The sequence below is a fragment of the Quercus lobata genome, chromosome 3 (assembly GCF_001633185.2).
Source record: "Quercus lobata isolate SW786 chromosome 3, ValleyOak3.0 Primary Assembly, whole genome shotgun sequence".
Lineage (NCBI taxonomy): Eukaryota > Viridiplantae > Streptophyta > Magnoliopsida > Fagales > Fagaceae > Quercus > Quercus lobata.
Genome location: NC_044906.1, coordinates 64,547,780 through 64,608,727, shown reverse-complemented (window position 1 = coordinate 64,608,727; position 60,948 = coordinate 64,547,780). Strand labels below are relative to the sequence as shown.

At 33.6% G+C, this 60,948-nt stretch overlaps 4 protein-coding genes across 9 annotated transcripts; 2 read left to right on the top strand and 2 right to left on the bottom strand.

Annotated features, from left to right (window-relative positions):
• Positions 1–301: 301 nt before the first annotated feature.
• Positions 302–7,030, top strand: LOC115982840. 5 transcript variants are annotated; one of them, XR_004089751.1, is made up of 5 exons: positions 302–1,006; positions 3,454–3,643; positions 4,360–5,767; positions 5,880–5,999; positions 6,356–7,030. XR_004089751.1 is itself a non-coding variant. In XM_031105560.1 (3 exons), exons 1-3 carry the CDS (start codon positions 474–476, stop codon positions 4,564–4,566), a joined length of 930 nt encoding a protein of 309 aa, XP_030961420.1. In that variant the 5' UTR covers positions 302–473; the 3' UTR covers positions 4,567–7,030. The 5 variants fall into 5 exon arrangements, 1 of the variants encoding a protein (XP_030961420.1); XR_004089750.1 differs by having other exon boundaries at positions 6,353–7,030; XR_004089749.1 differs by having other exon boundaries at positions 5,880–6,438; positions 6,538–7,030.
• A 3,274-nt stretch (positions 7,031–10,304) lies between these two features.
• Positions 10,305–12,723, top strand: LOC115979324 (pentatricopeptide repeat-containing protein At1g26900, mitochondrial). The gene has a single exon (XM_031101346.1). It carries the CDS (start codon positions 10,567–10,569, stop codon positions 12,391–12,393), a length of 1,827 nt encoding a protein of 608 aa, XP_030957206.1. The 5' UTR covers positions 10,305–10,566; the 3' UTR covers positions 12,394–12,723.
• A 1,523-nt stretch (positions 12,724–14,246) lies between these two features.
• On the bottom strand, positions 14,247–27,322 carry LOC115982839 (PH, RCC1 and FYVE domains-containing protein 1). Of its 2 annotated transcripts, XM_031105558.1 has the most exons (9): positions 26,549–27,322; positions 25,843–25,929; positions 25,299–25,388; positions 24,898–24,978; positions 24,465–24,626; positions 22,246–24,342; positions 19,816–19,962; positions 16,329–16,618; positions 14,247–14,830 (listed from the first exon to the last, which is right to left on the bottom strand). In XM_031105558.1, exons 1-9 carry the CDS (start codon positions 26,594–26,596, stop codon positions 14,740–14,742), a joined length of 3,093 nt encoding a protein of 1,030 aa, XP_030961418.1. In that variant the 5' UTR covers positions 26,597–27,322; the 3' UTR covers positions 14,247–14,739. The 2 variants fall into 2 exon arrangements, with proteins under 2 accessions (XP_030961418.1, XP_030961419.1); XM_031105559.1 differs by lacking the exon at positions 25,843–25,929 and having other exon boundaries at positions 14,643–14,830.
• Positions 27,323–32,262: 4,940 nt separating this feature from the next.
• On the bottom strand, positions 32,263–36,179 carry LOC115982838 (HVA22-like protein c). The gene is made up of 5 exons (XM_031105557.1): positions 35,844–36,179; positions 35,706–35,732; positions 35,461–35,583; positions 33,849–34,098; positions 32,263–32,526 (listed from the first exon to the last, which is right to left on the bottom strand). The coding sequence occupies exons 1-5, from the start codon at positions 35,903–35,905 to the stop codon at positions 32,458–32,460; spliced, it is 531 nt and encodes a 176-aa protein (XP_030961417.1). The 5' UTR covers positions 35,906–36,179; the 3' UTR covers positions 32,263–32,457.
• Positions 36,180–60,948: the final 24,769 nt, after the last annotated feature.

The following is a 60,948-nucleotide window of genomic DNA, read 5'->3' as shown; positions in this document are numbered from 1 at the left end:
AAAAGATAATTCAAATATTGAATTATAGTGGATTTTAATTGGCTTAATTGATAAAAAATTTATGGCCGAATCAGAAATTTGAGATTCAATCTTTATCTGTACTAAAGACCAATTAATATCTTTCTTTTCTTTTTCTTTTTTCTTTTTTTTTTTGTTTTTTTGTTTTTTGAGAGAGTACAAATTACATGATAAAAATAATTCATCGTGAGCCTAAGCTCTAGTAAAATTTTATTCATCAAAATGATAAAATAATAATAATAATAATAATAATTGTAGCCCATGGTCCAATTTCTAAGACAAAACAAGCCGCATTAAAACAAGCCACCTCTCTCAGTCTCTGTGACTCTGAGTAGGGTTTAACCGTTGAAGGTTGAAGCGACACTCAACCGTGCTCTGCTTGTTTTCTTCTTCTCTCCGATACTCCTAAATCTTAATCCTAAATTTGAAGCTCAAACCCACCAATCTAAACAACAATGCAAAGCCTCAAACACATAAAAACACAAAGTTCTTGTTCGATTTTACTAAGAAACCAAATTCATAGACTCAGTTTTTTCACAATATCAAAGCACCATTATTCTTCTTCAAGCTCCAAAAATGGCGGAGGTGAAGAATGGAACGACGCGTGGGAATCGGCTTGGCTCCCAGAAGACCTCTCGGCCAAGCACCGTGCTCCATGGGAAACCGACGTGAATTTCTCTTCGGCTTCAGAGGCGGTGGTTGTGGAGGACTCGGAAGCCAAGGCGTTTGTGGAGGACATGAATGAGAATTGGAATCAGAGAAAAGGGTCTAAGCCCAAAAGCCCAGAGAAGCAACAGAATGATAGTGATTGTAGTAAGGGTTCGCTTTATAGCTTGGAGAACATGAAGAAGGATTACAGGTTGAAGAAGCAGAGAATTCACGCTGGGTTGTGGATGAAGGAGATTGAGAAGGAAGAGGAGGCTAAGTTGGGGGATTCTATGGTGAATGGTGGAGATGATATTGAAAAATTGCTGGATAGCTGCTCTGAGTATGTGTTTCTTTTCTATTTTTGTTGTATTTTTGGATTATATTGTAATAATTGATAGTGAATTCTATGGTACTTTGTGAATTTATATGTATATATTTGGTTTGATATCTGGGTTATGTACTTGTTCTGGTATTTGGTATTGTGCGTGTCGGTTTGGTACAACTTATTTTTCAGCATTTTGAAAATGGGGTTGTTTGAAAAGCTTTACTTATTAGGAAAAATTGAAGTTTAAAAAAGCTGTATTTTGTAGCGTTTCAAATTGCATTGTTGATAATTGGCATGTGATTTTGGTATTTGGTATGGCATTCCACCTCCTATTTCTAATGGGGGTTTGGGGGTTAGGAAGCTAGTACCCTTTAATCAAGCTTAGTCAGGAAAATGGCTATGGTGTTTTAGGATGGAGGAGCAGTTATGGAGGCATGCAGTAGCCGAGAAGTATGGTGTGGACTGGGGTGGGGTGGTTGTGTTTAGGAAACTCATGGTTGTGGTTTATGGAAGGGTATTAGTAGGATGGGGTTAGATAAGTTGTTAGAGAACATTCATTTTGATGTTGGTAATGGTAGCTGGATTCTGTTCTGGCATGACAGATAGTGCAGTGATCAATCTTTGTGGGAGACTTTTCCAACCTTGTATGACTGCTCTTTAGATAAAGAAGTGTCGGTGGGTTCCATGTTGGTGAGTCAAATTGTGGGAGGAAGGAGAAGCTGGGATGTGAAATTTTTTCGAGACTTTAATGATTGAGAGTTAGAATTGCTATTGACAAAATGTGCTCTTGATTCCAATATTCTTTTAAGGGAAGGAAATGACAAAATGTGTTGGAGGTTGAAGAGGAGTGGAGAGTTTGATGTTCATTCATGTTATAGTGCACTAAGAGGTCCATGTGGTCTGACATTCTCCTAGAAGAGGATTTGGAGTGTTAACTGTTAAGGCCCCTCAATGAGTCTCTTTCTTTGGCTAGACCATGGCTTGGGGGAAGATCCTAATGTATGATAATCTCATTAAGCATGACTATAAGCTAGAAGGGTGGTGTTGTATGTGTAGGTGTAATGGGGAGACAGTTGATCATCTGTTGTTACACTATACTGTTGTGTCTGACTTTTTGAGTTTCGCCTCTAGATCTTTTGGGATTTTGGGATCCAATGGGTAAATACCTGAGAAGGGCATTTACCTCTTGTTTGGTTGGAGAGATTGGTTGGTAAGCATTCATTGGACATCTAGAATTTAGTCCCATTATGTTTGTTGCGGACAATATGGTGGGAATGAAATCCTTGTACATTGGAGGATACAGAAAACAAGAACCCAATTGTTATCTTTGTTTAGTGGTGCTTTATATGATTGGTCTCGAGCATGGGGATTCACTCATACCAGTTCCCTTCCTGAATTTATAGTCATTGTCTCTTGGTACATAAATTTGTTTCTCTTGTATTCTTTCGACTCCTTTGTGTCCATTGTACATGGAGTAGTCTTTTTGCAGTTAAATTTATCTTACTTATCAAAAAAAGGGATTTGAGGGAGGAGACAGAGATTTAATAGGAGAGAGCTCTTCCCTAGACTTGGGCAAACATCACAATTTGAACAAAACAAAATGTTTTGATACTGAGTCTGTTAATGTTAGTTAAAATAAAAGTTAAGAACATGGAAATGAGAAATTAATAAGTTTGCCTAATTGTGAATAAATGTTCTGGAAGCTCATTTAAATTGTTGCAACTATACAATTCATAACAAATCCTGAACAATAAAAAGAATTCCTTATTTTTTTTTTTTTAAAAATGGCTAACCTATATACAGTTGAGAATATGTAATATACCAATTACTAGCAAAGAATAGTTTCTAGATTGCAAGACCAGAAACTTAACTCCACCTCCCCATATTAACTAGGCTTCCTGAGCAACATCTCATCACATGTGAACTGAGAAAATATGAATATGTGGTGTTTAGTAGTGAAGAGAATCTATATGCTCTGATCTTGAGCTCATTAGAAAGCCAGCCACCTTCTTGTTCATGGCAGCGATAAAATTTTAAACAGTGTTCAAACAGATCCTGGCAGGCAATACTCAAAGATAAAATTTTCAAGATTTAAGTTTAGGTTGTCAGTGGAATAGTTAAATTAGAACATGAGCTTTGGAGTTACCATGCAAATGATTCTAGAAATTCATAAGCATAAACTTAGTCCCAAAAGGCTTTGTTTGTTGTTGTTGTAAACTAAACAACATTCAGGTCTACATGAAAACAAGAATACATTTAAATGAAGTTACATGTGTATGGTAAGGTATACATTTAAATGGGTCTTGAACCCACAACATCACCTTCTGTCCCATTATTAAATTATTTTTTTTGATAAGTAACAAACTTTTATGTTTACCTTTTTTATGTAGCAATATTGTATTAGAACTTACGGAGGCTTCTTATGAGTAAAGTTTTTGGGATTAATTCTTGAATGACTGCAGGATTTTTGACACTTCCAACAATGATTTGAACGACTCAAAAATCCCAGGCTCTTCTGAATTCAAAAACAAGCCTGATGGTTGGGAAACAACAGCCAAGGCTCAAGATGGGAATATATGGGAGATGTCACAGAGGGAAGAGGATATTCTCCTCCAAGAATTCGATCGTCGAATTGCATACAGCAAATTTCAGGTGTGCAAATATCTTCACATTCTCTTTGCTTATTCAAATGCAATATATTATTGGGTTTTGAACATTGTATGAATGAAGGAGACAAACTGAAGAAGGGAAGAGGTCCTAGATTTTTAATTTGTTTGGCTCTCTGTGTTAGTCTATGGTTAATTCTAATTATAACATATTGATATCATAGTTTGCTTGTTTAGCATTAAATGATCTCTTTCCAGCTAAAGTAGTAACTAGGAAAAACTGTTGGAATAGTAATACAAATGTTGTAAACACTAATACCCCCCCCGGCTTTTCTCTCTTTTTTTTTTTTTTTTTTGTTGTTGTTGAACGACCCTGATAAGTATGTTACAGATCTATAGCTGACCTGATTGTTTTGGGACAAAGGCTTTGCTGTTGTTGTGTGGAGCACAGCCATTGTTTCCTGGTATATTTTCCTGGCTGTGTAGTCAGCCTTATGCTGCTTGAAAATACTGAATTTGGTGCACAAAGGCACTGCAAATATCTAACTGAGGGTTTGCTAGAAATAAATAAAAATGCATGCTCATTTTGGACTTCACATGGATTTTTTAAAGGTTTTAAAATTAAATTTTCAGGATTCATATTCTAATGTCAATATGATACCAGAATTCAAGAGTATCTATAACCAAGTTCTTCCCCATTTTCATATTTGCTGGTGTCCTTTCTGCCTTTCTTACTGTTGGTTTTATGAAATTGGTATGCAGATAGCTAGTTTTATCAAGACACACATATTTAGCCGAAGGAGACCAATTGATGGGTGGAAATACATGATAGAGGAGCTGGGACCAAATGCCAAGAAAGGAAAGGGTAGTGTTTCAAGGTTACCTAGTCTATCTGATGCATCAACCCAACCCTTTAAGGAGGAGAAGACTCCACTAGATAGCAGGTTGATCCCCTTAAAGGGAAGGTAGCTCGGAGTCCAACTTCTCTCAGATATTCTCTTTTGCATATTAGACCTGCTGGAAAGGTTTATGGGAGCAAAAAGGTACATTCTGAAATTTGGGGGGCAATTCCTTTGTGTTTGATGTGGACTATATGAAGAGAAAGGAATATGAGTACTTTCAAAGGTAAAGAATGTTCGATTATCCAGCTAAAGTTTCAGTTCTTGAGAACTCCTTAGGAGTGGAAGCAAGCTGGCATGCCATCTTCTGCTTCAGATTTTGTAGCTGTTATGGACAATTTGTTCCTTAAATGATTTTCCTTGCAGCTCTTTTTTCTAATAGGGTTTCCCTTTGTATAATCTCCTTGAACTTGGGCTACGCCCCTCTATTCTTATTTTATTAATGAAATCTTTTTACTTATTAAGGGAAAAAAAATGATGATTGAAACTATTGATGGCCACTATCAATTCTAGTGATTTTGGTTCCCTGGTAATAACATCCTGTGGAGAACTGAATTTTGTTCTGCTGAATGCTAAAAGAGTGTGTTTCAGTGTATGTATTTCCTTCAGAACTGCAGTTCCTACTGTTGAATGAGATTTTAAATTTTTGTTTATTTATTGATAAGGCTTAATTATTCCAATTCTCTCATTGAACTTTGCCCTCAATTTAGATTGTAAAAATTACTTGCATCCAATGTGATTGTGATGTTTTCATTTGTTGTATTCATTTTCAACTCATTTAAAACTGACCTCACAAAAACATTGTAATTTGAGTTATCTACTTATCATTTAAACTCTTATACAACAACAACAACCAAGCTTAGTCCTGAAATTTTGGGGTTGGCATAATTTCAACTCTTACAATAAGAGAGACAAATTTACCACTGCTCATTCTTGGTATGATGCTTACTCCACAAGTACAAGTTCTTGTGGGGTGGGGGGCAAAGGGCCGGGGTTTAAATCTATAAGAGGGAATTTCACACACATATATGCTTAGGTTAGAGTAGGATTTTTATCTCAGACCAAAAAGAAAGAAAGAAAAAGAGAGACAAATTCTAGCTTTGTAACATTTCATGTTCCCATGTTATTATTGTATGTTTGCTTGTGTTTTTTCAAACTCAATAAAGAGTCAAGGGATGTATGCATCACAAAGAAAGCATTATTTCTGCTACCAATTTGACATGACGTAGAAGATACGGACTGCAGAGGTCAACTTATCATGGAGTTATGAGGTGATTAACATTTCTTTTATATAGAAGGACTGTTCTTATGTATTGATACTTTTAAAAATGTTTATTCCTGATTGTTTAGCGTTTCTAATGCAAATCCTGCTTGCTGCTCTAGTAATTATGTTGGAAGATGCTAGTGCAGTTCTTCTTGGAGGCACAGATGGACGGAAATTTGAAGCACATTTATGGGATAACAGTTAATCTTCTGAAGGGCTTACACAGAAAGGAAAACAAGGTGCACACACCTCTGTAACTGGGTTTAATTTATAATGCTTCTGTTGATAAGGTAGTTGGCTCTTTGGTTGAATCCAGCCTGTAGCTTCTGCCAATTTCACATCATCCCCATTTTTAATGTGAGGAAACATCAGGAAAACAACAATTTTTTTCACCATATGACATAGAACGATTTTTTAATTCTGAATTTGGATGTGCTCTTTAGGTGGCATTCATTCCATGTCTTTTGTTGAATTTTTAATCTAAAGTTTGATGATAGGGTGTGTGCAGACTGTTGATGCACACTGTATAGACTTTGTATCTTGTTTTATTTTATACAAGAAATTCAAGTGCATTTGGTAACATTATGTACAGCAGAAACCATGAGGAGCATTGGCAAGCTCAAATAAAGGTAGCTTCTAGTAAGGAAATTTACCTTGGAAGTTGGAACATTTTTGCGAGTAAGCTTAGCCAAGTTTTTATTTTGTGTGTAATAGATGAAAAAAATCTTACGAGAAACAAAGAGGTCAAAAACTTACTTTCATTTGTTTGTAATTTAGGTTCTGAGGAAGAAGCTACCAGGGCCTATGACATTGGTGCTATTCATCTCAAAGGTGTAAATGCTCTTACAAACTTTGAAATTAGTGACTACTTGTAGGCAGACTTAAAAGAATTAGAAAGTTTTCCGAAACCTAAAAAGTTGAGGGGAGAAATATATCTTCAGCCTCGACTTTGGATATTTCCACTGCAAGAAATCATAAGGCGCAGAATCTCGGCTCTTTTGCCTGACCATTCAACAGCAGTGCTGCCAAAGTAAAGGATGACAACACTCATATAATGGCTAGTGTTAGTAGATCAAGCTCAAATAACTAATGCTGTTGGGGAGCATGACTTGGAATCATGTAATTGATAGTTATAGCTTAGGGCTTAATTTTGTGTGCTTCCCTTTTATTCTTTTTCAATCATCCTAAGTTTCTTTGTAGAAGTTTGTACTCACCTGTACTGTTTTTGATAAGTAATAGTGGAGATAATGATAGAAACTTGTTTATTTCATGCTGAGAGCTTTTGAGCTCCCAGAAACAGGGAAATGGTTGGTTGTATAGAAAAGTATAAACGAGTTCATTTTTGTAGTTGTTGTTTAGCAATAAAATCAATTTTCAATGGACAGAATTTGCTTGGTAGATGTATTTTGACCGTAATATATATGCTTTGTAATGTCTTGACTCTTGACCCCTTGGTAAAATGTGGAAGAAAAAGCTTGTTTTTGTTGTTTCTAAAGAGGGGCAGCTTGATTTTCATATTAGATCACATTATATATTCTATAATGTAAGAGAGAAATCTAAGGAACAACATATAAGTATTATACCTAAATTTTGCCTTAATAATAAAAGCTTAATTTTAAAAGTTATGCCCCTAGTGGTCACACTCTCATTATGTGAAGTGGCTAATTTGCGATAAAGATTTTAGTAAATTACAAAATTTCTTCCACCATAAGCTGTGGTGGTTTAATTAAACTCCAAATTTTAAAAAGTGTTGATTTATACATGAACTCTTGAAATGTTTTAAATTGACACTCTAATGGGTCGCTATTAACTAAAAATACTATAATAGATTTACATAAATTATGACTAAATCACTAGAAAATTTATATTATATGAGCTCATGTTACGCTCAAATTATATCATATCATTATTATATAATAAAAATTGTGTCTTATAAGTTGTGATTGGATCAAGTAGTCACCCTCTCCTTTTGATATTATACTTAAAAATTTAATTTAAAGTGAAACTCTATTGCCAAATTTTAATTTTTTTTTAAAATATTCTGATTAAATTTCTAATACCCAGATTTAAAAAAAAAATTCACTAATTATTTTATATTATATTATTTTTATAATCCACCATAATCTTTTATTTTAATAACATATATTGGGTTGTAATGTTGTATATGCCATATGCACTATGTCATATACATTATAAGTATTATAAATTGTTAACCATAATTTTGTCATGTAACTTACTAAGTACATCAATTAACATTATTTGCATAGTTCACTGACTCTAGATGGTCATCTATTATTAAAGATTCAATAAAATAAAAATACTACTCCGATTGAAACTTAATTATTAAAAAATTAAAAAAAATAAAAAGAAGTTTTATTATTTATTTTAAATTATTTTATAATCAATTGTACTCTTTGGTTTTGATAAAAAATTTATCTTATTGGATGTGACTTTGTCAAGTAGCTTAAAGTGTTTTTTTCATTAATTTTACTAATCAATTTTAATTATAATTTTGTATTTTTTTTCATACGACATAAATCTAGTCTAACACTAACATAATATTAAAACCAAGAGATTGTGGAAGCATCTTTTGCATGTAAAATTAAGTAACCTTTATAAAATATCAAAGCAAATTTTATTTGAGAAATGAGCCAATGAGCATATTTGCCATCATTTGGATCACATTTTTTTTTAGACAATCACACTTTTTGGGAAGATGCATAAAACATAGAAGACATGTATATTGCCTATAATTCTAAAATCATATGGCTTGTTATTTAAAGAAATTGATAGATAATATATTAAAAAATTTATATATTAAAAAGTTTATTGAGATATTGGTGGGAATTAATATGAGTGAACATATGAAATATTCACCATTTTACTGTAGCATGATTGTTGGTATTATGGTTGGTGGGAATTTGTTTTACTCATATTATTGATATTTTTTTGATAAATTAGTTACACAAATTTGCTAAATATGAAAAAACTTTTATATGACTATTTTGCACGCTCAAAGAACTAATTGGTAGATTTTGATCAAATCAAATTAGTAATAATTGTTAAGTTGGTAGGATATCTTATTTATCATTTTTGGGTTATGATCTTATCTTCTTTCGCATAGGTTTATTTAAGAAAATAATAAATTTGATCAAGTTTAATTATTATTATGATTTTTTTTTCTCATAATTATTCTCGTATAGTTTTTGAATTGGAGATCATAACTTTCAGCAAGTTTTGTTTTTAAGTGACAAAAGAAGATTAGTCCAAATTTTTGACAAAAAACTGGTTATAAATTGTCAAATGAAAACAAGGGTTGCTGATCTAAACCACCTGAAGCAGAATGGGCTCATTTGGAAGCTAATCTTAGTACTTAAAATAGTTGTAAACTTAGTACTGTAGCCAATATGGCAACTAAGATGTCAATGATCCATTGCTGGTTTAACCTAATTTTTTTTGTAACCTAAACTATGTTTTCTCCCTATGAATGGTATCAAAAAAAGTTTGAATTGGAGATATAACATCATCTCATATTTGGAAACTATCAATTTTATTTTATTATGTAACGATTAATTTTTTTTTTTCAAGTTACTTCTGTAACTATCAATAAAGTGTTTTTTTAAAAAGTATCTATGATAGTTGTTATAAGTTATAACCCTACCCCAAATAATATTAAATTTTACTTTTAAAAAAAATTCATATAATTAACAGTATTTTTTTATAGGATAATTGACAGTATTAGACTTTAGACCTAATAAACTTGGACATGGATTCATTAAAACGCTCAAAACCTAAGGAAAAAAGAAAAAAGAAAAAAAGAAGAAGGTATGGGTGGGTTTTTTTTACCCGTGAAAAACAACTTGACCCGAACTTAAACCGTGGAAGTTCATGTTTTTGTTTTGCATTTTTTGCTCAATTCTTACAAAAAATTATATATATTTTTATAAAAACTATACAAATAAACCAAAAGAAATTGGAGGGTAGCAAATAGTACTCTAGAACTCCAATTATTGGATGTCTCTATCAGTACTTGCCGAAAAATTTCTCATCAACAATAATAACATTTCCTAATGAACTTTCAAGCTAAAATATATATTTTTTTTTTTTTGGGTGTGCTGTTAATATATGTTCTAAGAGCATATATTAATAATTTATTTTTGAAAATATTTTATGGAGAATTGAAAATGTTGTAAAAAAAAAGGTTAATAATTTTTTTGAAACCGTTTAGTTGAAATTAAAAAAATATATATATATATATATATTTAAGAAAAAAATATAAATACTAAAATATATTGTTACTAGGATTTGAACTCTAATGCTAACTCATTAAATGAGACAGATTTATTAAATTAAATGCATGTTTTCATTGACTTTTGAAAATTAGTTTACATATTTTTAGTTTTCTTTACAAATTGAGTTTTGAAAATAATTTTTATTTTTTGTTTATTTTAAATTATCAAAAATAAATTTTTTAATCTCAAAAATAGAAAATTATTTTTAAAAATAAAAAATAAAAGGAAAAAACGGTTACATACATGCATAATTTTGTATGTTGTATCAGTTTGTACGTTGGGTTATAGGATGGTCGTATCAGTTTGTATGTTGGGTTATAGGATGGTTGTATGGTAGTAGCTTTCTTCTTTCTCTGTTCCTTTTTTCCCAATTATTGGAGGCCTAGCTGACCTCGAATCCAGCTATACAATCAAACCATAGATTTCAATCCTAACACATACCCTCAATTTCTGTCCCTCCCATGTTAGTTTTAAGCTTTGCCACCAAAGAGGCCAGAGACCCTGCCTGGCTCATATGGCCTCATTATTCAAACTCACATGCCTGAGGCAAGCATTGAATATTTGGTCCAAACTTGCTAACCCAAAACAACACTGCTCTATCTCCTCACAGGACCAAAAGCTCCTTTATTTGTTGAAATCTTGCAAGCAAACCTCAGAAACCTCTCAAGTCCATGGCTTTATGGTCAAGACTGGACTTGACCATGTCCCTTTCACTCTCAGCAAGCTTCTTGATTCTTCCACTCAAGACATGGAATATGCTGCCTCAATTTTCAAATATGTACAAAACCCAAATTTGTTCATGTTCAATACCATGCTTAGAGGCTATTCCATTAGTGATGACCCAGTACAAGCTTTTGGTGTTTTCAATCATTTGATGGGTCAAAGTATTGGGCTTAACGAGTTCTCTTTTGCTAGTATGCTTAAAGCTTGTGCTCGTGTATTGAGCATTGTGAGTGGGCAAGGGATTCATGGGGTGGTTTTGAGGTCTGGGCATGGGCTATTTATCAATGTAAAGAATACACTTTTGCATTTGTATTGTGTTTGCGGGAAAATTGGTGATGCCCGTAAGTTGTTTGATGAGTTTCCTCAAATAAATGATTTGGTTTCATGGAACAGTTTGATGGTTGGCTATGTTCAAGTATCTCAGCCTAATATGGTATTAGATTTGTATTGGAAAATGTGTAGGAGTGGTTTGAGAGCCAGTATTACCACAGTTTTGAGTGTTCTGTCTGCTACTGGTGATTGTGGAAATTTACTTGGAGGGAAGTCTCTTCATGGTCATTGCATTAAAGTTGGGTTTTGTTCTGATTTAAATGTGGTTACCTCTATGATTGATATGTATGCAAAAGCTGGGAATGTTGAATTAGGGCGTAGGGTTTTTGATGAAGTTGCTGAAAAGGATGTTGTTTTATGGAATTGTCTAATAGATAAGTATGCAAGAAATGGCATGGTTGAAAATGCAGTAGTTCTATTACGTCAAATGAAACTTCAACGAGTGACGCCCAATTCATCTACATTAGCTGGATTGCTTTCGGCTTGTGCTGCCTCTGGAGCCATCAATGTAGGCCGATGCATCAATGATTATGTGGAAGAAGAAAAAATGGTGTTGGATATGGTTCTTGGGACAGCTCTAGTTGATATGTATGCTAAATGTGGGTTCTTAGAGAAGGCTATAGAAATTTTTGATAGGATGGTGAGCAAAGATGTGAAATCTTGGACAGCCATGATCTCAGGATACGGGGTTCATGGGCAGGCGAGAAATGCCATTATGCTATTTTACAGGATGGAAGAGGAGGGGTTTAGACCTAATGAAATCACTTTCTTAGCAATTTTAAGTGCTTGTAGTCATGGGGGGCTCGTGACAGAGGGCATGAGATGTTTTGAGAGAATGGTTTGTGAGTATGGCCTGTCACCAAAGGTTGAGCACTACGGATGTTTGATTGATCTTTTAGGTCGTGCTGGGTTGCTGGAGGAAGCACATAAATTAATCCAGAGCTTGCCCATTAAGGGGGATGCTACTGCATGGCGCTCATTGCTTGCAGCTTGCAGAGTCTATGGAAATGTTGAATTGGGGGAATGTGTGAAGAGGGTGTTAGTCAAAATATTTGATGAACATCCCACAGATTCGATCCTTCTCTCTAGCACTTATGCCATTGCTGGAAGGCTGCCAGAAGAAAGAAGAATGCAGGAAATGAAGGAAGATAGCATAATGAAAGAAGTGAAATGTCATTCAGTTGGGACGGAGAAAGAAAAGTTGATAAAGGAAGCTGGATGTAGCATAATTGAGATGGATTCTCAGTGGTGTGAACCTAGTTGGGAAAACGAGCAACTGAGTGATTGACTGTTATTCATTGCCTGGATAATTGACCCAATAAGAGGTGCAATCTATTTTCTATTCAGGTCCTTGCAAACTCAAAAGTTCTCTCAGACTGCTGACTCTGTCCTAAGATTGTGGTAGAAATCAAGGGATGACAAAGGATTTGAATATTCGATTCTTGATAGCGATTAAAAGAAATCAAGGAATAGAAATATTTCATGCTTCTATTCAGCTTACTTTGTCTGACCTTTTCCTATAACCATAGCTTTATGTTGAATTCTACTCCAAAACTGCTTTTAGATTATGTAGGTGTAATAAAAATGGAGGGATTAATAAATAAATTAGGTTCAGTTACACTAGATGTTTCTAAAAATTTTATGCCTTTTTAGACGGTTGATCAAACATTGAGAAACCATTACTATTCATCATTATTCTCTCTCTCTCTCTCTCTCTCTCTCTCAGAGTTTGAATTCATAAGGAAAAGATTAAAGCCAATTTTATATTGTAGATTCTGTAACCAGTATGCTATTTACCATGAGCATGCATGTGATTCTCCACAAGGTCCTTTTGATGGTTATCCATCCGATGCTCCCTCTACTGATTAATGAGATCACTACTGTTACAAGATTGATGCTACTTTATTTGTCTGGCTTGCACAAAAGCCAAAATATTTTATTGTCCTTCAAATATGTTGCGGAAAATCCGGAACTGATACTCCAGATTCCGCAGAAGATTTTGATTTCCCTATTTGTCTAGCCTGCACAACGGCCACTATTTGTCTAGCCTGCACAACGGCCAACATTATTACAATATTCAAAATGCGTCTGAAAAGCCACAAGCCATGATAATATATGAAGAGATGAGAAGATGCGTTTGACAAAGACTTCATTTATGCCAACAAAAATGTCACATTGAAGTCTTTTAAGAAAAGGAATGAGAATCTACGTACACGGTGGCATGCATGATATTCCTTTTGCCCTTTTGAGAATTATGTTTCTGGGTGAATATCATAAGATGAAATTGCTTACGGTAATTCCAGGTGTCAAAAAATTTGGTGATTAAAAACTCGGTTCTTTTTCTTTTTCTTTTTTTCGCCCAATAAGTACTTCATTACATAAAAACCAAGGGAGCCTTCCACATCTACCCAGCTGCATACTCAAAAATCGAGCTGGGGATAGAGAAGAGATGGAATTAATCCCATGCAAGTGGTTCGCTGAGTCATTGTAGTTTAGAATATCCTCGTGAATCATGGGAAGCTGTTTCAAACAACTAGAGGCTGTAGTCTTCTCCACCATTATCCTTTGTTAAAATCAACTTTTCGATGCTGGTTCAAGGAAAAAACAGGTGAGTACAGTGGCTGTTTATTGAATCACAAGGCAGAAATAATCTATGCTAGGACTGATTTGGTCTTTGGCACTGATCCTCTTGTGACACAGGCAAAGGCAGCTCACATGGTAGTTTCTAAAGCTTGCGAAGACAGTCGGAGGAATATCGTATTAGGATCTTTCCATTGGAAAGAAATCTAACCGTGTATCTAATACCTCACATGGCAGTTTCTGAAGCTTGTGAGGCCGATATGGGGAATATCGTATTAGGATCCTCTCCATCTCCATTTAGAATGAATTCACTTTATGATGTAATGCACCAAGCATAACTCTCAACTTTTGGACCTCATTTCTTGGCTCTTTTTATAAATGAACTGTTTGAACGAATTCCTCGAACCTTGACCTGGTGATTGGTCCTATTGGTAAGTACATTTATATAATTTAGGACTGACAGTCACAAGGAAAACTCTCTCTCTCTCTCTCTCTCAATGTACACTGATTAGAAATCACAGTAAATTACAAGCACACATTGCACTGTAGCTTTGATCTGCCTTTACATCCAAAAAGATGGGGTACCACTTCATTCAAAAAAATGGATTTATCTTGGCCTTTTGTCAAGAAGAGTACGTATACAAAATGTTAAGCGACTAATATTGGGGAAACGAAAAAATAATATTAAAAAAAAAGGGGGTAAGGGGAAGCACAACAAGAGCCTATTAGCCTAAAGAAAAACGTGAGACCCAGCTGCAACAGTGTGGAACTTATTTAACTAGCATTAGAGGCCAAGTATCCAGATTCCTCAAAATCAAATTTTCATCTTTCCATTTGTTCTATCTCTTTAAAAGCTTTCCTTTCTACTTTCTGAATTTTCTAATGTCTCGGTCTACCTTTCTGATTTCTGACCCTGGATCCATGATGAAACTCCACTGAATGATTGACCAAAAAAAATTTACAGTTTCCAGAGGAGAGGAAGAGGGTCATGGAAAATAGTTGTATGAGGCTTGATTTCTTCCAGCGAATGCTAGACTGCCAACTGTATTTTTTACTATGAAGTAAGTATATTGTGTCGCTCACATACTTTGGTCCCGTTTTCAGCCCACCATTTCTCCGCTTGTTCTTCCGTGAAATGCTTCCGGCTGTAGAAAAGCAAATTGAGTTCAGTACACATGGTAAATTCAATTACCAGTTCACAAGAGGTAATTGAACATGCTGCACTGAATTCACTAGATTTATTGAGTCATATATGGTATTGTCTAAAAAAATTTGGTCTGCTTCCTTTCATTGGTAGCAAGTAATTGTTTCACTATTTTATGTAAAGGGGAGGTTGTAAGTAATCATAAAGTTGCTGCTGCTTTTCATAAGTATAGAGAACATACAAGCCTTGCTCTGCAGTTTTTCCCCCCCAAAAAAAAAAAAAAAAAAAAAAAAAAAATTTCAGGCTATGAGGATGGGCCATTGGAATGAAGATATAGATATTGGGTGCTATTAATTTGCTTAATGCAGTGTGATTAGTGCATTGGCCAAGAGCCTTCTAGTTCAACTAGTTGGCATCTCCTAATGTTTCTAACAGGAACATTTAGGGTTCAAATTTCCCCTCTCCCAACTATCAAATTATCAAATCAATGTAATTAGTGCATTGGTTATTCTCCAACATTGTGGGCACATAGTCCACTTTAATTGGGTATGACATGGTATCAGGTGCATCAAAAGTTGGACCAATATGTGGTCCCACATATCTAGATCCATTGATCTTATTCTTTCACTCATCTAAACTACTTTTGGAAAACATAGCTTAAATTAAAAGAGGAAGCGATGGTATAAAATGTCCTCTATCCAGAGCTAAAACTTTGCCAGAATAAGAGGCGTGCAAGTTGAGTCTGAGATAGATGGTTGAAGGCCTAACCAATTTGCCAAAGGTCTGAACAAAATTAGATAAATATAGCATAAAGCAACATTAAGACATCAATGTTTTCCCATTAAATTGATTCAATCCTTTGGCTTTTATATAGAGAAGTATCTTCAGTTTCCAAAAAAGATTCTTTTAGTGGAAAAAAGAAATTTTAGATTTATCCAGATTGGAAGCAAAAAGGGTGCTATCTAATTAAAAGGCACATATGCATAAATTTCACTCATTATATTTATATTACACACCCAGAGCATTGGGCTATATAATCTGTTGAACAGGACAGGAGTACAACGTAGAAAAACTATAATGAATTGAATTCAAGTATCTAATCTAGAATTCATTTTTATGTAGCAGAATTGAGGAGAGAAGGATGAAAAGCAAGATCAGAAAAATCAGAAGAGATAGACATAGCACCAATAACATGATCAGAGACAGATAGCTAGGATGGTTTAAGTATGCATATTGAATTCCAATTAACAATACGATTCAAGTTGAAAGTTTAAACCAGCACAAGAACAATGACAAGGCTAAAATACTTCAGTTAATTGAAAAAAATGCTTGTTATTGAATCCTACTCGGAAAAGATATGCCTTAATTCTTTGTTGAGGAGATTATCAATAAACTCCTAATTAAAAAGGTCATACTCAGAACATTGAGAGATCATAAATGTTCCTAATTTTATCGAGTAGATCATAATTGTTCCTACCAACAAAGGCAAGTGTAAATACCTGAAGCGAACACGTTTCAGTTCATTACCACCACCTGGCAAGGAGGACAAAGTTATATAGACGCCTGGTTGATCATGCACCACCCACTCTCCCTTTCCAGTTGGTTGCTTGGTTCCATTACGTAAGGTTTTGTCTTTTAAATTGCTAATTGATTGAGCCTCTGAAATGGTTCCGTTTGCTGCATGGCTCTCATTGGAAAACTGGTTTAGAATATTGGAGGTGTTTTCAGCAATGGTGCCTTCACTATATCCGGTAGTATGTCCTGGCAGTCTTTCAGCCATTTCCTTCAGCTGTGGACAATTAAATCATTTAAAACATTAGACTATTAACTAGTTAACAACAGAGTTGCAAAGATAAGAAGTAACCCCTCCCCCCCAACCCCCCCGCCCCCAAAAAATAAAATAAAATAAAAACTATATATATAGTTATACCACTTAATAATTTTATTTGATTAATATTTTGAAAATCTCATCGCTAAATTACATGTTTTTCGATTTGTAAATTAGTGATTGAGAAGGTCCTCTACCATCATGTTAGGCTATTCAAACCATGAAAATTTTTGTGTTACCATCCAGTCTTTCATCATATTAGTACTCAGGTTTGGTTTGTTTCGACATAATATTTTCCGAATAATGTTTCTCATTTTCAAGTGTTTGGGGCAACTAAAAAACTTGGTGAAACTGAAATAATTTTTACGAAGAAGGAAGGTTTAGTTTTTGTGCCCATTCTACTCACCCTTTCCGTCCAGAAAAGATGGATTACAAAAAATTTCCCAGGTTAGAGAACTTTCCCTGCTGTCCTTTGAGTCGGTCGTAAGTCCTAACTTCTTTTTTAGTTAATCCTACGAAATGGTAATCTGAATGGCAATAGGCAACATACTTTATCTGGGTTTAATTCCTTGATTCCTACCCAAACCTGCATTGGATTAATTCCTAGGAAGCACGGATACAGACAAGGGTACAGCACCCTAAACGAAGTATCTGTGCTTCCTAGATTAATTCCTTAATATTGAGTCAACCCTGTTCAAGCAAGCATCAAAGGAATTAAATGAATCCAACGCAATAAATATCTGAAATGGCATTTCACTATTTCAGCCTCAAAAGAACAGAAACCTCCAAAATGACAGAAATATCCCCAATATATCCAAAATAATTGAATACCCTTTAACACCTCAAAAATGCCACTGAAACCTCAAAAATCAAAATGACCAACTTGTTCATGACAAAAATATCCCTAAAAGCCTCTAAAATGACTAAAATATATTGAAAATCTATAGAATGACATATATACCCCTAAAATCTCCAAAATGATCAAAATTCCCTAAAAACCTCTAAAATACCATCAAAACATTCAAAATGGCCAAAGTACCCTCAAAATCTCCAAACTGATCAAAATACCACCAAAACTACAAAAATAACAAAAATAACCCTGAAACCTTTAAAATGACCACAATTCCTTCAAAACCTCTAATATGACTAAAATATCCCTAAAACACCAAAAAGACAAAAATATCCCCCAAATCCATTGAAATGATGCAAACCCCTTTTGAAACCCCCTAAAATGACCACGATATGTGTCAAAGTTTCGAGAATTGCCCCCAAACTTCTAAAAGGACACAAATTTTAAATTTCACTTTGGAGGTTTTAAGTGTGTGTAATTATGCAAGTAAATGTGTAAGTCTAGTTCATAGTTTTTGTTAATTGTTTGATATTTTTTTTGGATGTTGCACTCTTATTTTGATTGTGCTCATTAGTGTAGTTTTCAATAATTTTATTTTGACGATACTTATTTTTTAGGTTGATTTTAGTTGTTCAATAGGCGCCCTCACCTGGCACCATTCCTAGATCTAGAAGCAAATGTGCAGGCCAGGCTTGAATTCAGAAAAGACTACTCTTTTTTGTTTGAGCAGTTCCCATGCACGTAGACTGAAAGATCTCAGCTTTCCTGGATAGGACAAGTACATAGAGATCTTTGTGGGACTGAGGAGAGTCTCAATAGATCTTTTCTAGGATTCCTTTGTATTTTAAAGTGGTGAATAAAATTTTCTATTTAATTTCTAAATAAAAATACAGTAAAATTGTGAGTTTTCATATGAGCCAAATGCCAGAAAATGTTTTCCAGAACAACCTCAAGAACACAACCAAACAAGAGAAAACAAGTAGTTTTCACTAAATTTTCTCAGATGAAAACATTCTCCAATAGCAAACATTTTACACCAAAACAAATGAAGCCTTAGTGTGAGAATGTTCACATATAATCAGGTGACAACTTTACTTGCATTATACACCACTTACAAAATCTCAACAAGATTAACCACGGAAAGTATGGCTTAATATTAAAATCATAAAAAAGGCATATTATAATTGCAATGCCTATGTAACATTTAACTCCATTAATATCAATAATACTTGAACTTGAAGAGCTAACTTTTCAGTAACTATTGGATCTCAACCTTATATATATATGTGTGTGTGTGTGTTCTTTTTCATGACATTTGTCATTACTTAAGTCTTCCTAGGTATGACATCATTCAGAGATTCACTAAGTGATATTGGAAAAGTTACAAAGAGAATTCTAATGGTAGGGAGTGCAACGTTCCTAAGTTTCATTTGGTCAATTATGGGGTGGTATGCTCCCTATTGAAGGAGGGTGGTTTGGGGATTCACAGGGGGTGGGGGGAAAGAAGGTGGCTCAAGTTTCTCATGGTGTTGAACGTTTGGAAAAGTATTAGAGGCATGTGAGACTCTTATATAGGCATTTCCATTTTCTTGTTGGAAATGGATCAGAAATCTGGTTTTGGCATGATATCTGGTGCAGAAATTCTTCCCTCAAAAAATGGTTTTCCTGATTTTTAAGTCTCGGCTACAAATAAGAACGCCTCAGTTGCAACAATTAGATGAGTGAACAATATAATAATCTGCTAAAGTATTGCTTCTAAACGTCATCTTTTATTTAATTAAATCTTCCAAGAGCTTCAACAGCAAGATTTAGAATAAATGATATCTTTTCAATGAGGTAATCCTCCTAAAATGTTCATTTTGTAGTTATCACATGGTGGGCTAGTTGAACTCAAGATAGCCCCCACATATATGGCATTGGTGGAGTTTCACTTATTCCCACCATATGCAAGAAACATAGTTATCCAGACCAAGCACCTTAAACTTGTTTTATGGTGGAAGTTTTGCAACTTGGATAGCTTCAATTAGCTTATGGAGAAACAGAATATATTCAAAATATGATGTTTATGCAAAAGGTCAATTATGTATATAAGCTGACTCACCAAGCCATTTCACTATTAGAGCTTCTCTGCTCCTAAGTTGAATGTTTAAAAGTCAAAAACCTACCATAACTAAATCTTGAAACTCTGATCATTACAGAATTTACAGAGACTAGTTCTTTCAAATCCAAATAATAGAGCAAGTGAAATCAAACTTATTGATGAAACTGAGAAAAATAACCACAAAACTTGAACATATAAATATCTTACTTGAGCAGTTAGAGACTTGATAACTTCCTTTGCGGATTTGCATTTTTCAGCTTCATCTTCTGCAATGGCAGTGACCTCCTTCAACTGCTTTGATGTTCTTTCTAGTTTAGCTTCAAGATGTTGGGATTTTCTAGTAAGATCTTCCACCTATAAAGTATTATCATTTAATTTTTACTTAGTATAAAGTAAAAAAAGAAAAAGAAAAAGAAAAAGAAAAAGAAAGTAGATAAATTGTTAATCATAAGTTTGATGCAATAAAACTGTTGGAAACCAAGTCATTAGAGTCTCTGTGTGATAGATGCAGACAAAATTCAGTTGTTTCTCAGATTAATATATAACAGGAAAAAGATTCAAATATCATTGCAATATTTATAGTGTTGATGAGAGTATATTGATTTGCCATATACTTCAAATTGTAGCTTTCATGGACAGGAGTAAACTATTTAAACATAGCTATTCTTGTCCAGTTAATACCGCATTATTTCTTTTCTTGTTTCAGCTGTTGCATAGACTTATCAAGCTCCAAACTCCTGTATATCTCAGTACTTCATTTTACGTAAGCTATGCTTTTTTTTTGTTCCTAGATCCATTCTTATTCTCTGATCTCTCTCTGTTTCTCTCTAATTTTTTTATAAGTAGAGAAATATTCTATTGCAAACAGACTACTTCATGTACAATTGACGTAAAGAGGTCTAAAGAATTACAGATAAGCAATATCATGTACAAAAAGACGATGACTTTCTGTTTATCTCTAATAAGAGAAAATTGGACCAACCATTTTTATCTTCAAGCTGGCAATAAAGGTAACATCTTACCTACACCTAAAAAAAATTATTTGAAGTTTGACAGGTTAACCGTGAACGTTCTCTCAGCTTCTTGGTAGTTTTATTTATCACACTCTATTGCAACTTCAGACTACCTGCTTAGTTTACACATTTGTCGTGCTTTTCAGAAAATGCAGCCTTCTTACAAAGCATCAGGTACCCTCATTATGCAACATTGCATACATAAGTTTTACACTTTTTTATATTGGTAATTATAGACGCACCTTGTGGTTCTTGAACATACAACTCCACTCTCTGTCTTGCTCTAACAAGGAGAGGAGGTGCCATTTGAGCTAGCGTGCATTCACAGTTGTGAATAACTTCATCATATAAAAATTCATTTTCAGGAAGACTATAACTACGCATTCTAATTAAATACTGAATTGTGTACAATGCAACTACAGATATTTCCATGTTGCATTACATATTTACAATTTTGATATTGAGTGCCATTCATATCACTACTAGTTTGTTGTTCCTGAGGAAAACATACAGAAATGGGTTGATTTTAGTGATATTCACCATCACTGATTAGTTTCGAAAATCTAGTACTCCCAGACCCTTCAGAACTTTAACTTGCTGACTTCACTAAGTTTCAAAAGCTTCAACTTCACCATTGTGCTTCACACATTGTGGGTGCCTGTACATCATTAGCACTGTAAAGGTCCTATCTTTTTGTGACTTTACATTTAAAAAATGTCTTTTCTTGAAGTTGAGTTACTATAAATGGTCCTATCCCTTTCCTGCTCTGCATAACCAGCCCTGCCCTACTCTACCCCATGCAGGTTTTCCCTGCCTCAAAGAGGTGATGGGGCAGGGATAGGTTTTACTCTTCCTGCTGCGTCTCACCCCACCCTGAATGAGGTAATAGAACACATTAAAAAAATCAAATTATAAATATGATATGTAAAAGGGATTTAATTTTATATATTTGTATATATATACATATATAAAATTCAATCTCTTTTACATATCGTATGTATAATTTGATTTTTTAAAACATATTCTATTACCTCATTAATGTCAAAGTCACCTTATTAGTGATGGAAATACCTACAACCCACCTCGTACCGAACTTTCCCTGCGTAGGTTTTCCCCACCCCAAAGACAGGACAGGAGCACCCCTAATCTGACCCCAACCTGCCCTGCTGCCATCCCTAGCAGAAATATGCAACAAGAAGATCTTTAGGCTTCAGGTAGCAGTAAGATATCTAGGTCTCTCAGTGCTTTTAAAATGGCTTGAAGATTGCCCCATACATAATTTTCTTTGGTAAACAAACTTGTCATGAGGTGACTATATCTTTCAGCTGTTTTCAACAGATTATTTTAAAACTGAACATACTTCCATACCTCCCACAACTGGGTCATGTTTCCCCATAAGAAGAATGTGAATGCTGAATGTGCCAAAGGGAAGGATAAGGGAATGAAGTCTCAATATTATAATTTATTCTTTCCAAAAAAAAGGGGTTGGGGTTTGGGGGGGACTGGGGAAGAAGATTCTCTAGAGCATTAACAAATACGTTTATCACATTCCTAAAATTTGAAGTAAATAAGAATTTAGATCTATGCATGCATGCAGTCACTAAAGCATTTTCAATATGCTTACCTGAGCCCTTAAATTTATGATTTCTTGACTTAAACTGCCATTTCTATTCTTCGAATAATCAAAAATTTCTTCAGAAAACCGAGCTGGGCTTGACTTTTCTGAAACAGGAGATGTTGATCGAGAACCCATTCTGGAACCAGGAAGGGAAACTGATGAAACTTTCTTTGATGTTGCAACAAGAGAATCTGATGCTTTTATGGAATAAATTCCCCCAAACTCAAAATTTTCATTCAGAGCGTGAAAGACACGGCTATCATGCAATTCTGTTTTCATGTCAGGCTTTGAACGCCTGGTTTCAAATTGATTGCCCGAGCCAAAAGATGACAATCTGGAGAGTGTTGTCTGTAGTTTATTACCTCGAGTCTCTTTATCCATGGCCTCATTGGATTTATGACACATATTTCCATTTTTGGATTTAGGAGGTCGCAGAATAAAACCAGATTCCAGGGCCTTCTTCAGTTTCATATAACAATCATCACAGACCCGATATGGCCTGTTCATATTTGGAGCTAAAGAAGCTTTCAGAGATTTTCTGTTACTGCAAGCTTTGCAAAAAACCAGCCCACAATTATAACAATTGTGACGTTTTCTTCTGAAACCAAAAGGATTATGACAACCAGTACATATAGAGTGGTCAGCACTAGATACAGATTTATGAAGACATATAACAGATGTAAAGTTTGAACCACAGGCCACACTCTTTACTAGCTTATCCTTTAAAAAATTGACAAGTGTAGGTGTGTTTCTATGAATATTGTCTCCATGGCCTAATTGCCCATTTGAACCCTTTCCCCAAGTATAAACCTCTGCTGTGGAAGTCAGAACTGCAACATGATATGAGCCGCAGGCAATCTCCCCTACAAAACTTCTTGAAATTTTACCTTCTACGCGACTAGGAAGTTTTCCATCAGCCTCAGGACTGCCCAACTGTCCATACGCAGTACTCCCCATTGTATAGACTTGTCCTGAGGTCGTTAGAGCAACTGTGAGATTATACCCACAGGCTACTTGACAAATATTTTGATTAACCAATGCAGTGACGCACTCTGGAACTAGTCTAGATTCTTTATCACCATGACCAAGTCGGCATTTATCTCCATCCCCCCATGTAAACAGCTTTCCAGAACAAGAGTAACCAGAAGGTTCAGAATTAGATAATTCATCTGTCACTTCAACGACTGCAGCAGTGTGCCAAACACCACATGCAACCCTTGTAGTTCTCTGTCCTTTCAAAGTTTCCACTTCCCGGGGGATACTTGTGCTACTACAGTCACCATGGCCAAGGACACCAAACGATCCATCCCCAAACGTAAACAACTGGCCAGCTGCTGTCGCAACAGCTGTATGCCAAGGTCCACAAGAGATAGATACTACATGAATACCCTCCATGATACCACTTACCTTTTTAGGAATCCAATGACTAACTTCACTTCCATGCCCAAGCAGACCAAAGTTGTGAGTACCATCCCCCCATGTATAAAGATCTCCAGAACGTGTAATGGCACAAGTGTGATACTCCCCACATGCTACTAATTCAATGTTCATACCACTAAGACTGTCAATGAACTTTGGGTGGGAAACATCCACTTCAACACCATGCCCAAGCCTGCCTCCGGACTCCTCTCCCCAGCTAAAGATCTCCCCTTGTCTTGTGGCAAGCACAGCATGTCTGCCACCACAAGCAATATTATGAACATCTAGAACTACTTTTGATTCCAATGCCTTAGGGAGAAGGGCATCCATCTTGGACCCATATGAATTCCCAAGCCCGACTCTACGCATGCCAGCACCCAGTATTCCATTCCCAATACCTTCTCCCCAAATGAAAACATCATTTATGGCATCAAAATCATCATGACCCGATCCATGGCTTGATGAGCTCACAGCACTAGATAAACTAACTCGAAATGCCTCTGTTCCTGAATTTTGACCATTTGAGTTGTCTACAGGTGACGATGTTAATGTGGAATTGGGAACTGATTCAGCTTGATAGGAACTTTTATCGGCTGCTGTATATGATATTATGTCACTGAATGCCTTCCCCAGTCTAGTCTGTGGTAAATTCTCGTGAGGAACCTCCTCTGTATCTCCTGGATCCTGTTGTAATTTAAAAAATATTAACCCAAGTGAACTGTAAATGCTTAATAATTACCGAACTTTATTAAACTAAATACAAAATAAATAAATTTTTTTTTTTTTTAAAGTTCACTGCTACTGACAAATGGAGCAATAGATGGAGAACTTCTTCGTGTACGAGAATGTAGACTATCTGATGATACACTGCCACATCTTGATTCACTTTTACACTTGTAGTTAGCTCGACTAATCAATGCCTTGAGACCAGCAAACCAAACTTCAGCTTCTTCCTTGTCTTTACATATCTGTCCATTGGTTGGTAGTAGTGCCAAGCAAATACAACAACAACAACCAAGTTTTAGTACCAAAATTTGGGAATGGTTTCAGACAACACATATAATTTCGAAGATGGCATCCTGCCTTATTTTTCACAAATTAACAAATGAAGCAACTAAGATCATTACTAACAACAGTGACAAAACAATTTTCAATTAATGATTTCTATGCTTTATTGTCATTGATCAACTAAATGAGCTTTTTTAAGAAAAAAAGAATAGACCACAGAAACACACTCACCAAATCCAAGGACCTATCATTGTATATAAGTGAAAATGATTGATATTCCTTTTCAGGCCGAGGATACCGCTGAAATATTGCCTGAAAGATAAATCCAAAGTTATAAATGTCTAAATTTTGAGAGTTAAGGATAAGTAAATGATAGAATAGAATGAATATATTATCAAAGTAAAGAAAAAAGAGAAAAAAAATATTAAAAATTTTGACAATAATAAAAGGGTTCTAATTAAACCAACAGAAGTTTAACTCTGAAATATAAACTTCAACTAAAACATTCTTTTAAACTCATGCAAAGTTCATGTGAATTTTTTCTGAGATCTGACAAAATCAGCTCAACAGTAGCTTGAGAGGCTATCCCCACACCATTTTCTAAGAAAGAAAGAATGACTATAGAAACTTACAGTTCGCTGTCCAGGAATAATCCGTGAAACTTGACTTATTTTAAGTTGTTTCTCTTCATTGCCAGAGTACCATATCAATGCAGACTCATCCTGGGAAAAAATAAAAAAAAAAACCCTCAATCATCCGAGTAAATATAGAGAAACAAAAGAATGTTGTTACTTTCATGATTATATTCATATCGGAAGTTACATACATTAAGGACCTAAAAATTAAAATTAGGTGGTTGAAATGATGGAGATTTATAACCTGGCTGAACCCAAACCAGAGAGAAGAGTTCAGTCATACTTGTTGTTGGGTGGATAACATTGGAAAAATAAGGGAACTTGTCTATGTGTGGTTGTGGTGGGTTTAGGGTTAGAAGGATTTGTGGAAATGGAATTTAGAGTTGTTATTGCTTAATAATAAATAAAAGTATTTAGATTTGTTAAAGAAAGGGTTATGGGATTGTGTTAGGATTTTTTTTTTTTTTTTTTTACAATTTCGTTAATGAGTTAGTGCAGAATTCAGAAAAGGGAACAATTCCAAATTGCCAGAGTAACTCACAGAAGAAAGCCGGAATGGGCAGAACTTTGGCTTCCCTCTGCGTCCATACTTTAGCAGATATGACCCCTTTTTAAGTGATGCAATGGCCTGTAATTTAAAACATAAAATAAAGTCACTACAAGAGCTCCAGGTGTTTTCATACAAGAGCATAATTTGTGGAAAAAAAAAAAAATTTGTGATAATGGGAGACTAATACTTCATGATTCAACACCTTAATTCAACAGGAATGCTGCTTATCACCTACTCTGTTGTTGCTGTGTATAACATTAAAATATTGACAAGAACAAGCCAAAATATCACTAATGAACATGCAAATAAGTTCTCACTAACCAAAAGGTCCATATGATTTAAAAAACAGCAACAAAAAGACACAAGTTATGATTGACTGTATCATGGGTACTCATTTTTTTATCCGAGTACAACCCTACTTAAGCGTGACCATAGTAGCTCCCGAGGGTTAGAACTCAAGACCTACCCCACACTAAGACCCTAAACATTGGGCCCCTGCTACTGCAAATTAATTCACTCTTAAATTACAACAACAACGCCTTAGTTCCAAGATTTCGGCCACATGTATACAATTCACTCTTCAACAAAAACACAAACAATTTTTTCTATCTAAATTAACAAAATGCCATTGAATTAAAAGCATCATGCATAATATATAAACGCGAAACGAAAGCAAAAGGCGAGAACGGATTTAAACCTTGTCTACGTCCCTCTCAACGAGACCGGCTCTCTGCGAATCAGCCATTCAAGTTGCAATATCAGTAGAAGCTGCTTCTGCTGAGTCACAGAACCAACGCCCATTTGAATCATACGATCCAAAACCATACGCCACTTGCTTCATGTAAAACAAGAATCAACAGCAATGTACTCTCCAACGCAGATTGTGGAAAACAAACCAATTCCTTCATCTACCCCATAACCACATCAACAACAACCAAATTTTTGGGACTCAAATTTGATAATGCAGCTTGTGAACTCAAAAAAAGCCCTAGAAATCCACAATGCCAGAAACACATAACAAAAAACCACAAAATGTAGAAAGCTTTTAAGATCAGATCAACCTGAGCTCCGAAAACAGCTCAAATTCACGTAACCGAAACCCTAGAAATTCGAATTTTTCGGAACTCGTCAATTTTGAGCTGAGAATAATCAACAAAAAAATAAATGTGTTTTTTGAATCTGATATGAGAAATTCGGATTAAATTCAGCAAATGCTAACGGTTTTCGATGAATTTAGGCTCGTTGAATTCCGAAACGAAATTCGAAACAAAATCAAAAAAAGCAAAGAAAACCACGAATTAGAAAGAGAAAGAAAAAAAAAAAACGAATCGTTTCGATTGGGGGGAGGAGAGATTGATAAAATTGTGTTGCAGAGAGCTTCGAGAATGCTTCACGTGCGCCTTAACGTGCGCCTCTCTCTCTCTCTCTCTCTCTCTCCCTCTCTGTGTTTTCTCTGTTTTTTTTTTTTTTTTTTTTTGGTTCTAACTGTTTATTTCTTTTTCTTTCTTTCTCGCTCCTAAATTATTTTTTGTTGTTGTTTTGACAAGTCAGCAACTGAAATCTTGGGGATGGAGATAGGGATGGTTGGTTTTTTGTCTTTTTAACCGAAATAATGAAATATAAAGTTTCTTCGTAAGATTTCAAGTGGGCCCATCCCAAAAACAAAACAAAAAATTTTGTGGGACAGAATTTTTTAGTTTAATAAATAAATTATTTAATTTTTGGATTTTGTAGGCATTTATTATTGGATAATTTTGTATTTTCCTTTGTAAGGATTTTATATATCATTCATTTAAATTAGTATGTGATACCATGCATATGTACTGATACATTTAAAAACAATCACAATTATATATATATATATATGATATATATAATTTAATTAGATCTAAACTCTTTCGGTTTTTTCATCCAATAATTTACTTGTTACAAAAATTAAAAAATTAAATAGGACACATGACACAAAATTGAACTCTAATTAAGCATGCACTACCAATTTTGGCACTCTTTCAACAAAATGCAATTCTAATTTCATTTCTTTCGTCATCTAACAACATTCTCCAATGGAATATTCCAAATTGCCCTCTATAATCAACTAGGTTTACAAATTGCATGCTTTGAAAACTTTTTAATTTAGGTGGTGTCATTGTTATGACATTAAAATTTTAGATATTTGTTTTATTTTCTCTTTTCTTTATTTTATCAATTTGCACACATACAAAGTTGGTATACACAATCAATTCTAATACTCATGTATAAATCCAACAAAATTAGAAGTTTATTGAGGTATTATTATTGAGTTTGGCTTATTTTCAGTACTTTTTTAACTGAATATGTCATTTTATTTTAAATGTACAATGTCATGTGGTAGTGGATTTTAATCTCCATATTTTATTTTATTAGTGGATGATGTGAAAATTTTTCATTAAAACAAAAGAGATTCCAGTTAAAAAAGTACTAAATGTAAGCCAAATTCATTATTATTAGTTGTGGTAGGAGAGATTAAATTTTGTAAGAATGTGGTGTAAAACTCATGTTTTACCTCTCCAATCTCAACATATCACAGAATCTTATTATGTATTTAAGAATAAGTACAACCACATATAATTAATTATAATACTCATATATAAATCCAATCAAATTGAAAGTTTATTGAGACATTATTAGATGTGGTAAGATGTATTGAATTTTAAGTAAAATACTAATATATCAATATTTTATTAGATGGTGTAAAATGTGAGTTTTACACCCCATCCTTACCAAATTTGGACTCATGGTAAGATATATTAAATTTTAAGTAAATTGTTGATGTGACAATCTCTTATTGAATGGTATAAAACATATGTTTGACACTTCATCCTTACCAAATTCAGACTCTTTTTTATTTTATTTTTTTCTTCTCATTTTCTACCTTAATTTATGAGAGGAATAATTTCTAGAACACAATTTAACCAAAAAAAAAAAAAAAAACAAAAGAGAGTCTAGAACACGATGTTTTTCATAGTCTTTTCTTTTTTAAAAAGAGAATAACATGTAATATCACTAAATTAATTAAGCATATTCTAGTAGTATAGCACTTATGAAAATGATGTTAATTATAGGTTCTAGTTAAATTTATCACCTCAATAATTAATATATATATATATATATATATATATAAAAGAAGGATGTTTATGACCATGACATGATGACATTATTTCTACATTTGAGATAAGTGTTTTTGGCAAATGAAGGGATTGTTTGGTAATGTTGTTCTAGTAATGTTGTTTGTATTTTTTGTAAATACGTATAGGTGAAAAAGTGTATAAATATATGTATAATATTGTTTAAAAAATGAAAAATGTTGCTTAAAATGTCATACCTAAAGTCTCCTGAAATTTCTGCTTCTTTTTTACTAAAAATTCCAAAAATTTAGGTGCGAAGTGGGCTGGCGGGAAAATTTGAGTGTGTAAACATTAAAATAGTGTTCATGCTTCTGTAAAATAAAGAAATAGACATTATACAGTTGTAATAATTGACAATTCTATGATTCTATATGCCTAAGAAAGGAATTTTTTTATTTATTTAAAAAAATAAGACTTTTTTTAGCAACAAGGGGTCGGGTTTTTTTTTTTTTTTTTGCTCTCATTTTTCTATTTAAAGAAGGGTTGGACAATGTCACAGTGAAAAGAAGAAGAAGGATCACATAAAAAAATAAAGGTCACTTAACTTCAAAATGTAATAGTCTACTTCATTCTTTTATAACTTAAAAAATTAAGTTAATTTTGTAGGGTAATTAGAAGAGTTTGACTTACCTTCAATACTATTTTAACTGGACAGCTCCTGTTATTTTAAATATACAATGACAAGTAATAGTGAATTTTAATCTCCACATTTTATTTAGTTAGTGGATGATATGGTAGTTTCTTAATAAAATAAAAGAAAATTTTAGTTAAAAAAATACTAGATGTAAGCCACACTCATTACAAAAAACTCACTTATAATTAGGCCTACCTTAGTACATGTGGTTGAAGTCTCCTCTATTAGAGGCCCAAAACATCAAAATCAAAAGCAAACAAACCCGGTTTCAAAAATCACAAAAGCAAAATAGTCGTAGTTTCAAAACACCTTACCAAATATCCCCTTAAATTTTTTGTGTTTTAGTATTGCATGCTTCATTTTTTCTCTATTATTTTTTTCTTTCATTTTTCTCAAAAGAAAAAAAAAAAAACTTTCATTTTTTAATTACAACAACTATATTTGATATTAAACTTGAAATACAAACCCAATTGGTTTAATTAAATTAAAATGAGCGGCTTGAAGCCTTGGACAATAAAATAAGATTCTTCGAATATTTTTTTTAATTGAGCATTTTGATGAAAAAGATGTGAAAAATGATAAATTATTCTTGATTTAAAAGTGCAACTTCAAATGTATTTAAATTAAACATTTTAAGTTAAGTAAGGACCATTATTAAAAGTAAGGTTGAAAACAAATTAAATCAACACGCAATAAATGAGATAAAATTAAAGCTCAACTAAAAGAGAACGAATGTGTTTTATAATTCAATATCTTTAGTTGAGAGACGTCGTTTCATAGTATGGTTATTAAACAAAGTAGTAAAGCGGTGCCGTTTTGCTTAATGCTTAATAAGTGGAATCAGTTACACCAATTGCCACATGTATGTATTTAGTTGATTATTAGTTTAGCCATTGCCTAGAGTTTGGGGTTAGTTACAGCTTTCCCGCTCTCTCTTTCTCTCTCTTCTTTTTCTCTCTAGTTAGATGTGTATATATGGAGGAAACTCAATGTATTATTCATTCATAACGATTTTTTACTAAGAAATAAAGTTTTGGTATTTTTATTTAGAGAGATTGTGAATTTCTTCATGGTATTAGAGCTGGAAAGGTCCATTCAAGGCTTCCAACACTGAAAACGATCTTTCTATTTCTCCTTCAAATAATTTTGGTTTCAATACCAACTCTTTACATGAAATTCTTCTTTGGTTTTAACAGAGATCACAAAACTGAGTGTCTGAGATAAAGATTAAAGCTCGTGAGGGAAAAAAAAAATGCTTTAATCAAATTTCCAAGGAGATAATTGACTGTAGGATGATGTTAAGTAAGTATAGTAGGAACAATTGTTTTTATTTTTTGAAGAGGAGTTTATTTGGTTAAAGCTCCACACTTCCTTCCCTACAGCTTATTACAGTGCATAATTGTTTGAAATTTTAGGGTTAGACAATTGTGAAGCTTTGTTATTGTCGTTATAGTTGTCAAAACAGAAATCGTATTTTGAATTATTTTTTAACTTTTATATATCATGTATAGTAAGATATACAGACCCCTAAGAGATTTGTTTTTGTAACTACTTGATGTATGGTAATGGGACAAGAAATTTACACGCACTTGAGAGAATAGACGGGTATTAAAGACTCTACATACTTTGTTAGAAAAAAAAAAATAACAATACAAAGCATGTGCAATTATTTTTTAGATTGTTAATTTCTTTTATCAAAAGATCTTCAAGAGATCTCTTATGTTAGAATAATGGTTAAATTAATAAATTCATCATTTCTCTAGGCAGGGATGGAGGGAGACTTTGACCATGGGGGTAATTGCTCCCCATAATTTTTTTTTTAAAAAAATAGTATATATATAGGTAAAAATTTTAGCAATTTTGTTTTATAAAATTTACACTTTGCACTCCCCTTAACAATATCATTGATTATTTTCAAAGTAATATTATAATCACAAACTTTTCTATAACATTTTTACAAATTATTGAGGTAGTAAATTCTTATTGGTTTGTATCTAAGCTCATTTGTAACTTTAGCATTTTTTTCATTTTAATGGGCATAAAAAAAATTTATAAACCTAAAATCTAAAACAAAATATACAAGTCCAAAAAAATTAGCCCAACAACAAAAATTACCAATAATAGCTTAAAAACAATTAAGCTCAATCAACCAATTTTACCCAAAACAAACAACTCGACCCTTTAAAAATTTTTAAAGAAACTAATTTTGTCCTTACCCAATAGCAAATGCACATATAAAAAATAAAAATAAATAAATTTTTAAAAAAACCCTTAGTAGTTAAGCAATAGAGCTAGAGGCTGGAGCAGTCGCACGCAACCAGTAGCAAAGCTACCCCCCTAACTTCAAGTTCTGGTTTCGTCCTTATCTTTAGGGCTTTTAAAATTTTAAGACAAGTAGTATTTTATCATCTTTCTGTCTCAAACACCCTTTACTTGTTTAGATTCAGTGGTAACTAATGATAAAGAGGAAGGCAGAAAATAGCAAATTATGAAAGACACACAAGCGTTAAGGGAAAAAAAAAAAATGCTAACTCAAAATAAAGATAAAGACCCACCTTAATTACTATGGACAACATAGGAGAATCCATGGATATAACCACAAGTCAGCCCATATATACTCTTAGAAATTAGGAAACAATAGTCAATAGAGGGTAAATTAAGTACATAATTGGATTAGGTGATATTAATATATATATTTAGTATCTTTAGTGGCTACAGACCAGAATTAGGAATGAAAGACATCATAACCAAACCATATATAGAGACCTTTTTCTCAAAAAAAGAAAAACCATATATAGAGACCACACTTCAATAAATATAATCATCATCGAAGATCATGTAATTGTTGCCCCTCCTGGTTCTTGCTTCCCTTTCAGCCTACAAATTAGAAACATAAATATGATCCGAATGCATCCCAGACAAACTTATATTGCAAAAAAAAAAAAATTATTACGGATAAGTAAAAAATTTTGAATTAAAGGAAAAATAAATAAAATACATATAAAAAATAAACTTTTATTGCAGGTCAAAATAGCATTTTCCTTTACAAATGAGCTAAGAGCAGCCCAAAAAAGAAGTTACCCTTTGTGTATTGAAATTATGCAACCTTACCATCGTTCAAAGCCCAAAGTTCTATTTGAAACTAACAAAAATTATAGGGTTTAATTTGTGGCATTCTTAAATTTTAGAGTTTAATTAAAAATTATAAAAATTATATGGTTTAATATGAAATTAGCCCTAGATTATAGGATTTTAAGCGCAATTGACTCTAATTTTCCTTGAAGGGTACCCTATTTGTGGCATAAGATGTCAGTCTCTGAGAGCCAGGTCTCTCATTCTTACATTAATAGAATCCATGGGCTGGCGATCTTTGCCTTCCAAAGTACCAAAATGCAAAAGGGTGTTATGTACTTATGTTAACTTTTATTAAAGTAAAATGAAATTTTGGTTTTCATGCTAGTACCCAAGTCATAATTATAGGAAAACATGTTAGTTCAGGGACTCTAGAGTTAAGAAATCTAATCCAAGTTGATTTTTGTCTTTGCCAAAATTCTAATGAATTTATGAAATATCTCATTCTCTCACATAATAATGTAGTAAAATTTATGGTGGAATCAACTATTCATATAATCATGTGAGAGTAGAGAGTATTAGTCCTAACATATTAAATAAATAATTCCTAGTGCCACTTTTTTTACTATGTTAGCTTTTAATATATATATATGTGTGTGTGTGTATGTGTGAAACTTTCTTTTAGAGACTTGAACCCTAGTTTTTATCCTCACACTCCACAAGCACTTAATACTTGTGGAGTGACCATCGCGTAAAGGGATAATTACATTTTAAATCATATACTTCAGTGGTGTTTTCAAATTAAACCCTATAGATTTACAAGTTTAAAATAGTACTATATCAATTTATACTACCTAATCAAAACCGAAAACTCTAAAATTTAAATTTAGATGATTTTAAAGTTCAAAGTTCGATTTTTTTTATATGAGAGTTTAGAGTTCGATTTGATATTAGTGAAACTATATATTTAATTTGTAATAATCTTAATCTTCATGATACAATTTGAAACTTTTGACAACTAAATAATGGATTTAAAATGCAATTTACTAAAAAAAATTAATAATAATAATACATCGAAAATACAACATGACCTAAAAATAAAAATACACCATTGTTATTGATCATACCTTGCTAGTGGCTATAAGATTTTCAAATGCTTCCGTTCCATGTTCTTGAATATAATTCTCTGCAGCTGTTAGAACATCATCTGGCTTTTTGAAGACGTTCTTCTTTCGTGGGACATACCAGATTTGACAAGTTGTTGGGTCCCTATAGAATGGTCTAATGAAGTTTCGATAAACATATGCTGCCCCATTGAAGTGCGGTAGGACCAACCAGCATGAAAGAATTAGCTTAGCATAAGGCCAAATGGGGAACCTGAAAATTGAAAATCAATGAAAATCAAGAAAATTTTAAAAATCAAGTTTAAGAACTTAAAGCATTTAAATATAGTTTCCCTTTGTCACTCTTATCGGTTAATTTTTAGCTCGTAACAAGTTAGGGTGGGAGATTTGAATTAACGTAGATTCACACCATGTTGTGAACCGAAAATGTCACAAGGTTTATAACCTTAGCATTTGGTGCTAACATCTTGTAAGTCATGTGTTGTCCCAAAAATTCCTTTTAAAAAAATCAATCTTCTCTAGGGACAAGAAGGAAGATTCTCCATTAAAAAAATAATTCTTTGTTAAATTCTCCATTTGCACTTCGGAGCTTGTAACCTAAACAAAATAATTTTCTCACGTTAAAATAGATGCATTTTGTAATTATTACAAATTTAAAGGTTTATCAAGTGAATTAAATGATGTAACACTCTTGCACTTCCAGATTCAGGTAATAACATCTTAATATGTCATCTCTCCGAAATCTTTGAGTCACTAGGGCTTGTTTTGTTCAATTTTAGTGCCTAAATTTATTTCAACTTTTCATCAATTGTTACAAAAGTATTATAAAGGACATGATGTCAAGATTTGCATGAGCCTCGTAAACAAAGCTTTTTTGAATCACTCTCCCCCCACTTATTGCAACAATGTAAAGTAAATGGATGTATAAAGTTTCGTTGCTCCAATTATTAGTGTTTCTTCATTTATTTATATATATATATATATATATATATGTAGACTTATCTTCCAAATTTCCCAATGTGCCAATGTGGGGTTTTTTTCTTTTCTGAAAAAAAAAATCGAAATGAATAAGCTTTTAATTTTATGACTCAGACACAAAAGGTCAATCTGCCATAGGGCTTTTACAACAGATCAGGAAAAGCCCTTGACCAAAAAAAAACCAAAAGAAAGAAAGATAACAAAGCCCACTTTTAGATTGCCTAACCCAACGAAAGCCTAAAGGCAAAAAACTCAAAACTCATTAGCAAAGGATATATATATCATCCATAATAGCTGAAATTTTCCAGCCCACATATGAATCCCAATGTTAGAGAGTGACACGGCAACTACTTTTCACTTCTGTGCGCTAAGAAACCTTGATGATTTCTAAAAATGCACAGTACACACAGAGAGTCTAATGTACAACAACAACAACAACAAATTAACTAGCTGCAAACTTGTGATGATTCCTAAAAATGCACGGTACGTAACACATAAACACAAAGTATAATGTAGAACAACAACAACAACAACAAAAAATTAACTAGCTGCAAACTTGTGATGATTCCTAAAAATGCACAGTACGTAACACACATACACACACAGTCTAATTTAGAAAAGCAACAAATTAACTTACAATTCAAGGACTTTAGCGAAAGTGAGCTCAAAGAGTGTGAGCATGGAATAGAGAACCCAATATGTAAGCCACTGCTGATCATCACTACGAGACCTGGTCTCTATAGCCCTGATTGAAGCATACCTATAAAAACAACACACCACAGAAAAATGTAAATGGACACACATACGGTCATGCACATAACACATGTTGTGTCCCCATGCAGAACAAAACACACACACAAAAAAAAAAAAAAACATACTTACAATGGGAAAACAAGAGCGACTAGAGGCCTGAAACATAAAAAAATATTGAATCTAAATAAGGGAAACAAGCAAAGGAAAAGACAGAGAAATTAAGCACAATGTGAATGTGTACAATATAATGAGACTTGAGAGACATACAAAGCAAGAACATCAAAGTTCTTAGCCACAACTTGGAGAAAATTATTCCCGGATGAACCCATCTTCCTTGCTGTTTCTCTTTAACTTTGTTTCACTACCTTTGAAACTTTTACAAAGAAAGTGTGAATAGTGACTACACATTACACATATAACATCAGCCTTATTAAAAAAGCAGCTAAAAAAGGTACACAACAAAGAAATTTGGAAAAGGTTTTCTGATGGGAACTGATTTTCCGGGGGAATCTAAAGCTGCACGAGGAAAGAGGCACCGAATTCTTTTTGAAATCATCTGCTGTGTTGTCAAACACTGCTTGAAACCTATTCGCCCAATGAATGCTAGCCGCATAGTAAATATTATAAATAATAATGTTAAAAATATTACAAATTTTAGTACATAAACCATATAAATTCATGTGTCAATTTTTATTTTATAATTACATAGTTGAGGAGAATTTGAACCTTGGGTATCAAAATATATATTAATTAACTAATTGAGTTACAAGACTTTTGATTTGTTAAGTTTTAAACATAAAATAAAAGAATAATTAAGAAATTTATTTATCATATTGTTGACATAAGACCAAATTAGAAGTAATGTAAGGGAAACTATAAATATATTGCAAAATCTTACATTAAAAAAAAAAACACCTTATTATAAATTCACTAATCATAAAAAAATAATTCAGACATTTATAGGAAAATTAGTACTAATTTAGTTTTTTTTTTTTACAAACTTTATAATTTTCTTACAAGTAGTACTTTTAGTTTTATTATTATCCTTGGACTATTTGTGTGGCAAAATTTGATAGGCTTGTCAGAATTAATTTCTTTTCTCACGTGATTTCTAAAAGCAGCACAAACGTCCTCTGTGATTGGCCATGCTGGGCCACGCAAACTTGACATTTTTTCAATGAATGGCCTAGCAGCTTAGAAAAAGACGAGGGAAAAAAAAAGAAAAGAAAATTGATTCATCTCTTTTTATGTTTTCAAAATGATAAAATTTTATCTCTCTCTTCCAGTTGTCATCAATTAATCCAAATGAATCAAACAAAAAACAGTAACAGTATTCACTTTAAAGTTTTAAACCATTCAAAGGAATTTATGCAGTACCTTTGGCCAAAAATGATTATTGATAGAAAATGGGGGGCCATAGAGTACGTTGAAGTAAAGAGTAAAGACAACTGGGTCAGGTAAGTCAAGTGACTCGAGTCAGCCAGCACATGGTGATATCAGGTTTATTGGCTGCAAAGTCTTTCAAGTCTTCATGTTCACACATATGCAGCCCAAGCTCTAGAATATTTGCTCAAATTGGTTTATGGATAAAAGATAAACCATAATGAACAATTTTTGTTGACACTCTTTGGGGGCTCACTTAATTAGTTCTGTAATTTAAATTTTTACCAATTGACATTGAAAAATGTTGTTTAGAACGCGGCTTACTATCATTTGTAATGAATGATGTAAGACTTTTTTTAAACAAGGTAATTATTTAGTCGAGATTCAAATCACAAAGTTACATGGAGAAACATATATATTAATAACCAACACACCCGTGTAGAGAAAATAATTTGTTCATGGAGTGAAAATCAGGCCAAAATGGTGGAAACACTCTTAAACAAAGTCTAAATCAAATACAAGTCCACCATTGAAGGTTGTTTTGGTATATACTTTACTCATATGACTTCATGTACATGTAGATAGACTAGTTTCTTGAGCTCCCTGCTCTTACTAGTAATTGTAGACTCTTCCCTTGTGCCTTCAAAGTTACTTGTTGCCACAAATTGATCTGTTGATTGCAAAATTGATTATTGGTCACTCCAAGGATTCTTGAAGATTTGATGTTGCCTACCATGGTTTCAACTTTCAACAAGAAGTCCAACACAAGTTTGGTGATCTACGTGTTTAATTAGAATACTCAACCTCTTAGTGATTTTCTATATATGGTAGAGGCTCGAAAACAAAAAATAGTTCTCTCAAAGTTTTTCTCTATTTTATGTGGCCGTCTTCCTTTCTTAGAGATTAGGGTTGAAATAAATTTTAAATGCAAGTAGGAATTGGCTTGAGTTGCCTACAAATTAAACACAACCTAAAAGCAAAAGAGCGTGGGCCTTCAATCCTTATTACACATTTACACCCATTAATATTACAAAGCATAAAACTCAATAAATTTGTCATGGACATAGCCAAAACTAAAATCCTAACAGGCATATATAATAATTTTTTTATTCCAAAAAAGAAAAATAGTTGTCACTCTTCATTTCTAATTCCCAACACAAAGAGATCGAGAGGGATGGGGAAGATGAAAGGGGTTACTCTATAATTACAACTTTACAAACACAAGCCTAATAACTAGCAAGAGAATGGGCAATAGAGTTAGCTTGTTTGAATAATCAATAAATCATAAATGTGATGCTTTCCAAAAAGCAAAATACTTAAAGTGGAGAAAGTATCTCATTGGAGAAAGTATCTCATGAGACTGTCTCATACAAGAATTTTCCTTTAAAGTGTCAGAGATAATAAAGTTGTAAACAGTAAAGGTTTAATGAATTTGTTGAGAATGCAACTAAGAAAGATGTAAGCAATACGGAACAAAAGAAAGAAGAAGAGCACAGATGCAGTGATGATCAAAACGACAGAGTTTACAAGCAAAGGAAGAAAGTAAAATTAAAGGAAAACGACAACATTTTACTTAAGTGATTGGCATGTGAGATTGTGTAAGTGCTATACAGCTGTCATATTAGGACTGGATTAGTTTGTTAAAAGTTAGTTAGATTATAGTGTTTCCCTCTTTGCTCTGTAACCGTGTATATAAGGCAGAGCCTTAGTGTAATTTAATCACTTCTTGATTCTAATTAATAAAAGCATACAATTTTCTCTCAGAGTAGTTTCTAGAAGCTTTCTTTGTTATGGTATCAGAGCTTGAATAGCTCATCAATGGCTTCCGCTTCCAACACTGCTTCAAATTCTGAAACTCTTCCCACCAATACTTCCAACACAGCAAATCACAGATCGTCCAATCAAGCACCTTCAATGGATGATTCAAATACAAATCCTTCAAGCCCTTATTTCATTCCACCCTCAGATGTTGTTTTGGTTTCCCAACCACTAATTGGTCCAGAAAATTATCTTAGTTGGTCAAGGGCAGTGTTCCTATCTTTGAGTGGTAGGAACAAATTTGGCTATCTTGATGGTTCGATTCCTACACCGGATCTTTCTTATCCTTTGTTCAATGTGTGGCACAGAGCAAACACCACAATTCTTTCATGGATGGTGAACTCTTTGAGCAAGGAGCTTGCTACCAGTGTCATGTACATTCACACTGCAAGGGATTTGTGGATTGATATGTGTGATAGGTTTTCGCAACCAAATGTTCCAAAATTCTTTAAGATTTAGAAAGAAATTTCGAAGCTTTCACAAGATTCCTTATCGGTGAGTTCTTATTTCACCAAATTTAAGATTTTATGGGATGAACTTGTGCATTATCAATCTTTCACTGCTTGTACTTGTGCTTGTACCTGTGGTTCTCAAAGAAATCAATTGAATGCTTAGCAAAAGGATCAAGTTTTTCGCTTTCTTATGGGACTCAATGACAGTTATTCCACTATTACAAGTCAAATTTTGATCACTGAGCCATTACCTACTTTGAATAAAGCCTATTCTTTGATCTTGCAAGAAGAAAAACGTAGGCAAGTTGGTCAAGCTGATTTGGTTATTGAGCCAACAGCTCTATATGCTAATAATGTTAATCTTAAGGGGTTTCAAGGGCATCAAGGGTGGAATTAGGGTGTGAATCATGGAAACCAAAGTGGAAAGAATGGTAATTCAAGGAAAGAGAGGTTTGTTTTGCAACAATGGTGGTTTTGGGAATTTTCCTTCTCAGCCTATGCAAGGTTTTACTAATCAACCTAATCTGATGCATTGCTCACCACAGCATCCAGGAGCATAGTCTCAAGCACAGCCTCTATTCAATACACCTCAATGTCCTATCACCCAGAGTCAGTGTGAACAACTACTCTCTTTCCTTGCATCTCAATCCTTCAAGGAAGCTAACTCATCTCAGGCTTCTCACCAGGCTGCTTCAGTTCTCTCACCACTATCCAATGTTGTTGCTATTGTTGGCACCAGCTCTTCCATGCCTTATTTTACCAATTTCTCAGGTAATCCTTTTTGGTTACCCCCTAATCCTTCTCATTCCATTTTTTTTGCTCGTATAGTTAATAGACAAGCATACAAATCCAATACCTGGATTATTGACACTGGTGCCACAGACCATATGGTATTCAGTGTCTTGCTTATCCAGTATTATATCCACCATTAATACCTTTGTTTATTTGCCAAATGGAGAAAAGGCTTTAGTTACTCACATAGGCACAGTTCATATCTCAGATTATCTTACCCTTTATGGAGTTTTATGTATTCCATCCTTTACTTTTAATCTCATATCAGTCAGTCAACTCACTAAAACCCTCTTTTGTTGTCTTGTGTTCCTTTGTTCTTTTTGCTTTATCCAGGACCTAGCCAATTGGAACATGATTGGACTGGGTAAAGCAACAAATGGCCTCTATCTACTACAACATAGACTTCCATCATCATCTATGCTTGCTACTTCTTCACAAACACCTGCTTCTTTACCTTCTGTTCATTCTAATTCTGTCAATAATAAGATTGTCAATGCTGATTTGTGGCATTTTCATTTAGGGCATCCTTCTTATGCCAAACTGTCATTACTACATAATCTTGTATCTAGTTTGTAAGCTAATAAAATACCTTGTTGTGACATTTGTCATTTCTCTAAACAGAAGAGATTATCTTTTCCTGTTAGTACTTATGTCTCTAAATGTGTGTTTGATCTTGTGCATTGTGATTTTTGGGGATCCTTTTCAGTTCCCACCATAGAAGGTTACAAATACTTTCTTACCATCGTGGATGATTACTCTAGGTGCACTTGGGTTTACTTACTTAAATCTAAGTCTGAAACACAAGCTCTTATTCAACAGCTTTCTATAATGGTTGAAACTCAATTTGATGCAAAAATCAAGTGTCTTAGAAGTGACAATGGGACAGAGTTCATTATGAAGGATTTTTTCAAATCAAAAGGCATCTTGCATCACTTATCTTGTGTTGAAGCTCCTCAACAAAATGCAATTGTTGAGAGCAAGCATCAACACATTTTAAATGTTGCAAGAGTTTTGAGGTTTCATTCTTCTTTACCTTTAAAAATGTGGGGTGACTACATTCTCACTGCAGTCTATCTTATCAACAGGTTACCTTCAAAGCATTTGCACAATAAAACCCCTTATGAAATGCTTTTTCAAGTACCTCCTTCATATGGACATATTAGGACTTTTGGTTGCCTATGTTTCACTTCTACTCTTTGTCAAAACAGACACAAGTTTGCACCAAGAGCTAAAAAGTGTGTTTTCCTAGGATATCCAAATGGTATTAAAGGGTACAAGGTTTTGGATTTGGAATCTAACTCTACTTTTGTCTCTAGAGATGTCATTTTCTATGAGAATATTTTTCCTTTTGCCTCCATTTCTCTCACATCTGAATTTTCAGATTACTCCTCTCTTGATACTAGTTATGATTCTTTTGTTTTTCCTCATTCTGCTCCTAAATCTTCCATTTCAGATTCTTCTTTTTCTTTTGATAGTGGTACTCCAATCCCTGATTCTGTAGAAACAGTTTCTGTAGACACTGTTTCTGCAGCTCATAATCTTGATTCCCCGTGATTCTCCATTAACACATTTTACTCCCAATGTTGATTCTAATCCTGATCTTCTTCCTGTGTCTGTACCTAGGTCTACTTCTCCATTACCCATCAGAAAATCCACCAGACCACATCACCCCCCATCCTACCTCCAAGACTATTCTTGCAAGTCAGTTAGTTCTAAGCCTTTCTTTGGTCAGCTTTATGACATTTTTGCTTGTCTTACTTATTCCAATCTCAGGAAGAACTATAGGCAATTTGTCATGGCAGTTGATTCCACCTTACCAGATCCTACGTTCTTTCATGAGGCTGTCCAATATTCTGATTGGAAAGCTGCTATGGATAAGGAAATTGCAGCTCTAGAACTCACAAATACATGAACTTTAACCACTCTTCTTCCTGGTAAAGTTCCTATTGGCTGTAAGTGGGTCTATAGAACTAAGTATAAGTCTGATGGCTCCATTGAGAGGCATAAAGCTCGCTTGGTTGCTAAAGGTTATACACAGAGGGAAGGCCTTGATTACACTGACACATTTTCTCTTGTTGCTAAGTCAATTTCTGTCCGAATGGTCTTGTCTTTGGCTGCTGTGAAAGGGTGGTTTCTTCATCAAATAGATGTGAATAATGCCTTCCTCCATGGTGACTTGGATGAGGAAGTTTATATGAGTCTTCCACTAGGTTTTCACAGCAAGGGGGAGTGTGTTTCCAATCCTGGTTGTGGTCCTTTGGTATGTAAGCTCAACAAGAGTCTTTATGGTTTAAAACAGGCTTTAAGGCAATGATTTGCCAAGTTTTCTTATACATTGCTGAATTTTGGCTTTGTTCAATCTAAGGCAGACTATTCCTTGTTTACCTTCACTAAAGTATCTTCATTTACTGTTTTATTAGTATAGGTTGATGATATCTTGCTCACTGGCAATGACCCTGGTTGTATTACTGATTTGAAGCATCTGTTTGATACTAAGTTTGGCTTAAAGGACTTGGGTTCTTTGAAGTATTTTTTGGGTCTTGAAGTTGCTAGAAGTGACAGGGGTATAAGCCTAAATTAAAGGAAGTATTGCTTAGAGATTTTGCAAGACACTGGCTTCTTGGGTTCTAAACCAATTAGAACTCCAATGGAACAAAATTTGCATCTTGCAAATGATGTAGGTAAGCTTCTTCTAGATGCAAGCCAGTACAGAAAATTGATTGGGAGATTGCTATATCTTACTTTGACCAGACCTGACATCACCTATGCAGTGCATAGGTTGAGTCAGTTTCTTGCTGCACCAAGAGAGCCTCATATGTTGGCAATCAATAGGGTACTGTAGTATTTGAAGGGTACACCAGGCAGAGGTTTGTTCTTCTCTAGCAGCTTAAGTATGCAAGTTAAAGCTTACTGTGATGCAGATTAGGCAGGCTGCCCTGATACCAGAAGATCCATCACAGGCTATAGTGTGTTTTTAGGGAATTTTTTAATTTCTTGGAGGTCTAAAAAGCAAAGCACGGTCTCTAGATCTTCAGCAGAGGCAGAGTACAGGGCAATGGCTACTGCAACTTGTGAGATTGTGTGGGTTCTTCAAATATTAAGAGACTTGAAGGTTGATCATCCAAGTAGTGCTTAGCTCTTTTGTGACAACCAGGCTACATTACATATTGCAGCTAATCCTGTGTTCCACAAGAGAATGAAACACATAGAAGTTGACTGCCACTTGGTCAGGTTCAGAATAACAGAGGGTGTGATTAAAACCTTTTATGTTTCAAGCCAATTTCAAACAGCAGACATCTTTACCAAAGCTTTAGGACTTCCAACTTTTAGCAGATTGGTCAATTGTTTGGGTTTGATTGATATCTACTCACCAAGTTTGAAGACTTCAACTGATCAAGTCAATGATTTTGTGAATCATGACTTGAGGGGGAGTGTTGAGAATGCAACTGAGAAAGATGTAAGCAATACGGAACAAAGGAAAGAAGAAGAGTATAGATGCAGTAATGATCAAAACGATAGAGTTTACACGCAAAAGAAGAAAGTAAAATTAAAGGAAAATGACAACATTTTACTTAAGTGATTGGCACGTGAGTAGTTGGCACGTGACATTGTGTAAGTGCTGTACAACTGTCATATTAGGGCTGGATTAGTTTGTTAAAAGTTAGTTAGATTAGTGTGTTTCCCTCTTTGCTTTGTAACCGTGTATATAAAGCAGAGCCTAGTGTAATTTAGTCACTTCTTGATTCTAATCAATAAAAGCATACAATTTTCTCTCAGAGTAGTTTCTAGAAGCTTTCTTTGTTAGAATTTAAAAAGTTTCTCACAAGAATAGTTCTCGTCTAACCTGTTTCACGAGTTTTAAAGATTGCATGAAGTGTTTCTTGAGCTTCAGCCCATATAGGGATCACCCGAGTCCAAAATCTCAATCCAAACTGTATATGATGACGTTTGGATTATGATTTCTACAGACAGTTGCAACGCAAAGTTTTGATATTCTCTATTGACGTTTTTTTTGTTTATTTCTTGTGAGTGTGAAACAATTAAGGTTGATACATGGAAGGTAATTGGTGAGTACTCAAGCCCATAGACAAAAAAAGTAAAGTTGAATAACATGATGATGACGGCATAAATTCCTTTATTAGGAATCACTCACTCATAACTAATGTTGCATGTCTAGACTAAAGAGATCAAATGGATAGGTCTAATGGTTCTCAAGATCTAATGAGATTCATGAGGTCTTGCTTTAAGTGTTGTGACCAAATTTTTTCCTACTTTTTTAACTCTTGAGAAATTACTCGAAACCTTGGTCAATGAACAATCTCATGAGCTATTTAAGATTTACGTAAATTTAAATTGGTAGAAATTATTGGCTAATGTTATACCACTTAATAAATTTTTTTAAATTAATATTTTTAAAATTTTACTATTAGATTATATGTTATCGATACTCTTACACACATATGCCAAATTTTGCTTCCATTGAATGTTAATTTCAATTTTGATTTTTAAAATTCGTCTTTTATTCATAATTTAAATTCAACCATATATAGGGGGGGTTTAATTAGGAATTTTAGGGTATAAAGTATAATTTAATCTCTCTCTCTCTCTCTCTCTCTCTCTCTCTCTCTCTCTCTCTCTCTCTCTCTCTCTCTCTCTCTCTCTCTCTCTCTCTCTCTCTCTCTATATATATATATATATATACACACACTAACCTTTGAGCACGCGCTCACGCGTGTGTTTAGTTTTTTTGGTAAAAGTTAATAATTTGCATCTATTATAATTTATATTTTTTTTTAAATTTTCAAACAAATAAAAAGGATAAACTTTAGAAATAAGCAGTAATTGTAATTTCTTTTTTGAACGTGAAAGGAAAAAAATCTTAAATTTTAGGAGTTCTTTTTTTGAATTTAAAATGAAATTTGTTATTTGACATTTATGATCCTATTTCTAAATGAAGTTGTTATTCATTAATGAGAGTATTTTTGAACCATATAAAAGTCCAATTGAAAGAGGGGAATCCTTATATATATATATATATATATATATAGCCAAAAGGTCAATAGCCCTTTTGTTTCTATCAGATGCTAGAGCACCTTGCCAAAATGGGAAAGAGATAATTGGATGAATGTTCAGCCCTCAAAACATCTCATTTTCATTAATGGATACACCCACCAAAGACAATGGTATGAAGGAGATTCTTAATTATCCTTCAGAGATACTTATGCTCTTGTAGAATGTTGGAGAAATTACTTCAATAATCAAATTCTTGATGTCATACAAAACCTATGGAAAGATTATCATTTCATAGGAAGCATGGATAGAATTTCTATTTTTGGTACTAAACCTTATGCTACTGCCGACATCTACAGATAACTGATTTCAGAAATCCAAGAAGTTTTATTATTCCGAGAAAAAACCCAGAGTATGAACCACATCTATATTGCAGATTCTGCAACCAGTATGCTATCTATCACGAACATGAATGCAATGATGATCCCTCATGGGATCCTTATGATGGTTACCCATCAGACGCCCTTGATACTGATTAGTGATTAGCCACCTTAGGCCATTGCTACTACTATTGATGTGTGGTCAATCTAGGCCATTGTTACTATTGATCACCCAAAATACTATTATTCTTAATACAGGGAATTCTCGATGCTCTCCCTGTTACTAAAGTTGTTCATTCACCAGTGTAAACAACTAAACTAGCCAATGCACCTGCTACTTCATCCAAACTTGTTAAGTCCTCAGCTAAGTCTAAAAAGAAGAGTTCTCCTCTTGATGACATCTGCAAGGACCCTGATGCTTTGTATGCCCTTCTTAAGTTAAAATAGAAGGAAGAAGAAGTTGCTGATAATCATGATTTAGAAGATGAACTGTCCTCTGAAACTTAATCTTGTTTTTAGTTTTACTGGTAATTTTTGTTGTTGAACTTTTTTTTTTTGGGCTTGTATATTTTGTTTTAAATTTTAGATCTATAAATTTTTTTATGGTCACTAAAATGAGGAAAATGCTAAAGCTACAAGTTTTTTATAAATTACTGATGTGATAAGTGGTTACTGGTAAGTAAAAAAATTATGTGAGTAGTAAGCTCATATGCGAACTAATAAGAATTTGCTATCAAAACAGTTTGTAAAAATGTTATAAAAAAATTTGTGAGTATAGCATTACTCTTAAAAGAATCAATGATATTGTTAAAGGGAAACAAAATGTAATTTTATAGAACAAAATTGCTAAAATTAATACACATATATATAATAATATTAAAAAAAAAAAAATCTAGGGGGCCATTGCCCCTCTAGTCCAATAGTGGTTTTGTCCTTGATTCTAACCTGTATATTTTTGAAAGATTCTTCTAAAAAAATAGACTAAATTTTATGTTTTGCAACAATCAACTTACCAAAATCCTTTTCCCCCTTCTTATTTTATATTTGACACCAGTTATGTATAAATAAAATATATACAAAACATTAGTGTAAAAAAATAGATAATAATATAAGCGCCTATACATTATTTGTGAAATACCGGTTTAGTTTCATTGATGTCTTAGTAGGCCCTTTTGGATATATATCACTGTCAATTTCTTTAAGATCTTCACCTCTCTCTTCATGTGTATGTTAAAAATACTTCATATTCTCAAAAAAAAAAAAAAAAGTCCTAATATAATTGGATTAACTATAGCTCACTAAACCCAACGAGTAAGATACTACTATAGTCATCACATCACGTAGGAAAGCCATCTTTGATCACCCCTTATTAGTTCCTACCGTGTTTAGTTCATAAACAAATATATAATAATATTTCCTTGGGATCCAATCCAAATTGAGGATAGTGCATCAAAAGCCGAAGTACAGCCACATGCATGCATTGAATTTGGTCCAACCAACCAAAACCAAATACTCTTTTTTTTTTCTTATTCTTTTTTTTTTTTGGGAAAAATGAGTGTATCTGAAATTCTTCTAGCACTTAACTATTCTCTCGAACATATATAGTCTACCATACCACGAACACGTTATTTTAGGGAAGAATCCCTTGTTTTTCTTACTTTCAAGGATCTTTAGCCAACTGTTGTTAATTTGATAAAGATTCTAAGACTCATCTGCAATCATATGTTAGTAGGGTTGACTAAATACATTTTGAGAGCTAAACGATAAGTTATATATTAAAATCATTCTTTTTACTGTTTGATAAGCAAAATTACTAGTTAAATATTTATATTTATACTTTATTAATTAACATCTCTTTTGCAATTGAGAATAGTTAATTAACTTAATCTTCTTATGACATAATCAATCTTAAGTAAGATTTTATCAATTTTAATTTATTAAAGACATAAACATATTTCACTTAATAATATATCTACCGTGTGGGGGACTTAATAACAAAAATTAAAGCCTAAGTGTTTAGGGAAATTCATTGTCAATAATTAGGTTGGATTTCTAATTAAAGCCTTAAGGTTTTCTAAAATGAAAGCCTTAATAACAAATATTTCACTTAAGTGTTTAGGGAAATTAAAACAATTTTTGAGTTCCCCCTGATGAAGGGCCTTGTGTCATATATATATATATTTTGTGTGTAAGATTTTGGGGTATGAGGCCTTAGGTCTAGGCCTAGAGCTGCCCTCTCCATTACATAAAGAGTCTCAAGGGAAGATAAATTACATTAACTGCTATAGTTTCATGAAATCACATCAAAATTATTATAGTACAATTTAAACATTCTGAGATAAGTGAGTTTATGACAAATAATGACCATATTTCACCATACTCCTCATTACTTCTTTTCAGCTATTATTACTGAGTACTCCATTGTACTTTTTTCCATACTTTAAGCTGAGGCCAACCAGTCTATAATGGAATGGCCAAGAAATGAATCATAAACCATTTCTGTTACCATTTTAATGTCTTAAATTGAGGGTACTGTATATTGTCCTGAAAGAGTAAAAAATAGAAATGCTACTCTATAGATTCGTTTACTAGCCCTTAAAAGCACTCACCCACCCAATAGCAACTTCTTTAAAGGCTCATTGTAGCTATTAGCTAATGCTTCAAATTTCAATATGGTTGTAGGCACGTAGTATCATCTTTTCCTTTTTACATTCCATGAATCCAAAGGGTCCATCAGATTCTCTAGTTGATAAGCACTGCTACTTTTAGGTACAAATGTACAATTGTTTTTTATTTTCTTACAATAAAAGTGGAAGATGAGATATTGGAACCCAAATTCTTCAAAAGTTCAAATAAACAATACTCTTGACACTTGTAATTATAACTTGCAATATTATTATATTACACACTTTTCTTCAATTTGACTATACCAGCATAGCAAGACCATTTTTGCTGATGATCATGTGGTCCGAAATAGATGCATGATGAAATTTAAATATATGGTCTAGGCTAGGCCCACGTTATGGTCGATCTAACTATTGTTTACAGTGATCCTTTACAACTTTCCTTTCATATTCAAATTTCCTTTTCCATGGAGTAAAAGGAAATATGTAGATAAGAGGTAGGGTATCTATTTTGAAACAAAGGAGAATGACAGTACCGTTAAACCTGAAATATGGTACGTAGGATAATTGATTTTTTTTTTTTTGGGTGAGAAATTGAAGGAGAATTACAATTATATATATATATATATATATAAAATATATAGTTGAGGAAGGAGATTTGAGGTTCAAACTACAGATATAACTTATAAGACACATAAATGATACTATTACAATTGGACCATCACTTAAACCCCTCAGTACTAATAAACCAAAACCAGAAATATATAATATACAATTTCCATCATACATAAGATACAGCACCTTAATATTTGTACTTAAGTTCTATCTTATTTCAACACACAAGAAATTAGAAGGATATTTAAAGACACTACATGTACAGTGAGTTGAATGAATTAGAAACAAAGTAATTGTTTGCTAACATTAAAATGATTGTGTGACACAATAGATGGCAATGCATGAAGACTCATTCGTTGGTATCAAATGCATAATAGAGTGATTAATTTCATGCCTTTCATATTCCATGGTGTATATTGACCTTGGTGGGGGTGTCTAAATGCCCTGGTATTGTAGTATCATGTCTACCAATGCTAATTGGTGGTAGTTCCTCCAAATATAACTCAATACAAACCATCAGTCATGATGTTCCACTCTTTTAAGACAATGTTACATTCTGATTACTCAACAGAATCATGGTGGATGAGACTTACTAAACAAGGTTAATTGGTACCTGATACTACATTAATATGTAAAATTATTTATACCCACATACCTTAACTAGAAGAAGCAGGTGAAACCAAAGAGACAAGCCTCTTATGTCAAGATAGTTTCAATTCAATTGATTAGTTGCTTTTTACCTAGAAATTAGGGTTACACTTTTAAAAAAACCAGTTCTTCTAGTTTTATCTGAACAAACCAATCTTTCATGAACAATCATTAATTCTAAAAGGCCTAAAAAGCAAAAAAAATAAGCAGTTATCCAATTAAATGTCATCCATCTCAGATTGTGAGTAAAAGTAGCAACTTGCAAAAAATTTAGAGGTATATATATATCCGAAATAGAGCTAGATGTGAGTGATTTGCAGATATAACTTTGCAATTCCAATTAAATTATGTAGTTATCAATAAAAGCAAATACAATGGTAATGATAATGATAATGTTAATTCTAGTAATAACCACCATGACAATTGCAATAATAACAACAACAACATTGCAAATATATAAAACCAAAAATGCTTAATCCTAAAGGATTGTTATAGGTGTGACTAATAATAACTATCTGGTGAATCTAGGCAGGTTAAGCAGCTTGATTTTTATAATCTTAGCATTTGGTGCTAACATCTCGTGAGTCGTGTGTTGTCCCAAAAATTCCTCTCAAAAAAATCAATCTTCTCTAGGGACAATAAGGAAGATTCTCCATTTAAGATTAAAAATTCTTTGTTAAATTCTCCATTCGTGCTTCGGCGCTTGTAGCCTAAAGAAAATAATTGTCTCACATTAAAATAGATGCATTTTATAATTAATACAAATTTAAAGGTTTATCAAGTGAATTAAATGATGTAACACTCTTGCGCTTCCATATTCAGGTGATAACATCTTAATATATCATCTCTCGGAAATCTTTGAGTAACTAGGGCTTGTTTTTTTCAATTTTAGTGCCTAAATTTCTTTCAACTCTTCACCAAATGTTACAAAAGTATTATAAAGGACATGATGTCAAGATTCGCATGAGCCTTGAAACCAAAGCTTTTTTGAATCACTCTCCCCCCACTTATTGCAACAATGTAAAGTAAATGGATGTATAAAGTTTCGTTGCTCCAGTTATTTCATCCTTTAATTTTTATTGGTTGTAGACTTATCTTCCAAATTTCCCAATGTGGGGCTTTTTCTTTTTTGAAAAAAAAAAAATCTAAATGAACAAGCTTTTAATTTTACAACTCAGACACAAAAGGTCAACCTGCCATAGGGCTTTTACAACAGATCAGGAAAAGCCCTTGACAAAAAACAACCAAAAGAAAGAAAGATAGCAAAGCCCACTTTTAGATTGCCTAACCCAACTAAAGCATAAAGGCAAAAAACTTAAAACTCATTGGCAAAGGATGTATATATATATCATCCATAATAGCTGAAATTTGCCAGCCCACGTCTGAATCCCAATGTTAGAGAGTGACACTGCAAATATTTTTCATTTCTGTGCTCTAAGAAACCTTGATGATTTCTAAAAATGCACAGTACACACAGAGTCTAATGTAGAACAACAACAAATTAACTAGCTGCAAACTTGTGATGATTCCTAAAAATGCACAGTACGTAGCACATAAACACAAAGTCTAATGTAGAACAACAACGACAACGACGACAACAACAACAACAACAAATTAACTAGCTGCAAACTTGTGATGATTCCTAAAAATGCACAGTACGTATACGTAACACACATACACACAGTCTAATTTAGAAAAGCAACAAATTAACTTACAATTCAAGGACTGTAGCGAATGTGAGCTCAAAGAGTGTGAGCATGGAATAGAGAACCCAATATGTAAGCCATTGCTGATCATCAGTACGAGACTTGGTCTCTATAGCCCTGATTGAAGCATACCTATAAAAACAACACACCACAGAAAAATGTGAATGGACACATATATTCATGCACATAGCACATGTTGTGTGCACATGCAGAACAAAACCCAAAAAAGAAAAATTAACAGGGGAAAAACTAGAGTGACTAGAGGCCTGAAACATTAAAAAAGTTGCATCTAAATAAGGGAAACAAGCAAAGGAGAAGACAGAGAAATTAAGCACAATGTGAATGTGTACAATATAATGAGACTTGAGAGACATACAAAGCAAGAACATCAAAGTTCTTAGCCACAACTTGAAGAAAATTATTCCCGGATGAACCCAACTTCCTTGCTGTTGCTCTTTAACTTTGTTTCACTACCTTTGAAACTTTTACAAAGAGTGTGAATAGTGACTGCACATTACACATATAACATCAGCCTTATTAAAAAAGCAGCTAAAAAAGGTACACAACAAAGAAATTTGGAAAAGTTTTTCTGATGGGAACTGATTTTCCGGGGGAATCTAAAGCTGCACGAGGAAAGAGGCCCCGAATTCTTTTTGAAATCATCTGCTGTATTATCAAACACTGCTTGACACCTATTCACCCAATGAATGCTAGCCGCATAGTAAATACTATAAGTAACAATGTTAAAAATATTACATATTTTACTATATAAACCATATAAATTTATGTGTCAATTTTTATTTTTATAATTAAATAGTTGAGGAAAATTTGAACCTTGGGTATCAAAACATCAAGAGATACTAAGTAATCAATTGAGTTATAAAACTTTTGACTTGTTAATCTTTAAACATAAAATAAAATGATGATTAAGAAATTATTTATCATATTGTTGAAATAAGACCAAATTAGAAGTAATGTAAGAGAAACTATAATTTTATTGCAAAATCTTACATTTAAAAAAAAAGAAACCTTATTATAAATTCACTAATCATAAAAAATAATTCAGAAATTTATAGGAAAATTAGTACTAATTTAATATATATATATATATATTTTTTTTACAAACTTTATAATTTTCTTACAAGTAGTACTTGTAGTTTTATTCTTACATGTAGTGCTTGTGTGGCAAAATTTGATAGGCTTGTCAGAATTAATTTCTTTTCTCACGTGATTTCTAAAAGCAGCACAAACGTCCTCTGTGATTGGCCGTACTGGGCCATGCAAACTTGACATTTTTTCAATGAATGGCCTAGCAGCTTAGAAAAAGAAGAGGGGAAAAAAAAAAGAGAAAATTGATTCATCTTCTTTTATGTTTTTAAAATGATAAAATTCAATTTATCTCTTCCAGTTGTCATCAATTAATCCAAATGAATCAAACAAAAAACAGTAACAGTATTCACTTTAAAGTTTTAAACCATTCAAAGAAATTTATGCAGTACCTATGGCCTAAAATGATTGCTGATAGAAAATGGGGGGCCATGGAGTACGTACGTTGAAGTAAAGACAACTGGGTCAGGTAAGTCAAGTGACTCGAGTCAGCCAGCACATGGTGATATCAGGTTTATTGGCTGCAAAGTCTTTCAAGTCTTCATGTTCACACATATGCAATGCAGCCCAAGCACTTGAATATTTGCTCAAATTGGTTTATGGATAAAAGATAAACCATAATGAAGACACTCTTTGGGGGCTCACTTAATTAGTTCTGTAATTTTTACCAATTGACATTGAAAATTGTTGTTTAGAACGCGGCTTAATTACTATCATTTGTAATGAATTATTTAAGACTTTTTTTAAACAAGATAATTATTTAGTCGAGATTCAAATCACAAAGTTGCATGGATAAACATATTAATAACCAACACACCCAAGTTTTGAGGAAATGTGGCTGTCCAATCCAAGTTGTGGAGAAGTTGTCCAGGTAGCATGGGAATCTGCGGTTGGGTCAGATTTAAGCAATGAAATTTTGGCAAAAATTGATAGATGTGGGTTGGACCTAATGGGTGGAATCATAATGTTTTTGGCAATGTTAGACAAGAATTAATAAAAAAGAAGGAAGTGTTGAGAAAGGCCGAATTGGAAGCTCAAGTCAGTGGAGTTAATCACAGGATAAGGGAGCTAAAAACGGAAATTGATGTTCTCATGGATAGGGAGGCGAGAATGTGGACTCAAAGGTCAAGACTATTGTGGGCTAGTCAAGGGGATAAGAATATGAGATATTTCCATAGTCGGGCAACAAAAAGATTTCGGAAAAATCAGATTCAGGGTATTAGGGATGAGATGGATGGTTGGAGAACTGAACCGGATGAGATTGCAACAGTCTTGACAGGTTATTATTAGAATCTATTCTCAACTTCCTCTCCTAAAAATTTCAGCAATGTGTTAGAGCATGTCCCTCAACTAATCATGGATGAGATGAATTCATACCTATCAAGTGAGTTCTTGGAGTGTGAAGTTTCAGCAGCTTTGAAGCAGATGACCCCACTTAAAGCATCGGGTCCGGATGGAATGCCACCTCTCTTCTATCAACATTTTTGGGGATTAGTAGACAAGGATGTGACCTCCTCCATTTTATGTTGGCTAAACACAGGTACTCTACCCCACCCTGTTAATCACACTTTAATCACACTCATCCCAAAGACTGAAAATCCAGAATATGTTACTCATTTTCGTCCTATTAGTCTTTGTAATGTGTTGTATAAAATTTTCTCTAAAATTTTAGCCAATCGATTAAAAAGTATCCTCCCCACAATTGTCACTGAGCACCAATTTGCATTTACCAAAGATAGATTGATTTCTGACAATATCTTAGTTGCCTTTGAAACACTACATGGTTTACAAAAATACAAGTCTGATTCTTCGGGATACATGGCTCTTAAATTGGATATGAGCAAGACATATGGCCGGGTTGAGTGGATTTTCCTGGAGGAAATCATGAGGAAGATGGGATTTAATGAGAGATGGATTAGTCTGACCATGGTTTGTGTTAAAACAGTGACATACTCTATTTTAGTGAATGGAGAACCAAGAGGCCTAATTCACCCATCTAGAGGCATTAGACAGGGTGACCCCCTATCCCCCTTCCTTTTCTTGCTGTGTATTGAAGGGTTGAATGGGTTGATCAAAAATGCAGAGTTAAAGGGTGATATTCATGGTTTCTCTCTTTGCAGGAGGGGTCCAAAACTAACTCATCTCTTATTTGTAGATGATAGTCTTCTATTTTGCAGGACAACTGTGGAAGAGTGTGCCAATGTTCTAAATATTCTAGAGGCATATGAGAGGGCCTCCGGTCAAAAGATGTACAGGGACAAAACAGCTCTTCTTCAGCAAATCTACTTTGGATGATGTTAAAACTAGCATCAAACATATCCTAGGTGTGCAAGAGATCCTCCAATATGAGAAGTATTTGGGGCTGCCTTCGTTGGTGGGGAAGGGAAAGAAATCTAGCTTCAATTATATTAAAGAGAGGGTGTGGAGAAAGCTTCAAGGTTGGGAAGGTAAATTACTCTCTCAAGTCGAAAGGGAAGTATTAATAAAATCTGTGATCCAAGCAATCCCAACTTATACTATGGGGTGCTTCAAAATTCCTTTGGGTTTGTGTCATGATATTGAAGCAATGATCAAAAAATTTTGGTGGGGGCAAAGAGGTGATCGTAGGAAAGTTCACTGGGTGAAGTGGGATGAGTTGACAAAATCCAAAATGGTGGGTGGAATGGGATTCCGAGATTTGGCTCTATATAATGATTCTTTGTTGGCAAAGCAAGCTTGGCGCATTTTACATAATAGATCTTCTCTATTTTATAAGGTGTTCAAAGCTCGGTTTTTCCCTAATTCTTCAATTATGGAGGCTAAGGATTCGAGGGGAGGCTCGTATGCTTGGAGAAGCATTCTAAAAGGGCGGGATGTTATTCAAAGAGGGTCTAGATGGAGAGTTGGGGATGGGAAATCAATTAATATTTGGCAGCACAGATGGATTCCAAGGAAAACTTCCTCCCTAGTAGCCTCATATCCAATTGAGTCCATGGAAGATTGCTCGGTGGCAGTGTTGATCGATGAAAATGAGAGGAGGTGGAATGAAGAAGTGATTGATGGGATTTTCTCACCAGAGGAAGCTGCAATTATTAAAAAAATCCCATTGAGTCAGAGGGTGGCTGAAGATGTTCTGGTTTGGCCATACACGCAGGATGGACAATATACATGTAAAACGGGATACAGGTTCCTTAAGGAAGAAGCTGCGATGGACTCTGTGCAGCTGGATTCAGGTACGGATACAAACATGTGGAAAGGGATTTGGTCTCTCCAAATTCCCAACAAAATTAAAAATCTGTTATGGAGGGCTTGTAGGGGTGTGTTGCCAACAAAAGAAGCACTTGTCCGACGTACAATCATCGAAGACCCGCTATGTGATTGCTGCCATGAAACTCAGGAGACTCCGTTGCATGCTCTGTGGCTTTGTAAGGAACTAGACACGGTTTGGGAGAAGTCTGCCCATTGTCGAGAGCGCAGAGAAACCAGCTTCTTGAATTTCAAAGAGTTACTCTCGTGGATACTCACACAGCCAAGAGAAGTGGAACTCTTTGCGTTGATGACGTGGGGGATATGGAATCAACGTAATAAGGTCCGCCTCAACCATGTTGCTGTCCCACTTCATCAAATTTTTCAGATTTCATCAGAGAAATTTGTTGAATTCACGGCTAGTTAGCCATCTGCAACACCGATGGTGGTACGGCGGGTCAATAGCAGAACTAGATGACAACCTCCTCCGGCGGATTTAATGAAGATTAATTTCAACGGAGCTGTTTTTTCTAGTGCTAATGCAGCAGGTATTGGGGTGGTGATTAGAAACAATATGGGTCAGGTTATCACATCTTGTTCTCAACGGTTATCTCAAGCTTACAGCAGCACTGAAGTGGAGGCTCTGGCAGCAGCTAAGGCGGTGTCCTTTGCGGTAGATATTGGCATTACCAAAGCAGTACTGGAAGGTGACTCCCTCACGATCATGAAAGCTCTATCAAGTGAACATCATTCTTTAGCCCCTTTTGGGTTGATAATAAATGACGTTAAGTTTAGTGCGGAAAATTTTGATCAATTGCATTACTCTCATGTAAAGAGAGAATGTAATACTGTAGCTCATTGTTTAGCAAGATATGCTTATGATATTTCGGATTTTTTAGTGTGGATGGAGGATGTTCCACCACAATTTTCAGTTGTACTTCAGGCTGATTTAGCCGATTCCTTGTAATCAAAGTTTAGTCTGGATTCTCAAAAAAATAAAAATAAAAAATAACCAACACACCCACGTAGAGAAAATAGTTTGTTCATGGAGTGAAAATCCGGCCAAAATGGTGTAAACACTCTTAGGCAAAGTCTATATCAAATACAAGTCCACCATTGAAGGTTGTTGTGATATATGTTTTACTCATATGACTTCATATGCATGTACATGTAGATAGACTAGTTTCTTGAGCTCCCTGCCCTTACTAGTAATTGTAGACTTTTTCCTTGTGCCTTCAAAGTTACTTATTGCAACAAGTTGATCTGTTGACCGCAAAATCGATTACTAGTCATTCCAAGGATTCTTGAAGATTTGACGTTGTCTACCATCGTTTCAACTTTCAACAAGAATTCCAACACAACTTTGGTGATCTATGTGTTTAATTAGAATACTCAACCTCTTAGTGGTATTCTATATATGGTAGAGGCTAGAAAACAAAGAATAGTTCTATCTAAGTTTTTCTCTATATAGGAATAGTGACGGATGATCAATAGGACCGAAGGGTGCCTTCCCCCCCCCCCCCCCCCCCCCCAAATTTTTGAAAAAAATTAAAGAATTTTTTTTTTTTGGAATTATCCTAAATAATTTGAAAATTTTGAAATGAACCTTATCATTCCCCCCCCCCCCCAAATACCCGATAATATTCATACATATATCTATATATATAAATAAGAAAGTCTAAAAATAAACATAACTTTCATTTAAATAGAATACAATCCATAATATATATGTCAAAAAATTAAAATAATTAAACTTTTAGCATTTTTAAAATGAACACAGATATTTTAACAATTTCCTTAACAAATAAAGGGAAATTTTTTTTTTTAATTTTCATCCCAACACATCTAGAGTTTACTTGTACCACAACAGTAGAAAAATTGAAAGGTCAGAAGTTTTGTTGATTCGCCACACCACCAAGTCCCCCACAAAATTGCAGAACATTTTTCTCATAGTGCTCTCTCTCTCTCTCTCTCTCTCTCTCTCTCTCTCTCTCTCTCTATGTTGGCGTTTGCCTTCTTTTTTATTTTATTTTTATTTTTTGTAAGTTCTTTCCTTTTCCCACTACTGTTGCAGTTTTGTGTTTATAATATAAAAAGTAAAAGTTCTGTGTGACTAGACTAGACAGGAAAAAGTGAAAGACAAGCTTGAAACTTCCGTAGGCCCCTCACCCTTGTGTAGTGCTCCTGTGTTACTTTATTTTTCATTTGCTTTGTTTTGATTTTTTTACTTTACTTTTCATTTACTTTCTTTCTTATTTGCCTTATAATATATTATTTGTTATTATAATAATTAATATATTATATTACGTATGGCATTATACTTTATAAATGTAATTGATTAGTTTGATTAAAATATATAGTATATACTACTATATTAACATGTATTTAGTTGTTTATAGCACATATTGAGTTATGAAATATTGTACATTACTATTTTAGATTTCATATACACAATTTTTTTTTATATTATTTTTATATATGGTCCCCCAAAGATAAATTCTTGACTCTGCCATTAAGTAGGAATTGGCTTGAGGTGCCTACAAACACAACCTAAAAGCAAAAGAGCGCCAGCCTTCAATCCTTATTACACATTTACACCCAATAATATTACAAAGCATAAAACTCAATAAATTTGTCATGGACATAGCCAAAACTAAAATCCTAAAGGGCATAGTAATTTTTTTATTCCACAAAAGAAAAATAGTTGTCACTCTTCTTTTCTAATTCCCAACACAGAGAGAGGGATGGGGGAGATGAAAGGGGTCCTCTATAATTACAACTTTACAAACACAAGCCTAATAACTAGCAAGAGAATGGGCAATAGAGTTAGCTTGTTTGAATAATCAATAAATCATAAATGTGAAGCTTTCCAAAAAGAAAAATATTTAAAGTGGAGAAAGTATCTCATGAAATTGTTTCATATAAGAATTTTCTTTTAAAGTGTCAGAGATAATAAGGTTGTAAACTATAAAGGTTTAATGAATTTAAAGAGTCTCCTTCAAGAATAGTTCTGGTCTAACCCATTTCACGAGTTTTGAAGATTGCATGAAGTGTTTCTTGAGCTTCAGCCCATAGAGGGATCACCCGGGTCCAAAATCTCAATCCAAACTGTATATAATGATGTTTAGTTTATGATTTCTACAGACAGTTGCAGCACAAAGTTTTGATATTCTCTATTGACATCTTTTTTGTTTATTTCTTGTGAGTGTGAAACAATTAGGGTTGAAACATGGAAGGTAACTGGTGAGTACGCAAGCCCACAAACAAAAAAAGTAAAGTTGAATAACATGATGATGACAACATATATATATATTCCTTCATTAGGAGTCACTCACTCATAACTGATGTTGCATGTCTAGACTAAAGAGGTCAAATGGGTATGTATATTATTGCAAAATGTACGAATAAGAGAAAGCATAATGGATAGGTCTAATGGTTCTCAAGATCTAATGAGATTCATGAGGTATTGCTTTAAGTGTTGTGACCAAATTTTTTCCTACCTTTTTAACTCTTGAGAAATTACTCGAAACCTTAGTCAATGAACAACCTCATGAGCCGTTTAATATTTAGGTAAATTTAAATTGGTAGAAATTATTGACTAATGTTATACAACTTAATAAATTTTTTAAATTAATATTTTTTAAATTTTACTGTTAGATTATCTGTTATCTATGCTCTTACACACATATGCCAAATTCTGCTTCCAGTTGAATGTTAATTTCTTTTCATTTTTCAAAATTTGTCTTTTATTCATAATTTAAATTCAACCATATAAGGGGGGTTTAGGAATTTTAGGGTATAAAGTATAATGTATCTCTCTCTCTATATATAGTGCGCATTACTAATAGAAATGTTCTAACTTGTATATTTTTGAATGATTCTTCTAAAAAAAAGACTAAATTTTATGTTTTGCAACAATCAACTTACCAAAACCCTTTTCCCCCATTCTTATTTTATATTTGACACCAGTTAATAAATAAAATATACAAAACATTATTATAAAAAATAGATAATAATATAAGTGCCTATACAATATTTGTGAAATATCGATTTAGTGTTCATTAATGTCCTAGAGTGGTTGGGTTAGCTATAGCTCACTAAACCCAACGATGTAGATGCTACTATAATCATCATATCATGTAGGAAAGCCACCTTTGATCACCCCTTACTAGTTCCTACCATGTTTTGTTCATAAACAAATATATAATATATTTCCTTGGGATCCAATCCAAATTAAGAATAGTGCATCAAAAGCCGAAGTACAGCCACATGCATGCATTGAATATGGTCCAACCAACCAAAACCAAATACTTTTTTTTTTTTTTTTTTTTTTTTTTCTTGTGGAAAATGAGAGTATCTGAAATTCTTCAAGCACTCAAATATTCTCTCGAATATGTATAGTCCACCACACCACAAACATGTTAGTTTAGGGAAGAATCCATTGTTTTTCTTACTTTTAAGGATCTTTAGCCAACTGTTGTTAATTTGATAAAGATCCTAAGGCTCATCTTTAATCATATGTTAGGAGGGTTGACTCAATACATTTTGAGGGCTAAAACAATAAGTTATATATTAAAATCACTCTTCTTACTTTTTGATATGCAAAATTACTAGTTAAATATTTATATTTAAACTTTATTAATTAACATCTCTTTTGTGATTGAGAATAGTTAATTAACTTACTCTTTTTATAACATAATCGATCTTAAGTAAGATTTTATAAATTTTAATTTATTAAAGACATTATACGTTTTTCACTTAATAATATATCTACTGTGTGGGGAACTTAATAACAAAAATTAGATCCTTAAGGGTGTGTTTGTTTGGAAGTGAAATAGGGTGGATGGAAAACTTAGAAGAGAAAATGGAAAGGAAAACTTTTTTGAGTGTGTTTTGTTGGGTGGGGGGAGGAAGAAAAATAAATAGTAGGGCCTAAGTGTTTTCTCTCCGGGCTTACCAAAAAATTTCTCTCCAAAATGGAGAGAAAACTGAATGGAGAAAATGAGGCTGCTTAATGGACAAAAATGTCCATGTCTAGTTTTTTTTTTTTTTTTTTTTTTTTTTTGGCTGTGGGTGGGCACGTTGCCTCTTTCTTTTTCTTTTTTCTTTTTCCTTTTTTCTAGGTTGTGGGTGTGATATTTGTTTTTTTTTTGTTCTTTTTTTTTTGTTAAACTAGACATGATTTTTTTGGACATGATTTTTATTTTTTAATAAATTGGGTTTTTTTTTTTTTTTTTTTTTTTTTTTTTGTGGTGGTTGTTTGTCACTTTTTATTTTAATCGGCCATCATTTTTTAATATGAGTAAATTTACATAAACTCACTTTTTCTATCCATCCACTTTTCTATTCCCAACTAAACAAAAAGAGAAAAATTAAAATATTTTCCATCCTCCTACTTTTCTATCCTCTCACCATTTTCTATTCTCTCACTTTTTCACCCCTCCTATCAAACAGACCTTAAGTGTTTAGGGAAATTCATTGTCAATAATTAGGTTGGATTTCTAATGGCTTAATATTTTGGGGGTTTTCTTGGAAATGGGGAAAAATTGCAAAGCCCAATTATATTTTTTCTTGAAAAAAAAAAAACATTAATGATCATCGTATTAATTGGG

Bases quoted from the DNA above. Each gene is read 5' to 3' on its own strand.
- LOC115982840 (XM_031105560.1), top strand. From the start codon at position 474: ATGCAAAGCCTCAAACACATAAAAACACAAAGTTCTTGTTCGATTTTA. The intron at 1,007-3,453 runs GTATGTGTTTCT...GAATGACTGCAG, and splicing joins TTGCTGGATAGCTGCTCTGA to GATTTTTGACACTTCCAACA. The intron at 3,644-4,359 runs GTGTGCAAATAT...ATTGGTATGCAG, and splicing joins TTGCATACAGCAAATTTCAG to ATAGCTAGTTTTATCAAGAC.
- LOC115979324 (XM_031101346.1), top strand. From the start codon at position 10,567: ATGGCCTCATTATTCAAACTCACATGCCTGAGGCAAGCATTGAATATT.
- LOC115982839 (XM_031105558.1), bottom strand. From the start codon at position 26,596: ATGGCTGATTCGCAGAGAGCCGGTCTCGTTGAGAGGGACGTAGACAAG. The intron at 24,343-24,464 runs GTCAGTAGCAGT...AAATTACAACAG, and splicing joins CTCCATCTATTGCTCCATTT to GATCCAGGAGATACAGAGGA. The intron at 16,619-19,815 runs GTAAGATATTTA...AATTGTCCACAG, and splicing joins TCAAGTCTCTAACTGCTCAA to CTGAAGGAAATGGCTGAAAG.
- LOC115982838 (XM_031105557.1), bottom strand. From the start codon at position 35,905: ATGGGTTCATCCGGGAATAATTTTCTCCAAGTTGTGGCTAAGAACTTT. The intron at 35,733-35,843 runs GTATGTCTCTCA...TTTATGTTTCAG, and splicing joins AACTTTGATGTTCTTGCTTT to GCCTCTAGTCGCTCTTGTTT. The intron at 35,584-35,705 runs GTAAGTATGTTT...TTGTTTTTATAG, and splicing joins GTCGCTCTTGTTTTCCCATT to GTATGCTTCAATCAGGGCTA.